This window comes from Spinacia oleracea, chromosome 5 (assembly GCF_020520425.1).
Source record: "Spinacia oleracea cultivar Varoflay chromosome 5, BTI_SOV_V1, whole genome shotgun sequence".
NCBI lineage: Eukaryota > Viridiplantae > Streptophyta > Magnoliopsida > Caryophyllales > Amaranthaceae > Spinacia > Spinacia oleracea.
In genome coordinates this window covers 49,288,346-49,360,434 of record NC_079491.1, presented here as the reverse complement: position 1 = coordinate 49,360,434, position 72,089 = coordinate 49,288,346, and positions in this window count along the sequence as shown.

Genomic DNA, 72,089 nt, shown 5'->3' with positions numbered 1-72,089 from the left:
GATGATACCATTATCCTTGTTAGTAGTTGGAGCAACTCCGTGCGGAAATTCCAATTGCTAAAAGCATGTCCAAAATCCAAGAGCCAAAATCCAATCCCCGAGGCCGTTCCCCTTCCGGAACTCGGTACAAAATACAAATTTCGAAAATCAAGTTCAAAATCCAAGTACAATCTCACCCAATGGACTATCCCATTGGTTTTACAAGGCCTTTTCCACTCAAAATCATATAAGGCAAGTCAAATTCGGGCGCCGACCCACAAAACCGAGCAAGTCGGGCCTCGTCCCGTAAAACCAAATTCAAAAACCCGAAACGGCTTGTTTTTAGAAGAAAGCTAAGCCTTAATCCCCAATCAATCATTACGTGCCAAGTTCGTACAAGTCGTACAATGGTACAGCAATACAATCCAAAAGCAAGGACGACATCTTTCAGTCCTTTTTGGCAGCATCCGCGCCACGTCACCATCGCTGGGCGCTGCCAGCTGTGCGTTGCGCTGGCAATGGCTGGCGTTTAGCAGCAAACTCTCCTATAAATACCGCTAATTTTGAGCAGTTTAGGGAGGCAAAATCGACATACAACGTCGTAATACAAAAATTGCACCTCAAAATTCAATACAAAAATCAATACAAAATCCTCCAAAAACACCACACAATCTTCAAGCTTTAAGCAATTGGGAGTTCTAATCGGAAAGCTTTCCTAAAAATAACTTGGTAATTCCGAATCCCAACCCTAATCTATTCAATGTTGTTTTGATTTTCTATTTCAAATTGATTAGTAATTTGTCATTTTTACTCTTAAAAATGTCACTTGCAACAATCATACATTTCTTCAAAATCCAAACTTTTCAAAATACAAAAATGCAAACTTTCAAGATTCAAGGATGTTCAAAGTTGTTTGTAATCACTTATTTGAACTAGAATCATTTTCAAACATGGAGTAATCAAAGATGATGCCTTTCTAACTTTTAAAGGTTTAGTCTTTGAGATTCAAGACTCCATTTTTCAATATACAAGTTCAAGTTTTCAAATTTCAAGATCCAACAATGTTTAGGGTTGCTCATGACTACTTCCCTAAACTAGGATTCTTTCAAAGTAAGAGCACATCAAAGATCTAACCTTTTCAACATTAAAAGGCCCGATCTTTGAGATTCAAGTCTCTTAACTTCAATATTTCAAGTTCAAGTTCAACATTTCAAGTTCAAGTTCAAGTATTTCAAGTTCAATATTTCAAGTTTCAAGCTTTCAAGTTCAAATTCTATATGCAAAATCTAGGATACTTTGGGGTGAGGAACTTCTCCCAAGTTGAGATTTTTGGCTTTGAATTCGTGTCGAACGCACTTATTTTTAAGTAGCCGTTTGGCGTTCGGATTTCATGTGCCAAAGTTCAAATTTCAATATTGCAATTTCAATTATGCACCTTTCAATTCCGCAATTTCAATTCCGCACTTTCAATTATGCAACTTTACTTGCCTAGTCCTTCTAGGAAATGTGGACCTACTCCTTAGTCCATTTCTAGGGGTCTTGTATTTACTAATTCCGCACTTATTTACTATTGTGATGTTGCTTTACTTGCTTTATTGCTTTCATCACCGCACATGCTAAATACAACAAAATGCAAGGTTACATCACGCCTAGCAAAGATAATTTCTTGGACAAACCGATCTTAGGTTCCCTTAAATTAACTTTAAAGCAAAGTGACCACAATACAAAGTAGAAATTCAATTTGTTCTAAATTCAAACCCACATAGTCTAAACTAGGGTATTTTCGAAAATGTTGTGCCACGTACTTGAATAATTTCTAAAGCTCGGGAAATAAGCATCTCGTTCCCGTGCCCGGATCTCACCCATCTGTTTCGAAGATTCAAAGCCTTATCCAAATCGAGTCACTCTTGGTCTTTCCAAACGGGACCCTAAAATAATGTTTGGTGGCGACTCCTTCAAGATCCAAAAATTCAAAGGTTTCTAAAAACCGCCCCTTGTAGGGAAAAAGGCAATTCGAGCCCGAGCAAAAAATACCCCCTACAATTCTGGCGACTCCACTGGGGAATTTTATAATTTCAATTTCGAAAATACGAGCAGATTTCGAGCAGCAAGCCACTGATCTGCTTAAGTACTGGATGCCAGCACTGGCGCCAGGCGCAGCCACCTGCGCCAAACTCTGCTGCCTGCATCCAGGACAGTGGCTCACAGTGACCTGTTGCCCACTTTTGCTCAAGTTTTCGTGTTGGGAGTTAGTCTATTTTTGAATCTTGAAGGACGCTCCCAAACCTCGAGAAAGAATGTCGAAAAACGAGCTTTTCAAATACAACATTCAAGTATGATTTCAATTTTCAATTTCTAGGCATTTCATGCATTTTTCGAACCATATTTGTGCAAAACGAATTTCTACCTTGCCCAAACGGATGTGTACTACATTCGGGCTAGCCCCGGGGGCAACGAAATGGTGACTCTCCATACGGTTCCCGACCAAAGTGTGTGACCATTTTTGCGCCTACCGAAACTTGGCATTTGCTTGACATTCCCGATGTCAAGTATGTAGGTCGTCTGCCGACACACACGTCCCTTAGGTGCATGTGCAAGTTGTCGCCGGATCCGCCTCTTAGTCGAGTACATTTTGACACCTAAAGCCGACCACTTGCATCATACAAAACTTAGACCAACCTTAGGTTGAGAACTTTGCATGTCGCATTCATATCCATGATTAGTGTGACAACGTGCTACTTGTGCATTGTGTGGGCGTCTTTGCACGCGTGAATGGCTAACCTCGAGTTCTAGCTTGCCAAAACCCATTAGCCTCCAACTAGGAAGGCAACTCCCTAGGAGCATCATTCTAGCCTCATGCATCTAAAATCGCCGATTTAAGGTCTTTTGGGAGTGCTACTCCGTTTGATTCAAAACCCTCAAACACACCTCACGCACAAATTCAATCCAACGGCGTCATAAAGCCGGATTTTCCAATTCAAATTTCAAATTTCAAATTCAAATCCAATGGCATCATAATGCCGGATTTTCCAATTCAAATTTCCAAGTTTCAATTTCAAATTCAATCCAACGGCGACATAATGCCGGATTTTCCAATTCAAATTTCCGAGTTTCAAATTCAAGTTCAAATCCAACGGCGACGTACATAATGCCGGATTTTCCAATTCAAATTTCGAATTTCAAATTCAAGTCCAAATCCAACGACGACATAATGCCGGATCTTCCAATTCAAATTTCAAATTCCAAATTCGAAATTCAAGTCCAACGGCGTCATGCCGGACTTTCTAGTTCAAACATTCAAATCTTCAAACCTCAAACTCAAGTTGCCAATTCCAATCTCAAAGTCTCAAGTTCAAATGTCTAAACCCATGATCAGCGTAAGGCCAACTTTTCAACTCAATCTTTTAAACTTCAAGTCCTATACTCAAAGTTTCCAATTTCAAATCCATGATGACATAATGCCGAATTTTCCTCTTTCAATTTCGTTTTCAAACACTTTAAAATTTCAAGTCCACGGCTGCATAATGCCGGACTTTCAACTTTCAAGTTCCTATTCAAATCCCCTTTTCAAAAATCAAAGCTTCAAGTCAAATGCCTCAATTCCATGGCGGCGTAATGCCGGAATTTTCAAAATACAAGGCCTCATATTCTTTACAAAAGTGCGTCTTTTCAAAGTTCAAACTTTGAATCAAATCCAAATTTCAAATTTATCTTCAAGCTACAAAAACTTCTTGCTTTCCATTGCTCCCAAGAACAAAATTCAAAATACTTCCAACGGGTTGAAAATCCCCTGAAATAATACAAACCCCATTTCCAAATACTTCCAACGGGTTGAAAATCCCCTGAAATAATACAAACCCCATTTCCAAATACTTCCGACGGGTTGAAAATCCCCTGAAAAAATACAAGTTCCAAATTTTCCAACGGGTTGAAAATCCCCTGAAATATTCAAAATCCAATGGGTTGAAACTCCCCTGAAATATTCAAAATCCAATGGGTTGAAACTCCCCTAAAATACTTCGAGATCTAGCGGGTTGAAATTCCCTTGAAATATTCCAAATCCAATGGGTTGAAATCCCCCTAAAATATTGACGGGTTGAAATTCCCTTGGAATAATAAAAAATCAATTCCCTTTCAATCGGGTTGAAACTCCCCTGAAATATTCCAAATCCAATCGGGTTGAAATTCCCCTAAAATATTGACGGGTTGAAATTGCCTTGAAATAATACAAAATTCAATCTCCTAATACAAGTCCAATTTCCAAATTCTCGATGGGTTGAAATTCCCCTAAAATAGTCCAAGTTCCAATAGGTTGAAATATTCTTTTTCGATATTCCAAGTTCTAGCACAAGGAGTCAACTTCCACAAAAGAATGAAGGCTCCTCTCAAACACTTCCAAAGGGTTGCAAACCCTGAATACAAGTACAAAATCCAAAATCCCGAATCTTCGGAGTGGCACTTAGAGTCAAGTCTAGGTCTCATTCATTGCATGCATATCATATCATGTGTCGGGAAGTCCAAGTTCTAAAGTTCAAAATCATGTGATAACTAGGTGCTCGGACTCATTCTCTCAAAATCCTATTCAAGATGACTTCACTAGCAGCAGCTGTAGCAGAGCTCTATGAACGTGTTGAGGAAGCTAAGGTTCGTATAAGGGCTCTCGAACACAATCAAGAAACACTTTTCCATGTTGTGGGCCCTTTCGAGGTAGAGGAAATTTTTCATAACCAAAGGCTTGTGCCACACCTTGCGCAGCCAAGTGAAAGCTCGCAATCTGGGTTACCTCAAGGAGACATTTGTGGGATATGGGCCAGCATTGATGAAGAGAAATATCAGGACCCTCCTATTGAAAACATCTCTGACGATGAATGCCGAGAAATTGTGAGCGCCGACTGGTACTTGGACCCTAAGGCAAAAAACAGTGTTCAGGTCATGACTAGGTCCGGTCGAATTCAAGAGCCAGTCAACAGAACGACACCGGCAACTAACATCCCTCTACCCACCGAGGAAAACCCTTTGACCAAGAAATTGAAGCGCACTAAGGCAGAGGTTAATATTTGGCAACTCATGGCTTCCTCTGTGGAGCACCGCACTGCTCTCATCAATGCTCTTGTCAAGTTGAACGTCACCCTAGAGGTCACTCCTAACGAGTTGGTCGGGTTACTTACAAATCTGGAAGAAGGAATTACTTTTACAAATGAAGACCTCCCACTTGAGGGGGCAAGCCATTACAAGGCTCTCTATCTGACTGTCGAATACAAAGACAAAATCATCCCCATGACTCTAGTGGACAATGGATCAGCAATCAATGTGTGTCCTCTTCGCACCGCTGAGAATTTGGGTTTCACCCCTAGAGACTTTTCTAGTTCATCCCAAGGTGTTTGTGCCTATGACAACACTCGCCGGGAAGCAATGGGAACTCTCACTATGCTACTCCGCACAGGACCGATCGAGCGCAAAGTGAGCTTTCAAGTGCTCAACATCAAAGCAAGTTTTAATCTCCTTTTGGGGAGACCTTGGATCCATGACCTCAAAGCAGTGCCATCCTCACTTCATCATAAAGTCCGAATGGAGGTTCAAGGAAATATCATTATCCTGCATGCGTCCCATCTAAGGACCAAGATAGCCGACAAGGCTCTGATATTAATAGAACATGATGACAATGACGAAGACCTTTGGGGGTTCAGTGCTGAAGTTGGAGCCATCGAGTCCAAAATGAATCCCATGGCAAGGCGCATGATGATCAAGCGTGGGCGCTTCTTAGGTACCACTCTACCACCGCCTACCGAGTTTCCTTTCAAGGCTCAAGGACAGACTAACTATTGTGGTCTGGGATACAAGCCAACCAAGTTCGATAACAAGCAGCAAAAGGCTAAGCTAAGAGCCCGTCGATCTGGCAATGATCAATTCAAAGTACCTCCCCATCAACTTACACTTAATAGACAATTCGTAAAAGAAGGAGAAAATGACTTGTACTTTGACTTTCCAGAGCCTTTCTATGACTCTTCAGAAGGGGCCCTTTACCCTGGATTCGAGATCTTTCAAGACTGTCACTTCCTAGAGGATGCTCCCCCAATACAAGATAAAGTTATCCCTGAATGCCTTGATTCATCTTTCGGTCTCTTGTTTGGCCAGGAAATAACCCCAACCATTTCCGAAGATACCATGGTCCAAATGATCACTCAAATCGAAGATTTTGACCCATCTAAGCTAATTGCTCCAAGTGAGAGGATGGTCAATGGCTGGAGAAAGTCCCTCAAGATATCTGCTCCAAATGGCAAAATGTTCAAGATTACTGTGGGCGAAGGATCTATGATGAGCGAGTCTGAGTCAGAGGATGAGTCTGGATCTGAGTCTAGCAACGAGTCTAAGAGTTTAGGACTAGAGTCTTGCATCAATCAAGAGCCTCTAAAGGCCGAGCTTCAAGTCAAAACAGTCGATGTAATGATTGCTGATTTCAATAACACTTCAATTTCTGCTTACTCTTCGAGTTCTAATTCAAAACACAATCCTAACCCAAACAACCTTGCTTCACAAGAAAGTGACCTTGAAATTCTAAAAGCTATTAAAAATCATGAAAACAGGACGCCCATAATTGAGGAAACAGAAAAAATTAACCTTTCTAACAACGGTGATTCAAAACTAGTTCAGATTGGTCTAACTCTTTCTCAAGCAGAGCAGGATGATCTTATCAAGCTACTTTCAGAGTACATAGACGTCTTCGCATGGTTCTATCATGATATGCCAGGGGTTGATCCAAGCATCGGTCAGCATACAATTCCCCTCATTCCAGGTTCGAAGCCCATCAAGCAGAAACTCTGTCGCATGAAACCGGGCGTTTCCCTCAAAATTCAAGAAGAGGTCTCTAAGCAGCTAGAGGTCGGGTTTATTCGAGAAGCCAAGTATCCGGAATGGATGGCAAATGTCGTCCCATTTCCAAAGAAAGACGACAAAGTAAGAATGTGTGTGGACTACAGAGATCTTAACAGGGCCAGCCCTAAAGACGGTTTTCCATTGCCTCACATCGACATCTTGGTCGACAACACCGCAAATCATGCCTTACTCTCTTTTATGGACGGGTATGCAGGCTACAATCAGATCCCCATGGCAGAGGAGGATATGGAGAAGACAACCTTCATCACTTAGTGGGGTACACATTGCTACACAGTTATGCCGTTCGGACTAAAGAACGCAGGGGCTACCTATCAAAGAACAGCCACAGCCATCATGAGCGATATGCTTCACAGGGAAATTGAGGTATATGTCGACGACATGATTGCCAAATCCAAAGAGCGACACGACCATACCTCAGTACTTCGAAAGTTCTTCAACAGGCTCAGGCAATACAACATGAGGCTCAATCCTCAAAAGTGTGCATTCGGGGTAACGTCAGACAAGTTGCTCGGATATGTTATCAGCTCTCGGGGCATCGAGGCTGATCCTTCGAAAATCAAAGCAAATCTAGAGATGCAATCACAAACGAATGAAAAGGAGATTTGGGGTTTTCTTGGCAGACTACAATATATCAGTAGGTTCATTTCAAGACTCACTATGATCTGTGAACCAATATTTCGAAAGCTGCGGAAAAGCGAGCCCAAAGTGTGGGATGACGACTGTCAGCACGCGTTCGACACTATCAAGAACTACCTTTCCAACCCACCAGTACTAAAGCCATCCATGCCAGGGATTCCCCTCAGGCTCTACCTCACAACAACAGATTCAGCAGTAGGGGCCATGCTCGCCCAGGAAATTGAAGGCAAGGAGAATGTCGTATACTACATAAGCAAAAAGATGATCGAGTACGAAACCAAATACACTCAGCTCGAGAAACTCAGCATCACCTTGGTTTGGGCCACAAAGGAACTACGACACTACATTCTCTCCCATACAGTACATGTAATCAGCAAAGCGGATCCTCTCAAGTATCTATTTGAAAAACCAGCTCTCAACGTAAGGCTGTCCAGATGGTTGGTCATGCTAGCAGAATTCGATCTCAAATACATTCCGCAAAAGTCAATCAAGGGTTCAGCAGTCTCAGACTTCCTAGCCGACTGTCTTATCGAGGCAGAATAGGAGGATTACGACTTACCCGATGAGCAAATCTTAATGACAAGTGATGATAGTTGGTGGATGCATTTTGACGGTGCTTCAAATCAGAACGGATGTGGTGTTGGAGTAATTCTAGTAGCCCCAGACGGCACTCACATTCCTATATCAGCAAAACGGCAATTCAACGTCACAAACAATGCAACAGAATATGAAGCATGCATTATGGGCCTGGAAGCCGCCTTAGCATTAGGTGTCCAGAAACTTCGAGTCTACGGGGATTCCTCCCTAATCATCAATCAAATTTCCGGCAAATGGAAAGTAAGGAGCGAGAGCTTGGCTCCATACCAGTCTTATCTTGAGAAGCTGTCCGAGCAGGTAAAAGAGCTTCACTATACATACCTCCCGAGAGAGGAGAACCAATTCGCCGATGCACTGGAAAAGCTGGCCTCAATGATCAACATTCCAAATGGCATGGCCGAAATGCCACTTACAATTAAAACGCGTCAAGAAGCAGCATATGTCCATGCTATTGACGACGTCGAGCAAGACAGAGATGAGCCTTGGTTTGCAGACATTCAAAGGTATCTACAACATTTAGAGTATCCCCCGCACTTTTCAAACAAGAATCAAAGGGCTCTACGACTACAATTAGCCAACTTCGTCATAGAAGGCGGCATTCTATACAAGAGGTCCCCTAGCGGCCCTAATCTCCGATGTGTTGACAAGCACGAAGCTCAAAGAGTCATGGACAACATACATGCCTGAGTCTGTGGCACCCACATGAATGGGAGGATGTTGGCCCTCAAGATCATCAGGGTTCGATACTACTGGACTACCCTCGAACGGGATTGCTACTTCTTTGTCAAGAAATATGCTACCTGTCAAAAGTGTGCAAATCTAAATCACATTCCCCCATCATTGCTATACTCTCAATCATCGCCGTGGCCATTCTCAGCCTGGGGTATCGACGTCATTGGAAAAATCAATCCAACGGGCAGCGGGGGTCATGAGTTCATACTGGTTGCTATCGACTACTTCACCAAATGGGTTGAGGCCAGGTCATTCAAAGTGTTGGGTTCCAAGCAAGTGGCCCAGTTCATACAAGAAAACATCATATGCAGATACGGAGTTCCTCACGAGTTCATTAGTGACCAGGGAACCCATTTTCAAGGAGAGTGTGAAGACCTATTCACCGAGTACAAAATTCAACATCATCGCTCTTCCCCTTATCGCCCACAAACCAATGGGGCAGTCGAAGCAGCCAACAATAATATCAAAGCCATCATCATGAAACTGACAACCAATTATAAAGACTGGCCCCAGAAGCTGCACTTCGCATTGTGGGGGTATCGAACTTCAATTCGCACTTCAACTGGTGCAACCCCATTCTCAATGGTCTATGGAATGGAGGCAGTACAACCTATTGACCTGGAGATACCTTCTCTAAGGATAGTCCTCGAAAGCAAAATCCCAGAAGCTGCATGGGTACAAGCAAGGTATAATGAGCTAATCATGCTCGATGAGCATCGGCTTCAAGCCGCTCACCATGTACAAGTCTATCAGCGCCGAGTGGCCAGACATTTCAACAAAAGGGTCAGAACCCGAAACATCAAAGAAGGCGAGCTTGTCCTTAAAGCCCTTCGCAAAAGCATCATGGACCCAAGGGGAAAATTCAAACCCAACTGGGCAGGCCCATACATTGTCAAGAAAATCCTCTCCGGGGGAGCAGTCGAAATAACAGACATCGATGGAACAGAATTCCGATCTCTGACAAACCTCGATCAACTCAAGAAGTTCTATGTCTAAGTTCTATGTTCAAATTCAAGAATCCAATTCAAAGTCCTGTAAGGGTTAGAACTACGTCCGGCCTGATTCCTTAACGGGACACGCAGGCAACCTCATTCTGAGGCCCGGCCACTTTAATACGAAAAAATTCAAAATTTCCTTAATTAAGGGCATCCTAAAAATCAAATCAAATCAAATTCAAAATTAAATTGTTGTTGTCTTTATTCCAAACTTGCCAATTCAAAGCAAAGCATGTTCAAGCGGAATTTAACACAATAACTTTTTATTTGGCTCTAAGGCCATCAAAGCTAATTTAAATACAAGGTCAGGATCAAGTGAAGCAAAGTTCAAAAGCTTTTTCACTTCCTAAACACATTTTCTAAACACATTTTCCAACCACATTCTTAAAACACAACTCCTTCCAATACAACTTCAAACACATTAGCCTACAAAGATCTAGGGTCGGGCGACTATGCTCTTGAGTCTTGGCACCTTGGGTACTATCTCCTGGCTCTTCCTGCAATCAATCATCAATCTTCCCCTTGCCCAAGCGGCGGGAGAAGGAACTTGCTAATCTTCCAAGACGGGAGGATGACGAACCTCCTTTGGACTCCGAACAGTCAAGCACCGGACGGGCCACACTCCCGTCACCTTCCTCATAATCAGTTGATGCAGGGCTTCTAGCTTTAGAACCTCGGGCTGTAGCTGGTCCGGAGAGAGAAATGTCCATTTGGCTTGGGCCATTCATCCAAACAATGTACCATGCAGACAGAGTATCAGGCTCGGGCGGGTATTGAACACTCAAGAATGGTTTTGCGACCCAATACCGCCTCCAAATTTCAAGTCGATTTGCATTCAGCGCAACAGGTTTCGGGTTCTCTTCAGTGCAGACCGGGATCTCCTGTTTCAAGCCATACTGTCTCATCACTCTAGCAGGCGAGTAGAAGACCAGCATTGTGAAGCTTGACACCCTCAAAGCAGTAGAACCTGGGGCATGTCTCATAGCAGCAATTCCCCACCAAGGAACTACCCACCTTATACAAGATCCAATTCCAGAAAGTGCGCTTCACCACTCATCCAAAGAAAGTCGGCCATATACCATGCGTCGCACGGTGAATCCCTTCCTATTATAGCTCAATATACAAGAAAGCTCCAGATCCTTACTTGGAGTAATACCGGACTTCTCGACGGCAAGGAAGAGGGGTCCGCTTTCAACATGTCAAGGCCCATCAATGTTTCGCCAATCACGAGAGGCATTGGGTCCCGACCATTAGCAAATTGCTCTACAATCTCTATTAGGGAGGCATCACCATTGCCAAACCCCTGTTTCGAAAAGAGGAAGCGAGCAAAGATACAAAAACTCAAGGCCCTCAAGCGGAAAGCCTTGGGGACATCAAGCCCAGAAAAATAGGTGACAAGGAGGGAAAAATCCACCCCTCTGCCATATACAACAACACTAAAAAATGGGGGCTTCAACCCCAAATATCTTTCAAAACCCAAGAAAAGTGTTCTTCAACACTGGGCATGCATGGCTCCAACATAATGGGCCACCCCAATATGGCACTAAATTCTTCAGGGGGGGACATACCTCATTATTTCCGAAGCGGAAGACATGATTATTCGGACCCCAAGCATCCAGAGCAGCAAGAATGAAGTGCACATCAAGCTTTACAAATCGAAAGGAGGCGAGCACCCCAAGATGCAGGCCATCGAGCTCCCTCTTCTCCAATTTGCCTAGCGAACCGAGCCATGAGTTCAAGGCATTTTCAAAAGACATAGCCATATTCTCTCTTCTTTTTCTTGAGGAAGCAGTATGCAAAGGAAAGCAGGGAAGGATTGTTGCAAAGGAATGATCCGACGAGCCCCCTATTTATACAAGAGTTGGCTTGGATGTCAGCACGCCGGCGCCAGGCGCCGAGCCCTGCGCCAAACGTAGGAGCCTGCGACGAAGAACGAGGCCACCGTCATCTTTTTATGACTCCGAGTACACAACCTTTAGTGCTTCGGACAGCAGAGTAAAACCTCCATTATTCAAGATTCCAAAGCCGCAAGCCGCGCAATTTCAAGCAGTCTGAGTCAACGCTTCGGGCAGATTTCGGGTCAATTTATTCAAAAGTCAAGCATTCTAGTCTAGATCGGCGTCCTAAGTCGATCTGCATATGCATAGCAAAAGTTGAATATACTTTGACTTGCGCTTTTCCTAACCAAAAAACCTCTGTCAAAGTGGGGGCTTATAGTGGGTATGTACACCCGAAAAAATGGGCAATTTGTTTGCAAAATTCCTCATGTATGCATATAGCTACAAATTTCAAAGGTACACACAACGCATACAAGTTTAAAATTTCAAACATACAATCTTCAAAATTACAAACAAATTCAAGTTCCAAACCATACAAATCCATACAAATACCATCCATACAAAAAATCAAACCAAGGCAAGCTGGAACTCGCTACCATGCAGGGTCAGTCGGAGTTATCTCCGGCCGTAATGTCAACCACAGGCTCTTTACCCCTGTTGCGGCTCCGGTAACGCTCCAGATCCCGATCCAGCTCTGTCCTGGGGGTACCAGGCTCCTGCTCCGAGATACGAAGAGTGCCAGGAGAAGGATAAACTCCCTGCTGAGGGGAAGGGTATTGATAAGGCGGCGGCATCCCCATGAACTGGTGCGGAGCCCCAAACATCTGAGCCTGACGCATCCTCTCCATCTCCGACCAATAAGTCCAAGCATCCGCACCCCAAGGCTGAGGACCGCTCCCTCCGAAGTAGTAACCAGGAGGAGGAACAAAAGGCCTCGAACTGCTCGCACCCCCAAAAGAATGCCTGGTGGGATCAGCATATACAAAAGGGGCAGCTCCCCTATCAGCATTAGAATGCCTCTGAAAAGTACCAGCACGGGACCCCTGTCCCAGATCCAAGCTCGTTCCTTCCTGCCTCAACGAAGTATCCGCTTGGGGCTCCCTGTCAACGGAACCTCTGCGACCTCGACGACGCCCCTATACAAAGTACAAGTTTCAAGAATCAACATGCAAGTTTTGGTTTTCTAGAATGCAAATTTCAAAGTCAAGAAAAGCACCTCTCTGTCCCGGCCAGAAAGCTTCTGGGTCAGCTTGGCACAATGCCTCTTCAAAGAATCAATCAAAAGCATCCAGCGACGCACTCTCACCCAAGGCGCCTGCATACAAAATTCAAGATCAATTTCCAGATACAAGATTACAATCAAATTCAAGCAAATACAAGTACTTACAGCTGCATAATGCTCAGATGCAGCATCATACGGTCTCCGGTGCGGAGGAGAAGCTACAGGGATGGTCACCTCCACCTGTTCCCTGTCCGAGTTCTCATAGCGGATGACCCTATCAGCATAGGGAATGTCCTCACGATCAACCACCTCCTACTACATACAATCATCCAATCATACAATCAAACCAACATACAAGAATAAAAGAGTACGAGAATACAAGAATACAAGAATACAAGGTGCAAGATTCAAAAGCTCACCGGCAGTACGAAGCGTACAGGTGGAGCGAGTCTCCCCAGAAGGTCCTCATAGCGGCCCCTCCTATCTACAAAGTTCTCCCAAGGGAGGCAAACAACATCACCAGCATTCAAGTAGAGCTGGGCGAGTTCATCGTCTGGCGCCAACATGGACCCCGGTGGATCCTTAGGGACATGCTTGTCCCCCGTACTATGCTGAAGGGACACACGCTCCCCCAAGTACCACATATGGCGATACACGCCTGGGAGCAAGACCTGCCTCGAAGAAAAGCAATGGGCCCGAGCGGCCGAAACAGGTATAGGCGCGTCAGCAAAAGGACGCCAAATCACCTATAGAGCAGACAATTCAGGCAACTATATAAATACAAATACAAGAGAACAAAACAGTACAAGAGTTTACCTCACTGTGAGGGGGTCGAAAAAGCGCGAGGCTAATGCGTGACCTGTCCCTCGTGGGTGTGACGATTCTTTTTATTCAATCAAGTGTAATTGGATTTCCTGTGAGTATACACCCAATTGACTAGTAACATAGGAGTCGCCATTCAGTTTTTAACGACAATGAGAAAAACTGACAAAACCCGGTTTTCGTGACATAAAGGGAGTGCAATTATGTTTGACCACGACGGCCGTAGGTTCCCTTGTGATCCCTGGTGTGGGGATCTCTCAATATACACCCGCAAGGTAGAGATTGAGGGTTCGGGGGACTGTAACTACCGAGAGGAGTAATTCGCTCGTCGATAACTCCAAAGGCAGGATATCCTTACTAGCTCAGCATAAATAATTGAAGGGACATGCGTTAACTGTTAAACTAATCTGAGTTGATTTTAGCAATATGCAACATATAATACTAATTCGATCGTGATTATCTGATTTAAATAGAATTAAGGGACCAAGCATGATAATCCGATTTCCCAAAAATATTATATTTGTTAGGCGTGATAGAACATTCAAATTAGGTTAGTTTAACAGTTTATAAAAAGGGTGAGGAAAGCAGTTAAATCATCGAAAAGGGACACATTACGACGCACCCTTGAGAGGTGCGTCAAGGTTCTCAGAAAACTAACCACTTTGACTTTGGTATTTCTCCTTTTTATTTAACGAATCTCGATTATGGGACAAGATACGTTCTGTTCGATTTATGGATCGATTGCGACAGAACGCGTGAACAGTTTCGCAGCGAGAGGCTTAGGCTAAGGGGTTTAGAGTCAATACTCAGAATATATTATATGTTGTTGTGTGTTTTCACGTCGAATTTAGGGGCCTATTTATAGGGAAGAGTTCGTGGAAAGATAGGATTGCAGAGTTCTAATCCATAAAGAATTAGGAAAAAACACGTCCCAGGTAATTTCGGCGCCCAGCTCTGGGCGTCAAAGATTTCGGCGCCCAGGGCAGGGCGTTGAAAATAGAGATCCATGTAATTTCAGCGCCCAGGGCTGGGCGTCAAAGATTTCGGCGCCCAGCTCTGGGCGTTGAAAGTGATGTCTGGGCCGAATTCTTTGTCAGATTCGGATTCCTGAAATCCGTAGAGTTTGAGATTAATTCGAGTCTTTTAGCGCGTATCAATTTTGTGACGGAATGCGTCTGGGCCCGTTACGAACTCTAGGTTCGTTAGGATTTTAATTAATACGTAACTCTTATTTCCGAATCCTATCAGGAATAGGATTCTCGCAGTTTTCTATCTCACTTAGGATTTATGTTGGAGTGCAACACCTAATTCTGACAGGTTTCTATCCTTTTTGTTTTGCCACTTTTAGAAGCTACCTTTTACGGCAATTACTATTTTTAGCAGGTTTCCATAAATAGCAGGTTTCGGGTGAAATGAAATGGGGAATCGAGATTCGTTTATTTCATAGGAGATGCGTTGTCAAGTGGAGTTTTTATGATTTCATCATCGAACCTTTCTCTTGCGGGAACGGGGACAAAAGTAGGTGTCTACAGTTAGCCCCCACTTTGACTGAGTCTTGGAGTAAGACGATGGTCAAATTATTAGACAGAGTGCGTCACACAAGCCATGGTGTATGTGACCTGTTTTGCGAGGGTCTCACGAGCCCCCGAGTGATAACATTTGACTTAAGGGTCATCACTTGAAGTGTCGACATATCCCTCACGTGTCATTGGGATTTGTCAACTGATAGTATAGAAACTTCCTCACTTTGTAATTGGAAGGATCTAAAGATGCGTAGAAACTCCCTCACTTTGTCATTGGGAGTAACTTACAGATGTTTTCGAATTTAAAGCTGTAAAGTGTAATTGGGCCTGGCCAAGCCCAATCACGAGGTAAAACGTTTTTAAAGATTCTCATTTTCAGGGCTAGCTAAACGAGAAAACCCCCTTGTTTTTATAGGACGTAAAACGAAGGAAAATCCAACAAACCAATCCTTTAATTTTTGGAAAAAGGGAAAACCAATAAAAGTTATCGCTGCAGCGACTAAGGACCTACGCTGTTAATGACGCAGACCCCGCCCGCTGAAGGTTGGCGAGCCTGTCCTCTGAGGGTGGACCCCCCGTCCGATAGAAGTGGACGAATCTGTTTGATGTTTTTGAAAATAAGGACCTACGCGGTTTGTGACGTAGACCCCGCCCGTTGAAGGTGGCGAACCTTGTCCGCTGAGGGTGGACACCCCGTCCGATAGGAGTGGACGAATCTGTTTGATGTTTTTGAAAATAAGGACCTACGCGGTTTGTGACGTAGACCCCGCCGGCTGAAGATGGCGAGCCTGTCCGCTGAGGGTGGACCCCCCGTCCGATAGAAGTGGACGAATCTGTTTTGATGTTTTTGAAAATAAGGACCTACGCGGTTTGTGACGTAGACCCCGCCGGCTGAAGATGGCGAGCCTGTCCGCTGAGGGTGGACCCCCCGTCCGATAGAAGTGGACGAATCTGTTTTGAAATTTTATTTTGTTTTTTTTGAAAATAAGGACCTACGTGGTTTGCGCCGTAGACCCCGCCGGCTGAAGATGGCGAGCCTATTTTAAATTTGAAGACTTTATTTTTCGAAACTGAGGACCTGCGCGGCTAGTGACGCAGACCCCGCCCGCTGAGGGTGGGCGAGCCCATTTATTTTGCCTATGTAGAAGGGCTTTTGTGATTACAACCTGTTGGTGGGTCGTAATATTTCTTGATTAGACGTGTCCTATAACTGGGTCCACACTGTGTATATTTTTGTTTAACAATATTTTTTTTTGAGAATTTCTTTTTTATTCATTCTTGTAGGAGCGAATTCTTCCGAGGGATGCTCGGATTTAGTTGCAACCTGAATGTGGGTTGACAATGTGTTTAGATGGACCATAGTCTCGTGGTCATCACCTTTTCATGGTTTTGAGCTAGTCTTTTCGGCTCAATTTTTCCATTACCTGGGTCCTTGATAAGGGGACAATGTATAAGTATCAACGGCGACCTTTGTCTTGAGGTCGTAAACCGGTTTTACTTTTTGAGACATCCAAACACGGGACTTCGTACAGTGTAGTCTGGGAATATTGTTTTAACTTTATATTTTCTTTCGAGCCCCTAAGCATTCGTGCTTGACGGTCATTTTTTGTCAAAGAGGTTCCTTGGGGATACGTATTCTGTAATGTCCTTGATCGTGTTTGGGATTGTACTCGTAAGTGCGAGTGATCTTCGTAGTGGTGTGCTACTCTTGACAAAGTCGTGAGGTGCAACTTTCAGTGAAGAAATCGACGATTTTAAAGCCGAATGAGTATGGCAGGGCCCTATAGCAGTCAGGGTTTCTTTCAGGTCTGGGATATTTTTCGGCGCCTAGGCTTGGGCGTTGAAATAATTCACGCCCTAGGTTGGGCGTTGAAAATGTTGTTTGGGCTGGTGTTTTGGTGACACAGTTGGCCTCTTGTTCATTCGTTTATTTCACTTGGAAGTTCTATGTATTCTCTGCTCTTTTGTTTTTTTTCTTTATTTTTAGAACGTGATGATTTTCTTGAGAAGCCGTAGCCGATTGGTGGACTACGGTGCTTGTCGCTTTGGGGCGATTATTTTAAGGAACTGTTGCTTTTAAGGCGTACAGTTATTGTGACAGTTGGGCGAGTCTATATGGCCCGAGGAACATACCTTGAGGCGTAAGACTTTCACCGCTCTTGTTGTTGCATATTTTTCCTTTTGACGTGTTCGTGAATGTTCGATACTTAGAATGATGATATGTATGTGCGAACGAGCGTTCATAGAATGGTCGTTGTGTGCGGTCCATTAATCAGTTTGCTTGAATCAATTTTTTTTGAGCAATGACTGATTTTGAATAGTTTGCTTAGAAGCTTGATAGGGGGTCAGGCCCATTCATGAAGTGGGCTCAAGCATCGTGCCCTTTCGATCATTCAAACATTTCCTTCGAGATTTTTTATTTTGCTATGGTCGTTTCGTAGCTTGGAGCCCCCAAGTATGCACATTGGGATGCTTCCTTTTGGCGTACGATTTTTGTAGGTTCTTTTGAAAAAGGTGCCTTCGGGTTCCGCTCGTGTAGGTGCGAGCTATCCCTTTCGTGGTAGGTAATATTTTGCTACCTTTAATCCTTAATGCAGAAGTCGTGGGGCTTGCATTTTGAATTTGGGCGATAAGTAATTTTTTTGCCTCTTTTACACATGCTCTTTGGTCGTGCCCGCATTAGTGCAATATGCCTTACTCTTTTTTTAGACTTGTACCGTGGGATGGTTGAACTTATGGCGCGACTTAGGCTTGTGTGGCCTAACGGCGTGTATTAGAACATTTCTCCAGGCATTGGGGTATCATTATTATTTTTTGCATTGGAGCACTTCATCACGCCTCGTTCAGGTGCTCGAACAAGTGTAGCACCTTCTGCGTGGGTTTGCACGGCTTATTACTTCGTTCGATGCGAAGATTCATAGGTGTTTCTTTCTTATTTTTATATCTGGGCAAAACATGGCTAGCAGAAAGATTCAGCGCCCAGGCTGGGGCGTTAAAGATATCGGCGCCCAGCCCTGGGCGTTGAAATTGATTTCTGGGTATATTTTGACAGTTCTTATCCTTGATTTTTTTCTTTCACTTTTGCTTTGGAACGATGTAGACCGTGTAACGGGCGCTTTATAGGGCGAGCGTTATGTGCGGTGGTTTGATCGGAGTTTTGGTGACTCGCGATTTTCAGTTACCCTTGTTAGTGGGGTAACTTTATATATTTTAAGTAGTGCTTAGAATTTGGGAGGGGTTGTAGCCATTCTAAGGTTTGTTTTGCACGATTAAAGCTTAGGATTGTGCCCCTATGATGTATGTATAGCATTAGCGTCAAGAATTTGCGATAAAATCGTCATTTCGAGCATTTTTAGAGTGTTTTTCTCAAGCCCCCAATTGTAGCTACGGGATTGGCTTGGTGCTATAATGCTTGGCATACGTCTTTATGCATTTATGGTGACGTGGATCATGAATAGTTTGAACCAGACTCGTTTAGTGCGAGGTACGTTCGAGTTAGTGATTTTGCTGCTTCTCTTGTAAACGTCGTATTGTGCGACATTGCCATGGTCAAGGTAGTCACATGTTGAAGTGTGCCTTGTCCAAAAGCTAGGTGCCTTTCTTTACCCATAATCATATTTGGAAATCTTTTGACTCACTTGCAATGTTGAGATAGACGCATACTAAGCTTAAACCAACGACACTTTACTATGTTCGAAGAAGTCTTTAAAAATCATTTGAAAATTATTTAAAATCCGAGTCCTACTGTGTACAATCCAAGGTGTCCTAAGTAGGTTGACTTATAGGAGGGTTCGTACAGGATCACATGAGTGAATCAAAATACTGTTACGATTTTTGGAATGCTGTCTAAGGATTTGTTGGAAGCCAGGGTGCAGGCGTCAAGATATACTTGTGCCCGTGTGGCACATGCTTTGGGCTTTTAGGGCCATCTTTTCCAGAATTGCGGGAATATAAACCGTTTTCAAATTGACTTAGATTTACTTGGTGTATGTCTGTATAAAAGGTCAAGGTATACTTAGTTCCTTCCCTATCTCTTTCATTTCAATCTTTTAGCCCCCAGTTGCTATTATGTCTTCCCATTAACGATGCTTTTTAAATTTCAATTTTAGATGCCCATGTCGTATGTCTGGGTAGGGTGAGCCTTAGTTAAGTGCCAAGTCCTATTGACAATGTCTGTTTTTTTTTTCAAAGGGGATTAACAAGCATTTGAATTACCACGAACGGATACCCTGAGTTCGAAGGAACGATGGGGCGATGCCGTAGAACAATCCTCTTTATTGCAAGCTTACTGCCTTTACTACTTGTTGGCGATTATGACTGTGTCTAGTGAAAGAAGGTCTTTAAGCGAACGACTATGTCTAGTGGTGAAAGAAAGTCTTTAAGTGAGTTAGTTCAGTTTAGGGAGGGTCAAGTCGAGTATTTTAGAGGTCATGGGCGCTTGCGCTAGCCCCCATTCAATTGAGGCAAAGCGATCTTTTGAGTCTTGGCTAAGTTCCTAGGAGTGTGAGTGCTCCTTCTGGCAAGGGTACGTGCCCTTATTATTTTTCGATGTGTGCTCATTTTGGCATCTTGATGACTTGGATTCTTCTTCGTGCTTTCAATTTTTCTTTCGACTTGGATTGCAAGTAACTAAGTTTCAATAAGGGACTTCTATTTTTAATTCTTGTTTTTCTATAGGCTTTAATATTTTTGCAAATTGGTTGGACCGAATCATGGATTGCCTACGTATCCGCCTTAAATAGATTTAATTTGGAATCAGGTCTTGCGTAGTTCTTAGCCTAGAAAATGGTTTCTTAGAATGCCGAATTCCATAAGTATGTTCTGAGGTGAAAACATATTATTTGAAACGGTGGAATAAATGAAGTTTATTATTATTTTAATCTACTTCTTTGCCGTAAGCCAAAAATTTGTTTTATATATTTTTTGAGTACATGTATTTTTTGGTGGTACGTATGTCTGAATACGTGTTGTATCCCCCAAGTGTTCGTTATTGTTCCGTGTATGTGCGGATAAAATGATGAGCACTTCTGGACAAATTTTAGCAAGCAGAGAGATTCAGCGCCCAGGCTGGGGCGCTAAAGATTTCGGCGCCCAGCTGTGGGCGCTGAAAATTATTTCTGGGCGGATCTTTTTTGGTGCGCTAAATGCTTCTTTTCTTATTTTTGTGCGCTTTGCAAAGTTTCCTTTTTTATTATTCACATTTTTTTGTGCACTTTTCATTTGTCTTCCTTTTTTTTACTCGTGACTCAAGACGGTTTAAAAAAATGGGTTGAATGAGATAGGATAAGTTGTATGGGTATTGGTCAAGCATGAGGATCACATCTACTAGGACTCACAATTTGCAGCCTCAGGCTAGTGTCACGAGTTTACTTCAATCAAGGCCAATGAGTAGCATAGGGACGGCTCAAGGGTATATCAACAGGATGTATCCAAACAAGTTATATGGTCATTATGCTAACGTTGGTGTGAGGGTAGGTTTGGGAAATAATGGGCATGACGCATGTGTCAATGACCGTACGTGGTTCGACAACAAGAACAAGAGTCGAGATAATGGTTTCTTGGGTTATGGCAATGAGAACATGGGTGGGTTAAATGAGCTGAACAGGGGCCCCAGAGCGAAGGCGTCTAAGAACATAAGGATTGGAAAGGGTAGACATTGTAGAACTTTATGATTTGGATTGGTTGACTCAATTCTTTTCCTTCTTTTACTTAGGTAAATTTCACACTTTGGGAGGTACGGGATAAGTATTTCATGGCTCGCTCTTTTCGCTCTCCCTTTTCTCTTTCTATTTTTTTCTTTTCGCTCGGGATTTCTCCCCAACATAAATCCTTCAATCAATTTGGGATAAAAGGTATATGGTTGTTGTCTTTGAGTCACGAGGTGAGACTGAGTGAGCCTCGTTTGGTAGGCCTATAGTGGACCTCTAATTTTAGTAGGCCTAGGGTGGACCTTTAATTTCAGTAGGCCTAGGGTGGACCTTTTAATTGTCTTACTTTGCAAGCGTATTTAGTCGTTTCTTAAAATGTGCAAATAGCGTAGATTTAAAATCTTGTTTTTACCTTATTGAAATTTAACGAAAGAATTGCATCGAAAATAACTTTTGCTTCTTTTCAGATTCCAGTTTCTGGGATTTAATTGGAAGTTGTGATTTAGACTCGAACTTTCATTAATCTTTCTGATTATAACCCGTGTATGAATACTAGGAGGTGGCCTAGACTCAAAATAATGATGTGGCGTAAGCCTATAATACTTGACCAAGCGACTCTCAGACTTACGCTAATTGGACCATAACTTTCGTTGGTTGACACTTTAGATTTTAACCCTTGGGTGTTCATTTGTCACGCGCCATTTTGCTTAATGTTGGCAAGGTAGTTAATTGGGGAGATCGAATTTTTGCAAGACTAGAATCATTAGTGCGGCTTCTTTCTTAGTGTGTATTGTTTTTACCCCAATGGTAGCCTTATGGTATGTCGATTTGGGTATTTTCATGGTTGGTCATGTTGCATTCATGGAAAATCTTTTAGTCCGTACTTAGTAGTATTTCAAGGAGTGAGTGACTCGAGAGGACTATGATAGTCGTGACCCAATGTGATTATAAGCCTTGAGGCCATTAATTTTTCTTACCAATGGTATTGACACCTTAGGTTCACTTTGGGGTTGTGCGACTATGGGGATGATTTCCAGAATGTGACTGTTTCCATTTTGCCAATACTATAGTACTAGTATATTCTTTTTATTGGTGAGAGAGTATTGAGGCCGTGGATTCTTAGCAAGGGATGACAATTAATTATGGGTGCTTATTGATTTAAATGTTAGGAAGGGAGACTCAATATGGTTTAACCTTTTAGCTTGCAGAACGACACCAAGTATTAGGACCGATTCTATGGATAAGACGACTAAGACTTAGGATTTAGATTTTACTTCGGCATAACCTAGTCTAGACTCGGATTTATTGAACATTATTTTTCCTTGAAGACTCCATTTGAACATTATTTTTTGAATACTTTGCCCATGTGACATTCAAGGTCGTTTAATTAGCATGCTCGGTTTTGGTGCCGGGCATTGTCATCATAGGAGGCCTAACAACGACACAAAGAGTTATTTTATTTTTTACAAGTCGCTTCTAGAATCGAGTGCCTTTTCATACGTCCCTGCAGCAATTTTGACGAAAAGTTTTTTTTGCTACGTATATTTTTTCATGCGCGGGCACCGAGGCCGCTGTGCTTGACCAAAAGGCCAGGCAGCAACTTCAGCGCCCAGCAGAGGGCGTGAGAAATATTAGCGCCCAGCCAGGGGCGCTGAAAATGCGTCCCTGACTGGTACTCCTTTTCTGTTCGCGTATATTCTTTTGTTTTGTGCGACTTAATTTTGCGTGCTTGCCTAATAACGTCCTTTACGCGTTGTGCAGCGTTTGTGGGATTCGTTACGGCCATCCCGAGCGTCGCTTATTTTTGTGGCGATCACTCGGGTTTGCGGAACACGTATTTCGGTATAACTCTTTGGCAAATTAGTCTATGAATGTCTAGGCAATTTTTAAGGTCGTTGGTTTTCTAGGATAGTTTGTCACACACAATCACATATTTCGCTACACACAACTACAATACAAACATGGATTTGAAAATTAAATATGCCACGTAGTTTATGATAGGCTTCTATGGGTATTTTATATGCGCTTGGCTTGGTACCGCTTCTATCGTAGATCCAACACATGCCCCGGTCGAGGTAGTGTCTTCAACAGACGAATTTCGCTCAAGAGGCCAACCCGCAAGTGCAAGCCAAGGGGGCATGCAGGCGAGAGGGACCTAATGGGCGAGCGATTGGGTTCGGGATAGGTGTACCACCTGCACAAGTACCAAGTGGGAAACATGCGCGGCGTATGCACCCCCCTATTGGCGAAAAAAGGTATCCTTAGTCCCAACTCCCGAGGGAGCCGAGATTCGTTATGATGTTCTGCCCGTTCACATTAATATGCTGATTTTCAGGTCGTCCCAACTTGATGGGGAAATAAACGCGGGGTAGGATCGTTTCACCCTTCGGCTATTTTGATTACCTACAAGCACGAGTATTTCCTTCACTATCCCCAGTGGAGTCGCCACTGTGAGGGGGTCGAAAAAGCGCGAGGCTAATGCGTGACCTGTCCCTCATGGGTGTGACGATTCTTTTTATTCAATCAAGTGTAATTGGATTTCCTGTGAGTATACACCCAATTGACTAGTAATATAGGAGTCGCCATTCAGTTTTTAACGACAATGAGAAAAACTGACAAAACCCGGTTATCGTGACATAAAGGGAGTGCAATTATGTTTGACCACGACGGCCGTAGGTTCCCTTGTGATCCCTGGTGTGGGGATCTCTCAATATACACCCGCAAGGTAGAGATTGAGGGTTCGGGGGACTGTAACTACCGAGAGGAGTAATTCGCTCGTCGATAACTCCAGAGGCAGGATATCCTTACTAGCTCAGCATAAATAATTGAAGGGACATGCGTTAACTGTAAAACTAATCTGAGTTGATTTTAGCAATATGCAACATAAAATACTAATTCGATCGTGATTATCTGATTTAAATAGCATTAAGGGACCTAGCATGATAATCCGATTTCCCAAAAATATTATATTTGTTAGGCATGATAGAACATTCAAATTAGGTTAGTTTAACAGTTTATAAAAAGGGTGAGGAAAGCAGTTAAATCATCGAAAAGGGACACATTACGACGCACCCTTGAGAGGTGCGTCACGGTTCTCAGAAAACTAACCACTTTGACTTTGCTATTTCTCCTTTTTATTTAATGAATCTCGATTATGGGACAGGATACGTTCTGTTCGATTTATGGATCGATCGCGACAGAACGCGTGAACAGTTTCGCAGCGAGAGGCTTAGGCTTAGGGGTTTAGAGTCAATACTCAGAATATATTATGTGTTGTTGTGTGTTTTCACGTCGAATTTAGGGGCCTGTTTATAGGGAAGAGTTCGTGGAAAGATAGAATTGCAGAGTTCTAATCCATAAAGAATTAGGAAAAAACACGTCCCAGGTAATTTCGGCGCCCAACTCTGGGCGTCAAAGATTTCGGCGCCCAGCTCTGGGCGTCAAAGATTTCGGCGCCCAGGGCTGGGCGTTGAAAATAGAGATCCATGTAATTTCAGCGCCCAGGGCTGGGCGTCAAAGATTTCGGCGCCCAGCTCTGGGCGTTGAAAGTGATGTCTGGGCCGAATTCTTTGTCAGATTCGGATTCCTGAAATCCGTAGAGTTTGAGATTAATTCGAGTCTTTTAGCGCGTATCAATTTTGTGACGGAATGCGTCTGGGCCCGTTACGAACTCTAGGTTCGTTAGGATTTTAATTAATACGTAACTCTTATTTCCGAATCCTATCAGGAATAGGATTCTCGCAGTTTTCTATCTCACTTAGGATTTATGTTGGAGTGCAACACCTAATTCTGACAGGTTTCTATCCTTTATGTTTTGCCACTTTTAGAAGCTACCTTTTACGGCAATTACTATTTTTAACAGGTTTCCATAAATAGCAGGTTTCGGGTGAAATGAAATGGGGAATCGAGATGAAGGAAATAATACCATTGGTCCAAGTATGCATTCTATGTTAAGTCTAATAAATGCGGTTCAGTATTAATTAACAAGTTAATAATTCAGTGAGATCAAGTGAGCTGAATGCCTAGCTAGAGGCCGCTTCAGTTCAAGTGGAATTAATGATATTAATCCACAGCTTACTCTTGACTGAACCCGTAGGGTCACACAAATAGTACGTAAACGGATCAAGTATTTAATGGCATTAAATACTCCATCTATGGATATTCGGAATCGACGGATCTTGGTTTCAGTGGGAGCTGAGATCGTCACAGGCAAGAAATGAATACTCCGGAAACGATGATATTGCCGGAAACGGAAATATGGATCGTATCGGAAATATAAATATTATCCAAGTCGTAGATGTTGCCGGAAACGGAAACATGGTACGTATCGGAAAATATTATCGGAAATGGAAATATTGCCGGAATCGGAAATATTGCCGGAAACGGAAATATTGTCAGAAACGGAAATATTATCGGAATCGGAAAATAATTCCGGAAACGGAGATATTAAATATTTGTTCGAAACGGAAATTAATTCCGGAATCGGAAATATTAAATATTGTTCGTATCGGAAATGAATTCCGGAATCGGGAATTTAATCGAAAGCGTATCGTACGAATTAGCATCGGACGAGGCTCGCTAGACGAAGGCCCAGCACGAAGCCAGGCCATCGCCCAGCAAGCCACACGCATCACCAACACACGCCAAAGCCTCGACCAGGCCCAGCGCAAGCCAGGCCCAGCCGAAGCCATGGGCGCGCGCGGATAGTAGCATGGGCCGAGCGCTGTGCGCTCAGCGTGGGCCGCAAGGCCTGCGCGGGTGTACGGTGCTCGTGCGATGCTCGTGTGCGAATCCTAAAGCTATCGGGATTCAATAAAAGATTAAATCCTAAACCTATTAGATAAAGTTTATTTAAATAGAGTCCTAGCAGGATTCTAATTAAATAAATTAGTATCCTAATAGGATTCCAATTCTCTTTCCATACCTCTATAAATAAGGGCCTAGGGTCATTGTTTATACAGAAGTTTTCAAGTATTCAAAACTAGGATTTTTAAGCACAAAAATCAGCCATAACTCTTGCCCATTTAGCCAAAAATAAGTAGAACCTTAAGGGCGATTCTAGTTGGTCAATCTTAAGGCGGATCCGGACGTGCTGTGGACTATCTACGGAGGGACGACACTTGGAGTCCTAAAGACTTGTTCTTGTTCGGTTCGGGCGCAGCTAGGGAAGGCACGCAACAAAGAGTATGCATCTAAACTATGCTAAATGATTATGTGTAAATAATATGTTTTCCTGGCTTTATGGTTTTTCCGCATGATTTATGAATTGTCATATGTATCATAACCTAACAGTGGTATCACGAGCCTTTTATTATTTTCATAATCTAAATTGCATGAACATGGTTAAATATTACAAATTTGCAAGAATTAAAAGTGGTGATTAATTTTCGTAATTGTTAATTAATTGCAAATTGCGTTTATTTAATTATACGTACGCAGTTTTTCGGCAGTTTCTTCGTTACTCATCCAAATCGAGTGATTTTTGTGTCAATTCCGCATGTAAAAGGCCGAACCCAGAATTCTCTAATTCGAAGCCTAACTATGACTTTTCGGAGGTTTTAGTTTTTCGAATGCAAATTTCGTAAATTTAAGATGTTAAATTAAATATTTGCGATTCTTGTTGATAAATCTTGAATTTTTGATTGACCTACTGTATATGTTTAACAAGTTTGAATGCCTAGCCTTGTTAATTATACAATCTAATTTGTAATTATAATTAATTTGTTGAAAATTGGAATAATTTAGAATTAATTTGATAATTAATTATAATTTAATTAGATACCTATGATTAAAAACCACCATAAAAATTGTAAATTTATGTTAAATTTTAAATTTTTATGACCTAGACTTGAATCCATGTTAATCGGAAATCAATTGAATAATAAATTTTCGATTTTTCGCCCTAAAATTATGAAATTAATATTATTTATTAATTTGTCATTAATTTTGAATATAAATTTTAAATTTTTATGCGATTCGCTCATATAACTTGCACGCACAAAGCAATGGACGCTACGTGTTACCCTTAAGGGTGTTGTATAGTGCGGGCATGTGACGACGAGCAAGGGAGCTCGTCGCCCATGCGGTACGAATGCAATGAGCAAGGCCATGGTGCACGAGCACAAGGCAGCAGCCCTGCCTTGTGTCGTGGGCTGTGTGCAATGGGCGAATGGGCGAGTGCGAGAGCAAGGCACGAGCAGTCGCGTGTGGGCAGCAAGCGAGCTGCGCCACAGCGCGCACTGCCTCGCGCAAGCGTGCGGAACCTCGCGCGCAGCGAGCGTAAGGTTCGTGTTGTGCGTGCGACGAGCGCTGCGCCCAGCGATGGCGTGCGGGTGCGTGTTGCGACGTGCGACGAGCGCTGCGCCCAGCGATGGGCTGCGACAGCATGCTCGTGCGTCGAGCGCTGGCGCGCGCAGCGAGCACCATGCGTGATGCCTTGCGATGGTGAGCAGCAGCGATGCGAGGCAGCGCATGGGCTGCGCGCACATGGCCAGCGATGGCTGTGTGCGTGTGGCCCATGGGCGTGCGTTGCGTGGGATTGTTGCGTTGCGATTAGATCGTTTTGAAATTTAAATTTGAAATTTTCAGTTTACGTAATTTTAATTAATTTTAAAATTAATAATTTAAATTATTTTCTTGGATTTTAATTTTGAATATTGTAATTATAATAAATTTTATTTATTCTAATTATTTTACTAAAATTAAAATCATGAATTAATTTAAATACGACTGAAATTAAATTAAACTTTGTGGATTCAATTATAAATTTATATGAGCTTTAAATTTTAATTAAATTTGTATGTTTCCGGTTAGACTAGAAATACGTTTTTATGTTTAAAATTAGTAAAGCATATGAATTTATTGGTTTAAGTGGGAGCCCCTTTTAGTCATAAACTCTTGATTAGGTCTACAAATCCTTAAGGTTAAAACAACTTGATTAGAATTAATAAGGACTGAATAATTGGTAGATTATTAGTGCCCTTGATTAATTGCTGCAAATGTTTACGTGATGCATAATGTGTTTTACTAACCAGCTATGTGGGCCATTCATGATAATGAATGGGTGAATGGTATATATTGTATATGTACTGTTTTGCAGGTTATGAAGTGACTAGTATGGCCCAAATAGGATAGAAAATATGGTCTGCGTACCATTAATTTGAATGTAATTGGTCTAAAGTACCAAAGTTGTTTTTCAATTCAAATATGGTCTGCGTACCATCAAATAGTTGTAATTAGTTTTAATTATAGCTTATTCTATTTGAAGAAAATGGTGCCTCCCACGGAGATTTTCAAGACGGACTTTGAAGTTAAAGCTTCAAGATGAAGTCGGGCCATACTAGATCACATTTATCTTATGCATGTTTTAAGTTATTTATTGCTTTTAAATATGTCTTAAAATGCATGAGATCATGGCTTGATTATTTTGCATGATTAAGGATTTTAGTTCACTTAAAATCTAACCAACATAGTAAGAGCCTTAAGTTCCAAACTTAAAAAATTGAGTTATAAGGTGCCATGCCAAAACATTCACTTGCTTGGATATCCTTTACATCAATCTAGTAATAGTTTTCGCTCAGCGAGGTGTTACTTATTGGTCCTAAAGGGGCAAGGTACACAAATAATTGTGAGTACATGTTAGTTTTGGTGAAACTCAACGATATAAGTAAGGAGTCATTTTATGTCGTGGCAAAATCAATAGGTTTACCTAATAAGTTCTTAGACGTACCTATCAACCAAGAATAGTTTCTAGACTATTAGAAAAAGGCTTTTGCTTACCTAAGATGTTTTAGGATTAAGTCGACAAACTGTGCTTAGTTCTTCAATGATTTTAGGATCTTGGAATCATTTTATTCACACCTGCCGGAACACATAACTTGAATAAAATGCTTAATGAACATTGAATTATGCATGTATGCTAGAATTTAAGTTTATTAAGAGAAACTGTGAATGGTTATTTATTTGTTTATTCTTTTCAATTGTAGTTTTAAATATGGCAAACAACAATTCATTCAACATTCGATCAATTCTCGAAAAGGAGAAGTTGAACGGGAAAAACTTCCTTGACTGGCAAAGGAACTTGCAAATAGTTCTTATGCAGGAAGAAAAGGAGTATGTCCTAGAAGAGGCGATGCCCGAAGCCGCAGGCGACGGGGTCACTCAGGCAGCCCTCAATCGTTGGATTGATGCCAACAAGGATGTGAAATGTCTAATGCTCGCCACCATGAGTGCAGATCTGCAGAAAACGTTCATCAACTCAGATGCTTTCACAATCATCAGTGAGTTGAAGAACATGTTCCAAGATCTGGCTCGAGTCGAAAGATTCGAGACTCATAGGCAAATTCTTGAGACCAAGCTTAAGAAAGGCGAGCCCGCAAGTCCACATGTTCTCAAAATGATTGGACTCATTGAGAATATGAGTCGGCTGGATCAGCAATTTTCTCAGGAAATGGCTATAGACACCATCCTCCATTCTCTTCATAGCGGGTATGATCAGTTCAAACTGAACTACAGTATGAATAGTCTGGACAAAACGCTCACTGAGCTTCACGGTATGCTGAAGACCGCTGAAAAGACGCTCAAAAGTGATAAGCAGGATGTGCTTATGGTGCGTGGGGGCAAGTTCAAGAAATCTGGAAAGAAGAGGAATGCTAAGAAAGGTGGCAACAAGGCCAGCCCAACTAAGCAAACTGGCGCCAAATCTGTAAAGAGGAAGGTCAGTCAACCCAATTCTGAATCCGAATGCTTCTACTGCAAGAAGAAGGGGCATTGGAAGAGAGATTGCTTGAAGCTAAAGGAAGATCAGAAGAACGGAACAGTCGTTCCATCTTCAGGTATTTTCGTTATAGACTGTATACTTGCTAATTCAACTTCTTGGGTATTAGATACAGGTTGTGGCTCACACTTATGTTCCAATCCACAGGGACTAAGAAGAAGTAGAAAGTTAAGCAAGGGTGAAGTCGACCTACGAGTGGGAAATGGAGCACGGATTGCTGCATTAGCTGTAGGAACTTATTATTTGTCGTTGCCCTCCGGGCTAGTTTTGGAACTGGAAGAGTGTTTCCATGTTCCAAGTCTTACTAAAAACATCATTTCAGTTTCTTGCTTAGATGCTAAGGGATTTTCCTTTTTAATAAAAGACAATAGTTGTTCGTTTTATTTTAAAGAGATGTTTTATGGATCTGCTAGATTAGTCAATGGACTTTATTTACTAGATCACGACAAAAAAGTTTATAACATAAATACCAAAAGGGCCAAAAAGGATGATTCAGATCTCACCTATCTGTGGCATTGTCAATTAGGCCATATAAACTTGAAACGGTTAGAAAGACTTCAGAAGGAAGGAATTCTAGAACCATTTGACTTAGAGGATTATGGTAAATGCGAATCATGTTTACTTGGCAAAATGACAAAGCAACCTTTCTCTAAAGTTGGAGAAAGAGCAAATGAACTATTGGGTTTAATCCATACAGATGTATGTGGACCAATGAGTACAAATGCTAGAGGTGGTTTCAGCTACTTTATCACTTTCACTGATGACTTTAGTAGATATGGTTATGTCTACCTAATGAAGCATAAGTCTGAATCCTTTGACAAATTCAAGGAATTTCAGAGTGAAGTAGAGAATCAATTAGGCAAGAAGATTAAGGCACTGCGGTCTGATAGAGGCGGTGAATATCTGAGCTATGAATTTGATGACCATCTGAAAGAATGTGGAATTCTATCAGAATTGACTCCTCCTGGAACACCACAATGGAACGGTGTGTCGGAACGGAGGAACAGAACCTTTCTAGACATGTTCAGGTCAATGATGGGTCAAGACAAACTTCCATTAGAATTTTGGGGACATGCACTAAATACAGCTGCACTCACTATAAATAGAGCTCCGTCTAAAGCTGTCGAAAAGACTCCATACGAATTATGGTTTGGAAAGCCTCCAAATGTGTCTTTTCTTAAGATTTGGGGATGTGAAGTATACGTCAAAAGATTAATTTCAGACAAACTTCATCCAAAATCTGACAAATGTATCCTTGTGGGCTATCCAAAGGAAACAAAGGGGTATTACTTCTACAATACATCTGAGAACAAAGTGTTTGTTGCTCGAGATGGTGTCTTTTTGGAGAAAGATCACATTTCCAAAATGACAAGTGGGAGAAAAGTAGACCTCGAAGAAATTCGAGTCGAACAACAAACTCTAGAGAATGCTCAAGATGACATTCAAGATGAAACTCAGAGATCTTTAGAAGAATCTGGTGAGAATCATGGTCAATCTAGAAATGTTACCCCGCGTAGATCGCAAAGATATAGATCTCAACCGGAAAGGTACTTAGGTATTTTGACGAACGAGAGCTATGACGTTCTATTACTTGAAAGTGATGAACCTGCGACTTACAAACAAGCTATGACGAGCCCTAGCTCCAAGCAATGGCAAGAAGCCATGCAATCTGAATTAGACTCCATGTCTGAAAACCAAGTATGGGATTTGGTCGATTTGCCAGATGGCTACCAAGCCATTGGAAGCAAATGGGTTTTCAAACTGAAAAAGGACAAGGATGGGAAACTTGAAGTTTTCAAAGCTAGATTGGTTGCAAAAGGTTATAAGCAAGTCCACGGTGTGGATTACGATGAAACCTTTTCACCAGTTGCAATGCTAAAGTCTATTCGGATAATGTTAGCAATCGCTGCATATTACGATTACGAAATATGGCAGATGGATGTCAAAACTGCTTTCTTAAACGGTGTTTTAACAGAAACTGTGTTTATGACACAGCCTGAAGGTTTTGAGGATCCAAAGAATGCTAAAAAGGTATGCAAGCTAAAGAAGTCAATCTACGGATTGAAGCAGGCATCCAGGAGCTGGAATATACGTTTTGATGAAGCAGTCAGTGACTTTGGTTTCATCAAGAACGCAGACGAATCTTGTGTATACAAGAAGGTCAGTGGGAGCAAAATTGCTTTCCTAGTATTATATGTCGATGACATATTACTTATCGGAAATGACATTCCTATGTTGAACTCTGTCAAGATTTGGCTTGGGAAATGTTTTTCGATGAAAGATCTAGGAGAAGCACAGTACATATTGGGCATTAAGATTTACAGAGATAGATCTAAAAAGATGATTGGACTTAGTCAAAGCACTTATATCAATAAGGTGCTTGATAGGTTCAAGATGGCAGACTCCAAGCGAGGCTACCTACCCATGTCTCATGGAATAACTCTAAGCAAGACTCAGTGCCCAAAAACACTTGATGAGCGTAGACGAATGAATGGGATTCCATATGCATCATTGATTGGTTCAATAATGTATGCTATGATATGTACACGCCCGGATGTTGCGTACGCACTCAGTGCTACGAGCAGATACCAGTCAGACCCAGGAGACGCACATTGGACTGCTGCCAAGAATATTCTGAAGTACCTGAAAAGGCACAAAGATGACTTCCTGGTCTATGGTGGAGATGATGAATTAATTGTTAAAGGCTATACGGACGCAAGTTTCCAAACCGACAAAGATGATTTCAGATCACAGTCTGGGTTTGTCTTCTGCCTCAACGGGGGTACAGTAAGCTGGAAAAGTGCTAAGCAAAGCACCATTGCGGATTCTACAACTGAAGCGGAGTACATTGCTGCACATGAAGCAGCAAAGGAAGCTATATGGCTAAGGAAGTTCATAGGTGAACTTGGTGTAGTCCCCTCCATTAAAGGACCAATAGCCCTGTATTGTGATAATAACGGAGCTATTGCACAGGCAAAGGAGCCTAGACACCACCAGAGAGTCAAGCATGTACTTCGTAGATTTCACCTTCTACGAGAGTTCGTTGAAAGAAAAGAAGTCGAGATAAACAAGATTGGAACTGATGACAACATATCAGATCCATTGACAAAACCTCTGCCGCAGGCGAAGCACAACTCGCACACTGCAGCTATGGGAATCAAGCATATTGGAGAATGGCTTTGATATCCCTGTTTAATGTTTTAAAGTTTTAGAGTTTAAATCTTTGTAAAACATTATTGGTTAATCATTCACAATAAATGAAAAGAATTCATTTTTCCATTTAATTTGTGGTTTATTAAATGATGAGTCCCTTCAATTTGACAATATATTCAAGATAGACTGTCAGGACCAGTCCTGTGACTAAGAAATGTCTATCAAGTGAACTTGAATGTCAAAGGTTGAAAATGGTCCCTAGTCGGAGTTTTCTATAAAATTGGATGCATAGAAAACGTTAGACGATTAGAATGCAAGATGACTAGTAGTTATGTTTCTTGAACTATGTGGACATGGCAATGTCATAATCATTTGCATAGATACTTACTTTGGGAAGACTAGTATCGGACAAGACCTATGAAACTTTACTGTAAGAGATGAAAATCTGTCATAAGTAAATTTCATTAAAATTATTAGACACTAAATCCTCAATACCTGAGTGATTTGAGATTACTTGTTTGAGAACTGGTTGCTTTGACGTTGACCAACCGTCGCACCGTAAAAGGAGGCTATAAAGGCAACGCTCAGGTAATCACCTATCAAACGAAGTCTAATCTCAAGATCGCAAGATTGGGATTGTCCTCCCATAAATCGGGATGAGATGCTTAAAAGTTGTACAAGGCCACTCGGAGAGCTAGAAACTGTGAAATGCATGGCCGTGCTCGGATGAATCATAGGCTATGATTATCTGTTTATTTGATCAGTTGAACTCTGAAACCGAGGAACACCTCTGGACATAATAAGGATGACAACTCTTACCTTATGTTCAAGAGCAAGCATCGAGCGACAAAGGAATTAGGAAATGCACACTTGTCCCTAAGGACAAGTGGGAGACTGAAGGAAATAATGCCCTTGGTCCAAGTATGCATTCTATGTTAAGTCTAATAAATGCGGTTCAGTATTAATTAACAAGTTAATAATTCAGTGAGATCAAGTGAGCTGAATGCCTAGCTAGAGGCCGCTTCAGTTCAAGTGGAATTAATGATATTAATCCACAGCTTACTCTTGACTGAACCCGTAGGGTCACACAAATAGTACGTAAACGGATCAAGTATTTAATGGCATTAAATACTCCATCTATGGATATTCGGAATCGACGGATCTTGGTTTCAGTGGGAGCTGAGATCGTCACAGGCAAGAAATGAATACTCCGGAAACGATGATATTGCCGGAAACGGAAATATAAATATTATCCAAGTCGTAGATGTTGCCGGAAACGGAAACATGGTACGTATCGGAAAATATTATCGGAAATGGAAATATTGCCGGAATCGGAAATATTGCCGGAAACGGAAATATTGTCAGAAACGGAAATATTATCGGAATCGGAAAATAATTCCGGAAACGGAAATATTAAATATTTGTTCGAAACGGAAATTAATTCCGGAATCGGAAATATTAAATATTGTTCGTATCGGAAATGAATTCCGGAATCGGGAATTTAATCGAAAGCGTATCGTACGAATTAGCATCGGACGAGGCTCGCTAGACGAAGGCCCAACACGAAGCCAGGCCATCGCCCAGCAAGCCACACGCATCACCAACACACGCCAAAGCCTCGACCAGGCCCAGCGCAAGCCAGGCCCAGCCGAAGCCATGGGCGCGCGCGGATAGTAGCATGGGCCGAGCGCTGTACGCTCAGCGTGGGCCGCAAGGCCTGCGCGGGTGTACGGTGCTCGTGCGATGCTCGTGTGCGAATCCTAAAGCTATCGGGATTCAATAAAAGATTAAATCCTAAACCTATTAGATAAAGTTTATTTAAATAGAGTCCTAGCAGAATTCTAATTAAATAAATTAGTATCCTAATAGGATTCCAATTCTCTTTCCATACCTCTATAAATAAGGGCCTAGGGTCATTGTTTATACAGAAGTTTTCAAGTATTCAAAACTAGGATTTTTAAGCACAAAAATCAGCCATAACTCTTGCCCATTTAGCCGAAAATAAGTAGAACCTTAAGGGCGATTCTAGTTGGTCAATCTTAAGGCGGATCCGGACGTGCTGTGGACTATCTACGGAGGGACGACACTTGGAGTCCTAAAGACTTGTTCTTGTTCGGTTTGGGCGCAGCTAGGGAAGGCACGCAACAAAGAGTATGCATCTAAACTATGCTAAATGATTATGTGTAAATAATATGTTTTCCTGGCTTTATGGTTTTTCCGCATGATTTATGAATTATCATATGTATCATAACCTAACACGAGATTCGTTTATTTTATAGGAGATGCGTTGTCAAGTGGAGTTTTTATGCTTTCATCATCGAACCTTTCTCTTGCGGGAACGGGGACAAAAGTAGGTGTCTACACTCACTGACGGGTAAAACCCGCCTAGCTCTGCGGGAGACCGACAGAGGCACCCTCCTGCGCACCGCTCCTATCCAAGAGGCAGCATACGGGTAAGCCGCATCTCCAGTACGATCCGGCGCCAAAGTCGAGAAGTGCTCGTACATCCAAATTTTTAAAAAACAAGCAAAGCATCAGTCAAGTTCAAGATACAAGCATACAAGTACAAGATACAAAGTACAAGGAGTCCCATATACCTCCAGCACACTCCACCAAGCAGCAATGCTCAGTTCGCCCTCGGGCGCAGTCCGAGAGGCCCACTTCATCTCATACAAGAGGTGGCCGTATGCCATACCACCCCAGTTGAGGCTCAAAAAAACCCTCGATTCCTGCAAAGCTGTCAAGAAGTCGATGTGCACCCGGCTATTCCTGCTCGGGGCCATCACTCTGCTCACTAGAGCCAAGAGGAAAAGTCGAACCCTCTGTTCCGCAGATATGCCTACACTACAGATAGCATCCATGATCACCGTCACTGAAGCATGAGTGTCATCATCCGCCAAATCAACAACAGGGCCGAGCAAGTCCCTGGCAGTATTCGAGAACCACTTCATCCTATAATAAAAAATCACGTTCCTCTCGGAAAAAGGAAGGCCCGTAATCATGGCGAATTCGAAGGGGGTAATGGTGATTTCCCCCCATGCCATATGAAAAGTGTTGGTGGTATCCCACCACCGTTCCAGCAAAGCCTGTAGCCGGGATTTGATCTCCGTTCTCCTCGGAGTATCTCCCATGGCACGCCAGAAATCGACCAGGCCCGTCTACAAGCAGATTCCCATAGCCTCCTCGTGAACACGGATGGCTCGAAAAACCTTCTGAAGGTCCGCCAAGGAAAGGTGCGCAACGGCTCTCCATCGGCCTATGGATGAACGAATCAGCTCAAAACCTATACAAGTTCAAGACACAAATTCAAAGCACAGTACAAGACTCACCAAGCCAGTGCGAGGCCGCTAAGACAAATGAAAGTCCGGTCGGAACACTAGATCGGAAGGACTCTAACTAGTGCCAACGAAAGCGGGCAGTCTCTGGGGAATCATGCCCCCCTTTGGCACATTTGTGGCAGCCGCTTCATCATCTGAAGCATCCTTCATAGCAGCTCGAACCACTGAGCGTTCGGCAAGCTTTCTTCGAGTGTGACGAGGCATACTAAGTCATGCAAAATACAAAACATCAAGATTCTAAACTGGGGGCTATCCTATACTAGCCCGTACAAAAGTCAAAATTCAAAAAATCCCAACGGCGGTACAGACCCAACCAGGGACCTCTACACCAACTCTTAGGCTATCCATGCCGAAGCAGGAATACAAGTTCTACATCAACGCCTAGGCTACCCATGCCAAAGCAAACATAAGTTCAAGAAAAAAATTTCAAGCTTTCAAAAATTCAAGACTACAAGTTCCAAATAGTTCAAGTTCGAGTGGCTATCAAACAATCTTCTACAAGATTCAAGAAGCCTACTATCATGCGAGCATCATGTAAACAAGCATTTCAAAGTACAAAAAATCAAAACTACATGCAATCCTAGAATTTATTTCATAAGAGAAACATGAAATACTTATATAGCAAGAGAATGAGGGATTGCTCCTCAAATGGCACAGCAAGGGGCGCTTATATAGCGCAGCCCCGCGTCGAACGCCTAGCTCATTGCCCAGCGCTACCTGCTGCATGCGCAGGAATCTTTAGCGCGCGGTCTCCCGTGCTGATTGCACGTCCTTTGCTGCTAAGGTTTTCCGCACCAGGCATAAAACATCAAATCGTGCTACTTTCCGAAAATACGGGTATATACCTGTGTCTCCAAGTACAAACAGATGAACATTTCAAGAGTACGAAGTCCAAAAAATCCAACAATTTAGGCGTTCGACTCCCAACGGACCCAAACTCCAAGAAAGTCAGCCGAAATTTCAAAATCTCAAGGGCCAGTAAAAAGCTCTTGTCCCCAGTGAAGCATATCCCCAACGGATTAACTCCGGGTGTTCAAAAAATTCGAAATTAAAAATTCAAGTGTTCGAAATTCAAAAATTTTCGATGCCAAGCTCCGTCCTAGCCCAAAGACGGAAGCACACTACAAGTACAAACCGGAGTCGTCACAGCCGAACGGAGGTAGACTCTATCCTTTTTTTCTAACGCCTGTTTTGTGCAGGTACCGGCGTACAAAGAGTGGTCTTGATTGCAGAACATCTTGATCATTCTCCGTCCCAAGTCGAAAACTTTGACTTGCGCTTTCCTAACCGAACGCTCAGTAAAAGTGGGGGCTTCTATAGACACCTAATTTGTGTCTCCCCATTGGGATGATGACGATACAATTATCCTTGTTAGTAGTTGGAGCAACTCCGTGCGGAAATTCCAATTGCTAAAAGCATGTCCAAAATCCAAGAGCCAAAATCCAATCCCCGAGGTCGTTCCTCTTCCAGAACTCGGTACAAAATACAAATTTTTGAAAATCAAGTTCAAAATCCAAGTACAATCTCACCCAATGGACTATCCCATTGGTTTTACAAGGCCTTTTCCACTCAAAATCATATAAGGCAAGTCAAATTCGTGCGCCGACCCACAAATCCGAGCAAGCCGGGCCTCGTCCCGTAAAACCGAAATCAAAAACCCGAAACGGTTTGTTTTTAGACGAAAGCTAAGCCTTAATCCCCAAGCAATCACTACGTGCCAACTTCGTACAAGTCATACAATGGTACAGCAATACAATCCAAAAGCAAGGACGGCATCTTTCCGTCCTTTTTGGCAGCACCCGCGTCATGCCACCAGCGCTGGGCGCTGCCAGCTGCGCGCTGCGCTGGCAATGGCTGTCGTTTAGCAGCAAACTCTCCTATAAATACCCCTAATTCTGAGCAGTTTAGGGAGGCAAAATCGACATACAACATCGTAATACAAAAATTGCACCTCAAAATTGAAGGAAATAATGCCCTTGGTCCAAGTATGCATTTAATGGTAAGTCTAATAAATGCGGTTCAGTATTAATTATGCAAGTTAATAATTCAGTGAGATCAAGTGAACTATATGCCTAGCTAGAGGCCGTTTCAGTTCAAGTGGATTAATGATCTTAATCCACAGCTTACTCTTGACTGAACCTGTAGGGTCACACAAATAGTACGTAAACGGATCAAGTATTTAATGGCATTAAATACTTTATCTAATCAATATTCGGAATCGACGGATCTTGGTTTCAGTGGGAGCTGAGATCGTCAAAGGCAAGTAAATGAATACTCCGGAAACGATGATATTGCCGGAAACGGAAATATGGATCGTATCGGAAATATAAATATTATCCAAGTCGTAGATGTTGTCGGAAACGGAAACATGGTACGTATCGGAAAATATTATCGGAAATGGAAATATTGTCGGAATCGGAAATATTAACGGAAACGGAAATATTGTCAGAATCGGAAATATTATCGGAATCGGAAAATAATTCCGGAAACGGAAATATTAAATATTTGTTCGAGACGGAAATTAATTCCTGAATCGGAAATGTTAAATATTGTTCGTATCGGAAATGAATTCCGGAATCGGGAAATTAATCGGAAGCGCATCGTACGAATTAGCATCGGACGAACTTGCGAGACGAAGGCCCAGCACGAAGCCAGGCCCGCGTCCAGGAAGCCAGCGCGCCACACGAACAGCCAAGGCCACGCCAGGCCCAGCGCACGGCCAGGCCCAGCAGGCCGTGGCTGCGCGCGCAGCTGCGAGTAGTGGGCTGCGAGAAATGCTGCTGCGCTCGCGTGGGCTTGTTGCTCGCGTGGGCCGAGCGGCCGTGTGGGCTGTGCGCGGGCATGGCCTGCACGCTTACGGGTCATGCTCGTGTAGTGTTTGTGCTTCTATACGAAACCTAAAACGTATAGGATTCGTTTGATGATTAAATTCCTAATCCTAAAAGATAAATTAGTTAAATAAGAGTTCTGCTAGGATTGTAATTTAATTAATTCGTATCCTAGTAGGATTCGATTGCTTATTCCATGGCCTATAAATACGAGATCAAGGCTCATAATTTATAACGAGTTTGAAGTATTCAAAGGTAGGAATTTGAGCAAAAATTCAGTCATACACCTTGCCCATATAGCCGAATATTTTAGTACCTTAAGGGCGATTCTAGTTGGTCAATCTTAAGGCGGATCCGGACTCGCGTGCTGTTGACTTTCTATGGAGGGACGACACTTGGAGTCCTAAAGACTTGTTCTTGTTCGGTTCGGGCGCAGCAAGGGAGGTCACGCTACAAAGAGTATGCATCCTAATTATGTTAATTGCTATGTGGCAATTAATTTGGAATCCTGGCGTTTATGGTTTTTCCGCATGATTTATATTCGTTTATATGTATCATAACCTAACAGTGGTATCACGAGCCTCTAATTAATTCCATAAGAATTGCTTGACATGGTTAAATTTTACAAATTTGCAAAGAATTAAAAGGGGTGATTAATTTTCGTAATTGTTATTTAATTGCAAATTGCGTTTATTTAATTATATGTACGCAGTTTTTCGGAAGTTTCTTCGTTACTCAACAAAATCGAGTGATTTTTGTGTCAATTCCGCATGTCAAAGGCATTCTAAAATTTTGACAAAAACACTATTTTTCGGCAGAACCCAGAATTCTCAAATTCGAAGCCTAACTATGACTTTTCGGAGGTTTTAGTTTTTCGAACGCAAAAGTTTGTAATTTTAAGATGCTAAATTAAATATTTGCGATTCTTGTTGTTAAATCTTGAATTTTTCATTGACCTACTGTATATGTTTAACAAATTTGAATGCCTAAGCTTGTTAATTATACAACCTAATTTGTAATTGTAATTAATTTGTTGAAATTCGAATAACTTAGAATTTCATTTGTTTTTCCTAATTAGTTGACGATTTAATTAGGTATCCATGATTAAAAACCACCATAAAAATTGTTAATTTATGATAAATTTTAGATTTTTATGACCTAGATTTGAATCCATGATAATCGGAAATTATTTGATTAATAAATTTTCGATTTTTTGCCCTAAAATTATGAAATTAATATGATTTATTAATTTGTCATTAATTTTGAATTAAAAAGTTTTAATTTTTATGAAATTCGCTCATAAAAGTTGCACGCACAAAGCAAAGGACACTACGTGTTACCCTTAAGGGGTGTTGTATAGTGCGGGCACGCGACAACGAGCAAGGGAGCTCGTCGCCCGTGCGGTACGAATGAAGCGAGCAATAATGCGTGGCGCGCGCGCAAGGCAATGATGCCTGGGCGTGTGTGATGCGCGCATGGGCGATGGAGCGTGGCACAGCAAGACGAGGCGCACGCGCGCGAGAGCGAGAGCTGGCTCGACCAGCGAGCGCTGCTCCGCGCACCAAGCGAGCGCTGCCTCGACATCGAGCGATTGCTCGCGCCCAGGGAGCGATGCCTAGCCAAGGCAGCTGCTGCGAAGCGAGCGAGCATGCTGCGCGCAAGCGTGGTTGGCTTGCTGCGTTTGCGTGTGGCTGCTGCTGCTCGTGCCATCGACGGGGCTTGGGCGCTGCTGCCTCGTGCACTCGTGCACTCGACGGGGCTTGGGCGCAAGCCCAAGTGCCTCGTCTTGTTACGATTGACACGTTTTGATTTTAATTTAAATTTTTCAGTTCGGAAACGATTTTAATTAATTTTAAAATTCGTAATTTAAATGGTTTTCTCGGAATTTAATTTTGAATAATCTAATTATTATAAATTTTATTTGTACTAATTATTTTACTAAAATTAAAACCTTGAACTAATTTAAATACATTTAACTCAACTGAAAATAAATTAAATGGATACAATTATAAATTTATATGAGCTTTAAATTTTAATTAAATTTGTATATTTCCGGTTAGACTAGGAAATACATTTTTATGTTTAAAATTAGTAAAGCATGTGAATTTATTAGTTTAAGTGGGAGCATTTTAGTCATAAACTCTTGATTAGGTCTACATTCCTTTAAGGTTAAAACAACTTGATTAGAATTAATAAGGACTGAATAATTGGTAGATTATTGGTGCCCTTGATTAATTGCTGCAAATATTTATGTGATGCATAACATGTTCTACTAACCAGCTATGTGGGGCATTCATGATAATTAATGGGTGAATGGTATATATTGTATATGTACTGTTTTGCAGGTTATTGAAAAGTGACTAGTATGGCCCAAATAGGATAGGAAATATGGTATGCGTACCATTAATTTGAATGTAATATTGGTCTAAAGTACCAAATTCTATTGCTTTTAATATGGTCTGCGTACCATCAAATAGTTGTAATTAGTTTAATTATATCTTATCCTATTTGAAGAAAATGGCGCCTCCCATGGTGAAATTCAAGACGGAGTTTCCAATCCATTTTCAAGACGGACTTTGAAGTTGTAGCTTCAAGATGAAGTCGTGCCATACTAGATCACATTTATATCTTATGCATGTTTTAAGTTATTTATTGCTTTAAATATGTCTTAATTATGCATGAGATTGTGGCTTGATTATGTTGCATGAATAAGAATTTTAGTTCACTTAAAATCTAACCAGCATAGTAAGAGCCTTAAATTCCAAACTTTAAAATTGAGTTAAAAGGTGCCATGCAAAAATAACACTTACTTGGATAACCTTTACATCAATCTTAGTAATAGTTTTCCGTCAAAGCGAGGTGTTACTTATTGATCCTAAAGGGGTAAGGTACACAAATAATTGTGAGTACATGTTAGTTTTGGTGAAACTCAACGATATAAGTAAGGAGTCCTTTTATGTCGTGGCAAAAAGTTCTTAGACGTACCTATCAACCAAGAGTAGTTTCAAGACTATTAGCAAAGGCTTTGCTTACCTAAAATATTTTAGAATTGAGTCTAAATACATAATGTGCTTAATTCTTCAATGATTTAAGGATCTTGGAATCATTTTATTCACACCTACCGGAACAATAAATTCGTATAAAATGCCAATAATTTGTTTAAATTGCATGATTGCTTTAATTTTCAAATTATTACTCATGATAAATGTTTAGACTTTGCATGCTTCAATGTATGTTTTAATTATTGTTTATAATTAAATGTCTTGTGTAGGGGAATACAGTTAAACATAATAACATGTGCGGAAACAATCCCCAAAGCCAGGAAGCATGTATAAAGCACAGAGTAAACATACTTACATTTGAAGCGTGTTTTCCACAATAATCTGTCAACGAACATGAACTTAGAACTCCACTTGTCGTTCCTCTACTTGGTTCACCGACATGTTCAGATCCGTCTTGATAATCGTAGCTTAGACAATCATTCAAGAGTTTATGCTTTTGGGAAGAACACATCCATGGAGGCTGAGAGAGAATTAGGGTTTCTCTCTCCTCCTTAGGGTTTGATGTGTGTGGCTGATTTGTTGCATTAGCATTAGGAAAAAACATAATAGACTAGGTTATATCAATAACCTATTAAGTGCGCCAAGCCAACCGGCCAAGCATAGAGCCCGACCGGCCAGCAAGGCCCACGACCAAACCACTGCACAAGCGCGCAGCACACAACACGCAGTGGGTTGGGCCACGCTGCTGCTGTTGCTGTTGCTTCTCCGTGCATGCACAGCCAAGGCAGCAAGGCCATGGGCCTTTGCTCCTTGCGCTTTGCTCGTGGGCTTGCATTCGTGTTTGCTTTAATTAATAATCATCCGATAATCCATTTATCATTTCGTACTTGACGATCCATTGTCATACGATACGATTATTCATTTTGCCTAGCGTACGAATATATGCAATCACGATATACGATTTCACCATCTAATGTTAAATCGTATAATTTATGTTTTCCGAACTAATTTCCTGAAAAGCTATTAAATGAATTTCCGATTCATTTAATCTGGTGATCTGTTACATGCCATTGGTGTGACCTTGTAGGTTCAGTCAAGAGTAAGTTGTGAGCTTAATATTCATTAGAGCTCACTGATCGGAAGCATTGCTCCAGCTAGCTGTTCCGATCACTTGATCTCATTGAATTAATTGTTCGCAATTAATCTAAACCTTGGTATTAGACTTAATACACCTTGGGTGAAGGACATATTTCCTTCATCTTGCACTGCAGTAAATCCTTTTAGAAAGGTAACAGTAAATTAATTTCCTCGATTGGTAGTGAATCCAAGAACGATTCACGGAAATGAGAGAAAATGAGAAATTTAAAATGTACGTTTCTTATAGCGACTTTTATGGTTGTTTTCGAGTATCAAAGTCGAATGGAAAACCGATTGGTGCTTGTGAATTCAAAATACAATGTAGTTTTGAGATCATAAAGCATTGAGTTTAAACGCTCAGCTTTACCAATGGTTAATAACCTAATATCTTTTTCCATTTAATTCTCGAATGAGTCTAGTCCCTAGACATTCGAATAGATCGATGCTTAGAGAACTTTAGAAGCTTCTGGTAAGATCATCTAGTTGAAGCAAATATTCAACATAAATAAAATGGTAAATACTTTCTTGGAATGACATTGGACATGTCTAAACAAAGTATAAAAGTCAACACTAGAGAATTCAATTCTTAAGACTATAAGAAAGGGTACAAGAAATAGGAAAACGGGGAACAAAGGAAAGGAATTTTCAATTCCGTTTCTACCTATAAGTTTATATTTAAAGAGAAGTGACCTAGCAATCAAACTTCCTTGGTATCATATACCGCTTGAGGTTCTTACTTCAGTAATAACTCAAACAATGGAAGCTAGGATACACTAATGACCTACAAGTGGGAAATGAAGCATCACAATGCTACATTAGTTGTGGGGTCATCTGGTTTGTTTTAAGTCCTTTCAAAGGCTAGAACTTAATGGATATTTTGTTCCATAATCAACATACATGAATTTCTGTTTTCAAACACAGAAAGACTCACATTCAAAAGAACAAAAACAATGGTTGTTTATTTGTTTGTTTATTTGAATGAAATGGTCATTTACGGGTTGAGTCAATATGCTTGATTAAAACAAACAACTCTTTAACAATAAGAACTTTACTAGGTTCAAATCAATTTCTTGATTTGAGTTCCACTAATCTTTGGCATTGTTGCTTAGACCATGTCAACAAGTTAACATTCAAAAGCTCTATTTTGATGGACTTTTGAAAGTTGATTGATTTCTAGATCATTCAAGACGAGTTAGTCTTACATGTTGAAAGTAACAAAAGATATGAACTATTGTTAGAACTCCTAGACAATAGAGTTCAAAGCTAAAGAAAGATTTTATGACTTTATTATTTCACCTAGATTTGAGTGAATATTGGTTGCTTTACTCAAAGTGATATAAGTTTGAATCCGTTTGGCTAGTTCAAAGATTCAGAAGTATAAAAACCACATGGCAAGAAATCATAAAGATCTAGGTTATATCATGTTGATGATTACTTGAGACCAAAAATGATCATCAATGATTGTGTGTTGTAATTTCACGATCTAGCTTCATAAGATATAGCATATCTACGTTGGAATGATCAAAGTCAATTAGTACTTGATTCGATCAATGATGAATCATAAACATTTTTCCTATAATTTCTAAACAAAATGCTCAACTACCACCAAACTAAACCAAATTCGTCAAAGCTATTGAAAAGTAATTTCAGAATATCTTTTCATAATATATATATCTAAAGAGTTCCGAAACTCAGTGGGAGCTTAGCGTTTGTTATTCAACAAACTAAGGCCCAAGAATAGATATATGTTTCATTGTGATTTATTCAAATGAGACACAAGGGTATTGTTTCTACCACGAATTTTTGAGAACATAATGTTTGTTTTCTCGAAATAATGTCCTTTTGGAGATTCGTTTCCAAAATGACAAGTGGGAGAAAATAGACCTCGAAAGTCTTCGAGGCGAACAACAAACGTAAACGGACATTCCGGAGGCTTTTCGAAGTTCTTCAGAAAATCCGAACACATATTCTTAAGGACTTTAGAAGTGGCTTTAAAGAATAGACATCTCTTAGAAGACTTTACAAGTGCTTCAAGGAGAACAGAATATTCAAAGGACTTTCAAAGTGTCTGTTGATATTCTATTTATTTGATGTTCTATACCCAAGTAGGCATAGAGTTCAAGTCACTGAAACTATGAGATTCTTCTATTACATAGTGAAGAAACATGGTGTTCAAGTCACTGAAGCTATGCGATTCTTCTATTAGATAGTAAAGAAACCTACAACTTGCAGTCAAACTATTATCATGTAGATTAATGAGTTTGTGACTCGTAAGAAAGTTATGACGAAACCCAGATTCCCTAAAATGGTTAGAGGCCATATATAGACTCAAATGTTTTAGATGGTTAAAAGCCATAAAACATAACCAATGTTTTGATGACAAAATTGAAATTTTGTTGATTTGCAAGAATGATTTACTTCTATTGGTTGCAAATTGGTTTTAAGGATAAAAACCATCAAACATGGAATTGTGTTCACACACAAAGCTAGATTAGTTGCTAAAAGTTACAAGCAAATTCACGGCGTGGATTGTGTTGAAACCTCATGCATAATCGTAATACTCAAAGTCTATAATTCAAGAAATGATTGCATATTGGTACATATGGCAATTGGATGACAAAATATCTTCCTCAGTCAAATGTCGGAAGAAACTATGTACATGGCATGTCATAGGATTTGTGGATCCAAATAAATACTTGAAAACAAAAGCTAGCTTATGAAATCTAATTACAGATTTAAGCAAGCAATTGGGAATTGGAACTGTATTTTAGTGAACCTAATAAGTATTTTAGTTTCATAAAATGTACATGATTCTTATAGATATATAAGAAGTTTAGTGGGAGTACGTAAAACTTAAATTGGTCCTATGTGTATCACACACATATCTCTCTATTGTGAAATAACATTCAAATGCTAATGACTTAGATTTGAAATTATTCATCAATGGTGGGCCAAGGCGAAACTTAGTACATACTGGGTATTAAGATCTATTTACAAAGATCTTATAATATTGTTTTGGATTAAGTAATGGCATTTACTAAATCAAACATGAAATACTCCATTGGAAATATTCGACCCATGTGAATAAATCTAAGTAAAGAATGTTTGAACTATGTATAAGCATTTACTAAGTTAAACATCAAAGGATCTAAGTAAGATTCTTAACCTATATTATATGTCAAAGAATTTAGCTGAATTTAGTATCTACTGAAACTATATGAGCTAAAGTTACATGAATAGAATTCAATTGGGAATTATTCTGCAAAAGAATTTATCATGTATGATATAATATGAGGATCGCCAAAAACGTATCGTATGCCTTTAGGCATAACGAACATATACCAATCTCTATTGATCTAAGTGAAGATCAACTAGATTGAGATCAAGAAAAACTTATGGTACTTGAAAAGGTACATAGGAATAGTTCTTGATTCAAAAGATATGCTAAATAGTTGATGCTACACGCATAAACACTGGCAAAGGATCAAGCAAGATCCCTTTGGAGTTAACCATTGGCAAGGACGAGTTATAGAGCATCGTGTTTTGAAATGGCAACATGGATTGGAGACCATGAGTTGTTGCGTGGGAAATTAAATATTAATTTCTATGTTCTAAGATACAGCTGGAAAGTCTTCCACAAATCTGTGAACTGCTTGGATAAGTAAATCCAACCAAAGCATCACTAGCAACCTATACAGATGAAGTAAAAGTACTTATTGCCTAAGAAGCAATAAAACAGGGTTGTTTATGTTAAAGAGTTCTTCACTAAACTTGGGTAGATCACATGTCTGTTGACTTAATGGTTCTTCATTGCAAAATGCGTAGAACCACTAATGTAGCAAGAAAGACTAGATTACAAAATAAACATACTCAAAAGATCTTATCATCATATCTCGAAGAACATTCGATGAAAAGGAGATTAAGATTGGCAAAGCATGATAACTAAACCTATGCAACAAGTGAGAAGCAACACTCACGTTGTAGCACTGGAAATCAAGCATAGCTTTGAATTCCGTGAACTATTTTAAAGATGGGTTTGAGGCCCATGGTTGTAAAACATTGGGGTTGAACATTTATCATATATTAAATGTATTTTCATATTCCATTTAATCTTGGTTTAGTATTAAATGATGAGTCCCTTCAATTTGACGATATATTCAAGATAGACTGTCAGGACCAGTCCTGTGACTAAGAAATGTCTATCAAGTGAACTTGAATGTCAAATGTTGAAAATGGTCCCTGGTCGGAGTTTTCTATAAAGACGGACGCATAGAAAACGTTAGACGACTAGAATGCAAGATGACTAGTAGTTCTATTTCTTGAACTATGTTGACATGGCAATGTCGTAATCATTTGCATAGATACTTACTTTGGGAAGACTAGTATCGGACAGACCTATGAAACTTTACTATAAGAGATGAAAATAAGTCATAAGTAAATTTCATTAAAATTATTAGACACTAATCCTCAATACCTGAGTGATTTGAGATTACTTGTTTGAGAACTGCTGTAACACCCCGACAATTCTCTCTTTTCTAAAATAACTTTTTAATATAAAACGTAGAGAATTATCAAGGCATTATCGCCCGTGTGAAAACGTAACGGCTTATTCAGAATTTTGCAGCGGAAAACATAAAACGAACTTTTAGGTTTATAAATAATCGATTACATATTAAGTCCAAAAACCAATTAACGAAAATAAGGAAATGCGAATAGTACGACAAATTTCAAGTCCAAATTAACAAACCAAATCAATTAGCAAAACAAATCTAAATACAAGCTCTCTAATCCCGATCCCAATGATGCATCATCTTCAAACCTATAGATGGGCAACGCTTATTGATCCTTAGAAACTGCTCACCAAAGATGGGTCATCACAGGATCAATAAGGCATAGCCATGATCAACACAAACAAACAAAGCACGTAATCAGCAAAGCTGAGTACTACATGTTAGGTTATGATACATATGACAATTCATAAATCATGCGGAAACAACCATTAAGCCAGGAATACATATTATTTACACATAATCATATAGCATAATTTAGATGCATACTCTTTGTTGCGTGCCTTCCCTAGCTGCGCCCGAACCGAACAAGAACAAGTCTTTAGGACTCCAAGTGTCGTCCCTCCGTAGATAGTCCACAGCACGTCCGGATCCGCCTTAAGATTGACCAACTAGAATCGCCCTTAAGGTACTAGAATTTTCGGCACTATTGAGCAAGGAATGTGGCTGAATTTTTCTCTCAAAACTCACTTTGAATACTTGAATTAATCTCTGAAAATATGTGACCCTAGGCACGTATTTATAGAGTTATGGAAAGGGAATTGGAATCCTAGTAGGACACGAATTAATTAAACTTAGAATCCTACAAGAACTCTAATTAATTAATTTATCCTTTTAGGAATAGGAATTTAATCATATACTAACTCTAATAGTTTTAGGAATCATGCATGAACACAAACTCACACACACACGGCAGCCACGAGGGCCGCCCATGCGTGTGCGTGCGAGCAGCAGCCCACGCAGCGAGGCCATGGCCTTGGCGCGCGCTGGGCCTGCCTTGCGGTGGGCCTGGGCGCTGCCTTGGTTGGGCGCGCGTTTGGCTTGCTGGGCGATGGCCCGACTTCGTGCTGGGCCTTCGTCCGGCAGGCCTCGTCCGATGCTAATTCGTACGATACGCTTCCGATTAAATTCCCGGTTCCGGAATTCATTTCCGATACGAACAATATTTAATATTTCCGATTCCGGAATCAATTTCCGTTTCGAACAAATATTTAATATTTCCGTTTCCGGAATTATTTTCCGATTCCGATAATATTTCCGATTCTGACAATATTTTCGTTTCCGGCAATATTTCCGATTCTGGCAATATTTCCATTTCCGATAATATTTTCCGATACGTACGTACCATGTTTCCGTTTCCGGCAACATCTACGACTTGGATAATATTTATATTTCCGATACGATCCATATTTCCGTTTCCGGCAACATCATCGTTTCCGGAGCATTGATTTCTTGCCTGTGACGATCTCAGCTCCCACTGAAACCAAGATCCGTCGATTCCGAATATCCATAGATGGAGTATCTAATGCCATTAAATACTTGATCCGTTTACGTACTATTTGTGTGACCCTACGGGTTCAGTCAAGAGTAAGCTGTGGATTAATATCATTAATTCCACTTGAACTGAAGCGGCCTCTAGCTAGGCATTCAGTTCACTTGATCTCACTGAATTATTAACTTGTTAATTAATACTGAACCGCATTTATTAGACTTAACATAGAATGCATACTTGGACCAAGGGCATTATTTCCTTCAGTCTCCCACTTGTCCTTAGGGACAAGTGTGCATTTACTAATTCCTTTGTCGCTTGATGCTTGCTCTTGAACATAAGGTAATAGTTGTCATCCTTATTATGTCCAGAGGTGTTTCTCGGTTTCAGAGTTCAACTGATCAAATAAACAGATAATCATAGCCTATGATTCATCCGAGCACGGCCATGCATTTCACAGTTTCTAGCTCTCCGAGTGGCCTTGTACAACTTTTAAGCATCTCATCCCGATTTATGGGAGGACAATCCCAATCTTGTGATCTTGAGATTAGACTTCGTTTGATAGGTGAGTACCTGAGCGTTGCCTTTATAGCCTCCTTTTACGGTGCGACGGTTGGTCAACGTCAAAGCAACCAGTTCTCAAACAAGTAATCTCAAATCACTCAGGTATTGAGGATTTAGTGTCTAATAATTTAATGAAATTTACTTATGACAGATTTTCATCTCTTACAGTAAAGTTTCATAGGTCTTGTCCGATACTAGTCTTCCCAAAGTAAGTATCTATGCAAATGATTATGACATTGCCATGTCCACATAGTTCAAGAAACAGAACTACTAGTCATCTTGCATTCTAATCGTCTAACGTTTTCTATGCGTCCAATTTTATAGAAAACTCCGACCAGGGACCATTTTCAACCTTTGACATTCAAGTTCACTTGATAGACATTTCTTAGTCATAGGACTGGTCCTGACAGTCTATCTTGAATATATCGTCAAATTGAAGGGACTCATCATTTAATACTAAACCAAGATTAAATGGAATATGAAAAATACATTTCATATATGATAAATGTTCAACCCCTAATGTTTTACCACCATGGGCCTCAAACCCATCTTCTAAAACAGTTCATGGAATTCAAAGCTATGCTTGATTTCCAGTGCTACAATGTGAGTGTTGTTTCTCACTTGTTGCATAGGTTTAGTTATCATGCTTTGCCAATCTTAATATCCTTTTCATCGAATGTTCTTCGAGATATGATGATAAGAACTTTTGAGTATGTTTATTTTGTGATCTATTCCTTCTAGCTACAAGAGTAGTTCTACGCATCTTGCAATGAAGAACCATCAAGTCAGAAGACATATGATCTACCCAAGTTCAGTGAAGAACTCTTTAATATAAACAAACAACCCTGTTTTATTGCTTCTTAGGCAATAAGTACTTTTACTTCAACTGTTTAGGTTGCTAGTGATGCTTTGTTTGGTTTTACTTATCCAAGCAGTTCACAGATATGTGGAAGACTTTCCAGTTGTATCTTAGAACATAGAAATTAATATTTAATTTCCCACGCAACAACTCATGGTCTTCCATCCATGTTGCCATTTCAAAACACGATGCTCTTTAGCTCGTCCTTGTCAATGGTTAACTCCAAAGGGTCTTGCTTGATCCTTTGCCAGTGTTTATGCGTGTAGCATCAATATTTAGCATATCTTTATTTCCTTGAATCAAGAACTATTCCTATGTACCTTTTCAAGTACCATAAGTATTCTTGATCTCAATCTAGTTGATCTTCACTTAGATCAATAGAGATTGGTATATGTTCGTCATGCCTAAAGTCATACGATACGTTTTTGGCGATCCTCATATTATATCATACATGATAAATTCTTTTGCAGAATAATTCCCAATTGAATTCTATTCATGTAACTTTAGCTTATCTAGTTTCAGTAGATACTAAATTCAGCTAAATTCTTTGACATATAATATAGGTTAAGAATCTCATTTAGACTCTTTGATGTTTAACTTAGTAAATGCTTATACATAGTTCAAACATCCTTTACTTAGATTTATTCACATGGGTCGAATATCTCCAATGGAGACTTTCGTGTTTGATTTAGTAAATGCCATTACTTAATCCAAAACAATATCATAAGATCTTTGTAAATAGATCTTAATACCCAGTATGTACTAAGTTTCGCCATGGTCCATCATTGATGAATAATCTCAAATCTAAGTCATTAGCATTTGAATGTTATTTTACAATAGAGAGATATGTGTGTGATACACATAGGACCAATTAAGTTTTTATGTACTCCCACTAAACTTCTTATATATCTATAAGAATCATGTACATTTTATGAAACTAAAATACTTATTAGCTTCATTAAAATATAATTCCAATTCCCAATTGCTTGCTTAAATCTGTACTTAGATTTTATAAGCTAGCTTTTTCTTTCAAGCATTTATTTGGATCCACAATTCCTATGACATACCATGTACATAGTTTATTCCAACATTTGATTGAGGAATACGTTTTGTCATCCAATTGCTATATGTACCAATATGCAATCATTGCTTGAATTATAGATTTGAGCATTACGATTATGCATGAGGTTTCAACACAATTCACACCATGAATTTGCTTGTAACCTTTAGCAGCTAATCTCGCTTTGTGTGTGAACACAATTTCATGTTTGATGGTTTTTATCCTTAAAACAAACTTGCAACCAATAGGTGTGAACCTATTCTTGCAAATCAACAAAATTTCAATTTTGTCATCAAATCATTGAGTATGTTTTATGGCCTCTAACCATCTAAAACATTTGAGTCTATATATGGCCTCTAACCATTTTAGGGAATCTAGGTTTCGTCATAGCTTTCTTACAAGTCACAAACTCATTAATCTACATGATAATAGTTTGACTGCAAGTTGTAGGTTTCTTCACTATTTAATAGAAGAATCTCATAGTTTCATTGACCTGATCTCTATGTTTCTTCACTATCTAATAGAAGAATCTCATAGTTTCAGTGACTTGAATTCTATGCCTACTTGGGTATAGAACATCAAACAATAGAATATCAATAGCCACTTGAAAGTCCTTTGAATATTCTGTTCTCCTTGAAGCACTTGTAAAGTCTTCTAGGAGATGTCTATTCTTTAAAGCCACTTCTAAAGTCCTTAAAGAATAAGTTCGGATTTTCTGAAGCACTTCGAAAAGCCTCCGGAATGTCCGTTTATGTTTGTTGTTCGCCTCGAAGACTTTCGAGGTCTATTTTCTCGCACTTGTCATTTTGGAAACGAATCTCCAAAAGGACATTATTTCGAGCAAACAAACATTATGTTCTCAAAAATTCGTGGTAGAAACAATATCCTTGTGTCTCATTTGAATAAATTACAATGAAACATATATCTAGACTTGGGCCTTAGTTTGTTGAATAACAAACACTAAGCTCCCACTGAGTTTAGCAACTCTTTAGATATATATAATTGAAAAGATATCCTGAAATTACTTTTCAATAGCTTTGACGAATTTGGTTTAGTTTGGTGGTAGTTGAGCATTTTGTTTTAGAAATTATAGGAAAAGTCTTTATGATTCATTTTTGATCGAATCAAGTACTAATTGACTTCGATTATTCCAACTACGATATGCCATATCTTATGGACCTAGATTGTGAAATTACAACACACAATCATTGATGATCATATTTGGTCTCAAGTAATCATCAACATGATCTAACCTAGATCTTTATGATTTCTTGCCAAGTGGATTTTATACTTCTGAATCTTGGAACTACCCAAACAGATTCAACTTATATCACATTTGAGTCAATAAATCTATATTCACTCAAATCCATAAAGTCATAAAATCTTTCTTTAGCTTTGAACTCTATCGTCTAGGCGTTCTAACAATAGTTCATATCTTTTGTTACTTTCAACAAGTAAAACTAGCTTGTCTTAAGTTGATCTAGAAATCAACCAACTTTCAAAAGTCCATTAAAATAGAGCTTTTGAATGTTAACTTGTTGATATGGTCTAAGCAACAATGCCAAAGATTAGTGGAACTCAAATCAAGGGGTTGATTTGAACCTAGTAAAGTTCTTTAAAGAGTTGTTTGTTTTAATCAAGCATATTGACTCATCCCGTAAATGACCATTTCATTCAAATAAACAAACAAACAAGCATTGTTTTTGTTTTTCTGAATGTGAGTCTTTCTGTGTTTGAAGCAGAAATTTAGGTATGCTGATTATGGAACAAAATAGCCATTTAGTTCCAGCCTTTGAAAGGTCTTAAAACAAACTAGATGACCCTACAACTAATGTAGCATTGTCATGCTTCATTTCCCACTTGTAGGTCATTAGTGTATCCTAGCTTCCATTGTTTGAGTTATTACCGAAGTAAGAACCTCAAGCGGTATATGATACCAAGGAAGTTTGATTGCTAGGTCACTTCTCTTTAAACATAAACTTATAGGTAGAAACGGAATCGTAAATTCCTTTCATTTGTTCCTCGTTTTCCTATTTCTTGTACCTTTCTTATAGTCTTAAGAATTGAATTCTTTAGTGTTGACTTTTATACTTTGTTAGACATGTTCAATGTCACCAACAAGGTTCTTTACCATTTTAATTTATGTTGAATATTTTGTTTCAACTAGATGATCTTACCAGAAGCTTCTAAAGTTCTCTAAGCATCGATCTATTCGAATGTCTAGGGACTAGACTCATTCGAGAATTAAATGGATAAAGATATTAGGTTGTTAACCATTGGTAAAGCTGAGCGTATTAAACTCAATGCTTTATGATCTCAAAACTACATTGTATTTTGAATTCACAAGCACCAATTGGTTTGCCATTCGATTTTGATATTCGAAAACAACCATAAAAGTCGATATAAGAAACGTACATTTTAAATTGCTCACTTTCTCTCTTTTCCGTGAATCGTTCTTGGATTCACTACCAATCGAGGAAATTTACTGTTACCTTTCTAAAAGGATTTATTGCAGTGCAAGATATTTAATTATAAACAATAATTAAAACATACATTGAAGCATGCAAAGTCTAAACATTTATCATGAATAATAACTTGAAATTAAAGCAACCATGCAATTCAAACAAGTTATTAGCATTTTATTCGATTTTATTGTTCCGGCAGGTGTGAATAAAATGATTCCAAGACCCTAAAATCATTGAAGAACTAAGCACAGTTTGTCGACTTAATCCTAAAACATCTTAGGTAAGCAAAAGCCTTTTGCTAATAGTCTAGAAACTATTCTTGGTTGATAGGTACGTCTAAGAACTTATTAGGTAAACCTATCGATTTTGCCACGACATAAAAGGACTCCTTACTTATATCGTTGAGTTTCACCAAAACTAACATGTATTCACAATTATTTGTGTACCTTGCCCCTTTAGGACCAATAAGTAACACCTCGCTGAGCGAAAACTATTACTAGATTGATGTAAAGTATATCCAAGCAAGTGTATATTTTGGCATGGCACCTTTTAACTCAATTTTTAAGTTTGGAACTTAAGGCTCTTACTATGTTGGTTAGATTTTAAGTGAACTAAAATCCTTAATCATGCAACATAATCAAGCCACAATCTTATGCATAATTAAGACATATTTAAAAACAATAAATAACTTAAAGCATGCATAAGATAAATGTGATCTAGTATGGCCCGACTTCATCTTGAAGCTTTAACTTCAAAGTCCGTCTTGAAAATCTCCGTGGGAGGCACCATTTTCTTCAAATAGGATAAGCTATAATTAAAACTAATTACAACTATTTGATGGTACGCAGACCATATTTGAATTGAAAAACGACTTTGGTACTTTAGACCAATTACATTCAAATTAATGGTACGCAAACCATATTTTCTATCCTATTTGGGCCATACTAGTCACTTCATAACCTGCAAAACAGTACATATACAATATATACCATTCACCCATTCATTATCATGAATGGCCCACATAGCTGGTTAGTAAAACACATTATGCATCACTTAAACATTTGCAGCAATTAATCAAGGGCACCAATAATCTACCAATTATTCAGTCCTTATTAATTCTAATCAAGTTGTTTTAACCTTAAGGATTCGTAGACCTAATCAAGAGTTTATGACTAAAAAGCGCTCCCACTTAAACCAATAAATTCATATGCTTTACTAATTTTAAACATAAAAATGTATTTCAAGTCTAACCGGAAACATACAAATTTAATTAAAATTTAAAGCCCATATAAATTTATAATTGAATCCAAAATTTTTAATTTGATTTCAGTCGTATTTAAATTAATTCATGATTTTAATTTTAGTAAAATAATTAGAATAAATAAAATTTATTATAATTACAATATTCAAAATTAAAATCCAAGAAAATAATTTAAATTATTAATTTTAAAATTAATTAAAATTACGTAAACTGAAAATTTCAAATTAAACATTCAAAACGATCTAATCGTAATGCAAACACCCTACGCATCGCACGCCCATGGGCCACACGCACACAGCCATCGCTGGCCATGTGCGCGCAGCCCATGCGCTCGTCGCATAGCTGCTGCATCTACCCATCGCAAGCCTTCGCACAAGTTGGTGCTCGCTGCGCGCGCGCCAGCGCTCGATGCACGCGAGCCATCGCTCGCTGTGCGCGCTGGCCAGCGCTTGCTGCGCGCGCTCCAGCGCTCGATGCACGCGAGCCATCGCTCGCTGTGCGCGAGCAATTGCTCGCTGCGCGCGATCGACGCTGGGCGCAGCGCTCGTGGCACGCGAGCTTGCGCTCGCTGCGCGCGAGGCTGCGCGCGCTTGCACGAGGCAGTGCGCGTTGTGGCGCAGCTCGCTTGCTGCCCACACGCGACTGCCATGCCTTGCCTTCGCCCATGCCCATTCATCCACAGCTCGTGGCCCACGACACAAGGCAGGGCTGCTGCCTTGTACTCGTGCACCATGCCCCTGCTCATTGCATTCGTGCCGCACGGGCGACGAGCTCCCTTGCTCGTCGTCGCATGCCCGCACTATACAACACCCCTTAAGGGTAACACGAAGCGTCCATTGCTTTGTGCGTGCAAGTTATATGAACGAATCGCATAAAAATTAAAATTTATATTTAAAATTAATGACAAATTAATAAAAAATATTAATTTCATAATTTTAGGGCGAAAAATCGAAAATTTATTATCCAATTGATTTCCGATTATTATGGATTCAAGTCTAGGTCATAAAAATTTAAAATTTATCATAAATTTACAACTTTTATGGTGGTTTTTAATCATAGGTTTCTAATTAAATTATAATTAATTATGAAAATCAAATTAATTCTAAATTATTCTAATTTTCAACAAATTAATCATAATTACAAATTAGATTGCATAATTAACAAGGCTAGGCATTCAAACTTGTTAAACATATACAGTAGGTCAATCAAAAATTCAAGATTTATCAACAAGAATCGCAAATATTTAATTTAACATCTTAAATTTACGAAATTTTGCATTCGAAAAACTAAAACCTTCGAAAAGTCATAGTTAGGCTTCGAATTTGAGAATTCTGGGTTCAGCAGAAAAATACTCTTTTTGTCAAAATTTTAGAATCCCTTTTACATGCGGAATTGACACAAAAATCACTCGATTTGGATGAGTAACGAAGAAACTGCCGAAAAACTGCGTACGTATAATTAAATAAACGCAATTTGCAATTAATTAACAATTACGAAAATTAATCACCCCTTTTAATTCTTGCAAATTTGTAATATTTAACCATGTTCATGCAATTTAGATTATGAAAATAATAAGGGGCTCGTGATACCACTGTTAGGTTATGATACATATGACAATTCATAAATCATGCGGAAACAACCATTAAGCCAGGAATACATATTATTTACACATAATCATATAGCATAATTTAGATGCATACTCTTTGTTGCGTGCCTTCCCTAGCTGCGCCCGAACCGAACAAGAACAAGTCTTTAGGACTCCAAGTGTCGTCCCTCCGTAGATAGTCCACAGCACGTCCGGATCCGCCTTAAGATTGACCAACTAGAATCGCCCTTAAGGTACTAGAATTTTCGGCACTATTGAGCAAGGAATGTGGCTGAATTTTTCTCTCAAAACTCACTTTGAATACTTGAATTAATCTCTGAAAATATGTGACCCTAGGCACGTATTTATAGAGTTATGGAAAGGGAATTGGAATCCTAGTAGGACACGAATTAATTAAACTTAGAATCCTACAAGAACTCTAATTAATTAATTTATCCTTTTAGGAATAGGAATTTAATCATATACTAACTCTAATAGTTTTAGGAATCATGCATGAACACAAACTCACACACACACGGCAGCCACGAGGGCCGCCCATGCGTGTGCGTGCGAGCAGCAGCCCACGCAGCGAGACCATGGCCTTGGCGCGCGCTGGGCCTGCCTTGCGGTGGGCCTGGGCGCTGCCTTGGCTGGGCGCGCGTTTGGCTTGCTGGGCGATGGCCCGACTTCGTGCTGGGCCTTCGTCCGGCAGGCCTCGTCCGATGCTAATTCGTACGATACGCTTCCGATTAAATTCCCGGTTCCGGAATTCATTTCCGATACGAACAATATTTAATATTTCCGATTCCGGAATCAATTTCCGTTTCGAACAAATATTTAATATTTCCGTTTCCGGAATTATTTTCCGATTCCGATAATATTTCCGATTCTGACAATATTTCCGTTTCCGGCAATATTTCCGATTCTGGCAATATTTCCATTCCCGATAATATTTTCCGATACGTACGTACCATGTTTCCGTTTCCGGCAACATCTACGACTTGGATAATATTTATATTTCCGATACGATCCATATTTCCGTTTCCGGCAACATCATCGTTTCCGGAGCATTCATTTCTTGCCTGTGACGATCTCAGCTCCCACTGAAACCAAGATCCGTCGATTCCGAATATCCATAGATGGAGTATCTAATGCCATTAAATACTTGATCCGTTTACGTACTATTTGTGTGGCCCTACGGGTTCAGTCAAGAGTAAGCTGTGGATTAATATCATTAATTCCACTTGAACTGAAGCGGCCTCTAGCTAGGCATTCAGTTCACTTGATCTCACTAAATTATTAACTTGTTAATTAATACTGAACCGCATTTATTAGACTTAACATAGAATGCATACTTGGACCAAGGGCATTATTTCCTTCACTACATACTAAAACAATAATAATCCTAACATGATACTAAGGAACATAAATAAGGGCAAACCAAACATGTTAATTTGACGACCACACTTGACTAGACTAGGCTAGACTGGACTAGGCTTTTATAACAATAATATTATTTTAATTGAAATAGGCAATGGACCGAGTTTTCTAGCTAGAAGCTTCACTAAGGAAGATGAGGTACGGGCGCGACTCCGTAACCTTAGTGACCTGCGATACCGAGGAACGTTTGAATAAAAATAGGACACGGTGATCAGTCCGGTCCGAGATAAAGGCCATGGGCTACCACCATGAACCCCAACTCCTGTTTGTCCGTCACTTTAGACGTGCACAGTCTAAAGCTATTGCTACTCAGTTTCACTTTACAAGATTTACAAATTGACACCCTGTTATGACTCAACAATCACATAAGGCATACAATCCACATTTATTTATAACTGTTTTTATCTTGGAATTAAGGTAGTGATCACAAAGGCATCAAACAAGACTCATTCCAATTAACTCCAATCTTTCCTTTAATACTGATCAACCCTGTATGTGGGTATAAGGTTTCAACTTACTAAACGAGGTCCTCGGCCCTCATAAAGTAGTGAAAAGCTAGAAGGGAACAACAATCAACTGATCTGAATTATATACAAAGTAATCTAGTGTTCCCAATCAAACATGTTTGCATCAATCATCCATACTAACATGTTATAATCCTCAAAATGCAATATAGGTTCAATATGTCTATCCCACAGTATTAAACATGCAATTTCAACCTGACTAAGTTCATCAACAATATCAACATAACCAAGTTCATCAACAATTCAACATGGTTTCAAACAATTAGCACACAATCCAAGCACACAGGTATGCACGTACCTTGTGTAAACAAACTGCGAGACCACTTTAATAATTCAAAGGTCGCATACGGAGAATTCTCCACCTAACAACAACCAATATAGACTCATATCAATTCACATTGAATTTTCAGCAACATTAGGGTGCCTCAAACCCTTCCTAAACATAATTAGAACATTCCAAAACTTGGATATTTGATTTCCTAGCATCATAATTATTGAATTAATTATTGAAATTCGTTGAAAACTCTTCAAGGCATCATACTTTAAATTTCTAGCAATATAACTAATTTCAAACTACTCCAAAACATAATTAACATGTTTGAAATCATAAAAACAATAACTTTAATAACTTATAATCATCCTACCATAATTTCAAAACTTTTAAAACCTTAAAATTCATGTTTTAATAATTAAAACCCTTATTTTAATTCAATTATTAAATCTGAAAATTAAATTATCAAGTATGCAAAATATATAATCTGGAATTCATAACTTAATAATAAAACTATAATTTAATTCCATAAAACACGAATTATATTAATAAAACGTAATTAAACATTTAATTAGTTTATGGGTTAAGAATTAACCAAAAGGGAGAACGAGAGGTGGCTGGTCGGAGGTAGCTGGCGGCGCGGCAGCAGGGAGTAGTTATGGGCAGTCGCGGCGGTGGCGCGGCTAGTCCTTGATGGCCAGCGGCGGTTGCTGCGGCTGGTGGTGGTGTGAAAACAGAAAACAAGTTAGGGGGAGACAAAGAACGAGAGAGAGAAAGGAAAAACGAAGGGGTAAACGACGAGAGAGGAGATGAGGAGTTACCGGTGGAAGTCCGGCGTGGTTGCGGGTGGCCGGTGGTCGGCGGCGGAAGCGGCGGACGTGAAGGGAGGAGAGAAAACTGCAGTGTGATGGATGAGGGTTTGAGTTACGTGAAACAGAAAAGGGAGAGGAGGGCTTGAGTTGTTTTACGTGAAACAGTTTGGGTGAGGTTATGAGGTTTGGGTTTTCATGTTGGGCTTTCCCAAGTGGGCTAGAATTAGGATTTAGCTTTTCTGATTCGAATCCAAAACTGAATATGATCGTTTTCTAAATTCAATCAATTTTCGTAATTCAAATTCTTTTCAACTTAAAATTCTAAAATTATTTTCGATTTCGTAAATCGTTGAAAACATTAAAATGTAATAAATAAATATACGTTAATTATATATTTATTTTCAAAATTCATAAATTCTTATTTAAATATATTAAATATACGTTAAAATATATAAATAAAACATAATAAAATTACGGGGGATTACAATTTACCCCTCTTAAAAGAAGTTTTGTCCCGAAACTTGACACGAAAATTCACATATCTTTCCAAACTTTTCAACTTATTCTTATTGTAGAAGTACTTTGTGCCACTCCTTGTGCACTCTTTTGCCGACTAAGAGTTACTTGTTATATTCACGTACACATTTTCTTATGCGGAGAATATATTTACGTGCATCACATGTATAAATTGCTAAGAATAAACATAAAATGCAAAAAAAAATTGTTATACAAATAGGTAAAAAGCGCGAATTTCTATCGCATTCTACCCCTCTTAAAGAAAACGAGTTACGCCCTCGTAACTCATCTCAGGGAATACTTTGGATATTTCTATTTCAACGAATCATGTCCCCAACGCTACATTTCCACTAAAATTGTAGCAAGTTGGATTTCTACACTTTTTTCCACACAATTCCTCAATAGGTGCCATTTTAAAGCTCACATAGTAACTATTGTTGCAAGAATTCAATCGAATCTAGATGGTTCTGAACTACCCTTAAAGTCAATATCACAGGCTCTGAATATATATTCCATAGTTTAGTTAGTCCTCTCATGCTGACCTTCAATTGCAGGGTGGAAGGTATTACTCTTTTTTTTCAATGTTGTCCCAAATTCAACTGGACCTTATTGCCAAAATTTTTTTTTTTTTTTTGGCAAGTAATGAGAATTTATTAATTACCAAGAGGGCAAAAACCCCACCACCAATACAACCAAACCACAGCCACACCAGTCCAAGAAGCAACTAGCTATTACAAGCTACCCTAAACAGAATTCTGTTTACAATACTTAAACTACTCACTAACTGGTTAGAGAACACTTTAGAGTTCCTAGCTAGCCAGATAGAATACACAGTTTCACAAAACAAACTATTACACATTCTAGCATTACTTCTAGTACTCCTGCTTGCTTTCTGCACACACTGCACTTCATCATTCCAAGCTCCAACAGTTCTATGAATTCCACTTCTCTGCAAAACCTGATTCCAAATATCAGATGCAAAACTGCAGGCAAAGAAAAGGTGATCCCTACTTTCATCTGTGCTGTGACAAAGGCAACACACACTATCAGCTATAACATTCCATCTTCTCAGCCTTTCCTTAGTTGCAAGTCTGTCCTGCAGAGCCAACCACACAATAAAAACACTTTTAGGGCTAGCATGACTGTTGCAAACAATCCTCTTCCACCCCACAGACTCCCCTTGCTGTCTCAAATGATTATACATTCTCTGAATCTTAAATCTTCCTGCAGTTACAAACTGTTGCAAATCACCAGAGTTACTCAGAGTCTCCTTTTGCTGCCAAATCTTCTTCAAAGACCAAGACAGCCCATTAGGGATTGGCATGGTCCAAAAGTCATTATGCTTCACATAGTAGGTGTGAATCCATTTCACCCATAGCTTATCAGCTTTCAAAGATAAAGCCCAACAATGTTTAGCAACAGCTGATTTGTTCCACAAAGGTAAATCTTTAAGATTCCAACCCCCACAGATTTTGGGTAAACACAATTGATCCCAAGCAATAAGAGCTTTCCTGGAATTCCCTTCAGCTCCAGTCCATAGAAAACATCTACAAATTCTTTGAATTTCTTTCAACACCTTCTTAGGCATAATGAATATCTGGCACCAGTACAACTGGATGCCAAATAAAACTGATCTAATCAGTTGCAGCCTTCCAGCATAACTAAGCAACTTAGCAGACCAACTTTTTACCCTTGCTACAGTCTTCTCAATCAAAGGCTTGCAGTCTGTAAAGCTCAATTTCTTAGTTGAGAGAGGGACACCAAGGTATCTAAAAGTAAAAGAACCCCTAGGTATACCAATCTTAGCTAGAATACTGAGAGCTACAGAATCAGGTACACCAGCCAAATACAGTTCACTCTTCATCATGTTAGCTTCCAACCCAGAAGCAACAGAAAACTTAGAAAAAGCATCAAAAAGGAGGGAAACAGAAGCATCATCTCCCCTAGCAAACATTAGTAAATCATCTGCAAACATCAAGTGAGTCAGATCAATTCTTTTACATCTTGGATGAAACTTGAACTCTTTAGATTGTCCAAGTAAGGATAAGCATCTAGACAGGTATTCCATTCCTATTGCAAACAGGAACGGTGACATTGGATCACCCTGCCTCAACCCTTTCTTAGCAGGAATTGGCTTGGAAGGAAAACCATTCACCAGAATAGAATAAGACACTGAACACAAGCAAGCCATAACCCATTTGACAAACTTATCAGGGAATCCCAGTTCTTGCAACATGCTTCTCAAAAAAGGCCATTCTAGGGAATCATAGGCCTTTTTAAGGTCAACTTTTATCATACATCTGGGGGACACATGTTTCCTTGAATAGCATTTTACCAACTGAGTAGCCATGATGATATTATCAGAAATGACTCTCCCTGGTATGAAACCAGATTGTGCTGCACTTACAATTTCCCCAATGACTGGTTGCATTCTATTTGTCATAATTTTTGAAATCAACTTGTAGATCATAGTACAGCAGGCAATAGGTCTGTAATCTTTAACTTGAGTTGCATTCTGAATCTTAGGGACCAAAGTAACCACTGTATTATTCACTTGCCTTAGCATATGACCTGTCTGAAAGAAATGAATAACAGCAGCATATACCTCCTCCTTTACTATAGTCCAAGCTTTCCTGAAGAATAAACCATTTAGTCCATCAATACCAGGAGCCTTGTTCACATCAATGCTTTTAAGAGCTTCATCTATCTCTGTGTGGGTAACAGGTTGAATCAGACTTTCTGCAGCAAGGGGAGAGAGTTGATTGCCCTTTCTAACAAGCTCTATATCAATACCAGTGAGGCTAGGGGCTGCAGTTCCAATGAGATTCACATAGAAATCTTTAATTTCTGCTTTAATGTCTTCTGTAGTAACTAATTTGTCACCAGCAGCATTGTAAAGGACATCAATACTGTTCCTTGAAATTCTCTCCTTCATGGCACTAAAGAAGAATTTAGTGTTTGCATCACCCTCTTTAATCCACTGAATTCTAGATTTTTGCCAGTATGCACTCTCCTGAATTTTCAAAAATTTCTTCAGTAATCTATTACAGGATGATTCTTTTGCTGTAATTCAGTGTCAGTACTGTCAATAGCTAACTTGCTTTGCACCTCATCAAGATCTTGTCTTATCTGCTCAATTTTATCATCTAGTCTGGTAAACTCTTTATGGTGAAGAGTTTTCAGCCCACCCTTGATCACCTTTAATTTCTGCCACACAGAAAACATAGGATATCCAACACACCTCTGCTCCCAACCATCTTGCACAATTTTCAGAAAGTCCACATGGGTGGCCATATAGTTGAAAATTTTGAAAGGTCTTCCTCCAGTTGTGCCCTCCACCTTATAGTTCAACAACAAAGGAGAGTGATCTGACAACCCAGGGTTCAGAAAATCAACCACTGCATCAACATATTTAGTATGCCAGTCAATATTACCAAAAGCTCTGTCAATTCTAGAAGAAATTCTAGCATTCCCTTGCCCCTTATTACTCCAAGAAAAGAAGTGCCCACAACTCTTGATTTCAGCTAAATTAGCCACATCAATACACCCTTGAAAATCTCTGGTTTCAGCATCATGAACAGGATTGCCATTGATTCTATCTCCTGAATAAAGCACTGCATTGAAATCCCCCATTACTAGCCAAGGACCAACAGTACTACTACTCAACTGACTCAGATCAGCCCACAAAGGTCTTCTGGTGTCAACTGAGTGCAAACCATACACTGCAGTAAAAGCAGTTTGGAACTTTCCAGATTTAGCTAGAACATCACCATGTAACAATTGCTCAGTGCATTTTGTGACATGAACTATCACCACTTGGTGTTTCCACCCCACCCATATCCTTCCCCTTGGAGAAGCAATATAGTTTATTTCCCATCTCCATGTTGGCCCAAATTTCTTCTGAATTTTTAGATGGTTATTACTTTTCACCCTTGTTTCCAGTAAAGCAAAAACAACAATATTATTGGCAGCAGCAAACTTTTTCACCTCCCCCACCTTTGAGGGGTCATTGAGACCCCTAATGTTCCAAGAACAGATATTCATGGAGGAAACTCCTCACCCTCCCCCTCACTTCCACCCTCCTCTTCTGAAATTCCTGCAACAGCTGCATGGACTTGGGCTAGGCCAAGAAAGGTGTTTGGGGTTTTAGCTTCCTTTCTCCTCCTTGAAACCACTCTCCAACCATCATCCAGAGCAACTGTGGTGTCTGTTTTTGGAGTGTAAACATCTCCAACAGGAACAACTTTGTCAATTACAGATGGTATAACCAATTCCTGTATTATCTCAGGTGTAGGAACTACAATTTCTTGCTCAAAAACTTTCTTAGGTCTCCAAACTTTCTGAGTTTTCTGCTGTGTTGGTCCAGTTGTAGCAGTCTGTAATCTAACCCCCACATTCTTTTTTACTCTACAGTCATGGCCAACAGCATTACAATCTTTACAAAAAGGTGGGAGCCAATCATACTCCACCTTCTGCTTGATGGTAACACCTAAGTGATCTTGAATCAGGACTTCCTTAGGAAGCTCCTTAGTTACATCAACCTCAATCAAAAGTCTAGCAAATGATATCCTTAATTGTTTCGAAGTGCAATCATCAGCAAACAATGGAACTCCAATCAAGCTCCCAATTCTACTAAGAGAATCACTCCCCCAACAACATAAGGATCTTCAGACTTTTATGGTAAGGATCTCAATGTTGCCCCATAAAGATAATGTTTCCAAATCATTCAAAGTGAACACAATAACAACTAACTCTAGATCATGGGTAGGGTAATTGATTTCATAAGGTTTCAATTGTCGCGACGACAGGTGCGGAGGTCAAACATTCCTTTAAAATCTGGAAAGCTTCTTCACATTTCTCACTCCACTTGAATTTCGATTCCTTTTTCAACAAGTTGGTCATTGGTTTTTCTTTGTTAGCAAAGTCTTTCACAAACTCCCTATAATAGTCAGCTAGGCCTAGGAAACTTCAGATATCAGACACGTTCCTTTGGAGTAGGTCAATCACTCACAACTTGATTCTTAGTAGGATCTACATAAACTCCTTCTACTCAGCTTTCTCTTTCTAGTGATCCTCATTACGCCTTTCATGGATGTATAAATCTTGGGCTTAACTTTTAGCACTTTCACCAATTCATACATTACCATCTTTTCAAGACAACAAATGATTTCTAACGATCCTGGACCACTCAAATCTTCTCTTAAATTTATTCCCTTACGTAACATAGCTCTCAATCAATTTAGTCCTTCACTTTTCCGTCGGTGTCACTTATACACATATGACTTCAAGATTTGTATACTTAATTTAATAAAACTAGATTCTTTCTAAGCGTCTCCAAGTAATTTTCATGTGTTTGTCATGCTCTTTCTCATTCCTTGAACAAATCGGGATATCATCAATTCGGAATTCGTAGAAAATCTTATTCATCAAATCCATAGTTAATGCAGGTGCAATGGGTAACCCAAAAGACGTTACTCTAAACCCTTAATGACAATACGAATCCTAATGAGGTCTTAAGTATATTCTTATCATCTACTCTCAATCGGTGGTACTTTAAACCCAAATCAGTCTTCGAGAACACACTCGCCCAATTCAATTGGTCTAATATGTCATCTATCCTAGGCAAGGGATACTTGTTCTTGATGGTGTTTAGCTCCCTAAAATCGATGCATAATTCCATACTCTTATCTTTCTCCTTAACAAACAACACAGGAGCTCCCCACGGTGATGCACTAGGCCTAATATATTCCTTGACCAAACAACTCTTGCAACTTTGTCTTAATTAGCTCATTTCAGGAGGTGTCATTCTATATGGTGCTCTAGATATATGTGTCATTCTAGGAACTAAGTCTATAGTGAACTCAAAGGCTCTAACAGGTAACATACTTGCAATTGCACTCGGAAACACATCAATGAATCCATTCACAAAGGGAACATCCTCGATTTTCACTCCAACTTCTTTACTCACCACTAACACACTACGGAAAATAGTTCACACTCCCTATTCCTCAATACCTCACTTGCATTACCTGAAATAACTAAAAGTTCTCGGACTTCTCAAAACGTTTATATGAGGTCAACCTTCCAATAGGGTTCCTTAAACTTATTTTTCTGAATTTCACTGTCTACCTTAGCCTTGTACAAACTTAGCCAATACATTCCTACAATTACATCTAGGTTTCCCATATTAAACTCTATCCAATCAGAAGGAAAACACAATATTTTATCTTCAAATACAAGTTCTTAAATAGCTTGGTACACCTTAAGGTTACACCAGTAGGTATACTAACAGGTAAATCAATCACCTCAAATCTACTAAATTCAGACTCTTAATAACAAATGACGAAACAAAAGAATGAATTACCCCTAAATCAAACAACGTTTTAACTAGCACGGAGTTAATAAAAAAAAAGTACCATGAACTACGTCTGCAAAATGTTCAGTTTCATTTCTACTCATCACGAACAATTTGCCCGGAGCCATACTCTGGTTGTTGTTCTCACTGGCAGACTTATTGGGGTTTCCTGGTTATTTTGCGACCCTATAGGCTCCGAACTCTGATTTCCGGATTGGTTAAACCCTGGTTTCCCTTGGTTACCACTTTCACTACCATTTTGCTCTCTCTTCTGCCTGGTAAAGCACTCATACCTCCTATGCCCCTTTTTCTAACAATAGTTACAGTTCATTAATTCTCCCTTACAATTTCTACCAGGATGGTTGTTATTGCACATCTTACAATGATACACTCTCTCAGATTGGTTCCTATTGTTGTGCCCCTGATTGTTCCTTCCTTGAAAATCTTCATTTCCATTTCCATTCCCATTCCTATTATCATTCATATTCCTCTTGAATTTCCCTTTGTTTTCCCCAGCCTTAAACTCTTTTCTTTTCTCCCCAAGAACAATATTTTTCTTGTCCCTTCTAGACTGCAAACCATAAATATGAGTAGCTTTCCCATACATAATATCCAAAGATGTAAAGGTTTCCCCACCTAATCCTAATTGGATCTCCTCAGTCAAACCTTGCTTAAACCTCAGAGCCTTTAGCTCCTCTGTGGCTACAACCTCAGGTGCAAACCACGACAGTGCTATAAATTTGCTATAGTAATCGGCAATTGTCATGCTCCCCATACTAAGGTTTATGAATTCCTAAACTTTTTGCTTTCTCATAAAAGGTAGGGTAAAACTTTCCCTTAAGGCAGTAACAATTGAATCCTAATTGAATCTCTCAGCAGTGCTAAGCCTAACTCTATTCTCTCTCCACCATAAATCAGCTTCATCTTTCAAATACATGACAACTTGACCCACTCTCATATTCTAAGGACAGTTCACAGCCTCAAACAATTTCTCAAACTCTCTAACCTAGTTCTCTATAAAGTAAGATCAGTTTTTCCGCCAAGAGGCGAATAGCAACAACTAAATCATTATTGTTGGTCATTCTATAACACGACCTGAAATTAATATACTCTATCTTAGGTTCTAAACATCACTTACATGCCATTCTATATCAAGCAATATTTGATTTGACCATAGAGATCGCCTCAATAAACAATATTCACATAAAATCATTTACGAAGGTGCAACAATCATTGCAAAATAATTCTCCTCGATCATTCGCGAACGACATTCACATAAAGGACATCCGATCAAGGGAAACAAATCAAATTCAATCATCACAAATAATAATAATAAAAGAAATTATTCATCTTCGCGTGCCCAAACTAAATCATTGACCACTTGGATAATTAAATATTTAACTTTAATTCCTCAAAAGAAACTTGTATTTCCTAAAAGAAACTTTTACTCCTCAAAACAATATTAATAACAATTTCTAAACCATAATAACGTACTTGTCCCAAAATAAAATAAAAGCGCTATGCAATAAATTTAAACTACCGTTGGGCGACTTGTCCCACATTATTCCCAACATTAAATAAATAATGAAACGATCTTAGAGGGAAACATTATCAATCTTGTTCTTTGATTCCTTATAGCTTTCTAGAGTAAAGGGTTCGTATTTAAATTCATCATCATCCTCGGTATTAAAATATTAAGCTAGTTTTCTCTGCCTTGTGGATCTTCGTAGCATTTGAGACTGAGGCCATCCTCTTCTGGCTCAGTATCACTACATTATAAATATCAACTCTAGTATTCCCTCCAACACAGTCAAACTCACGAATGGCTTCCTCATCCCTATCAGGGTCTCCTGTTCTTAATATATGATGCATAGTGCGTTCAAAGCTGGTGTAACTATTAATGTCAGACTCATAATCCATTTCATTCTCATGATCACTTATTACAATTGAGTTGCTATTGAATCCTAGCAAGATATTCACATCTAAACACCACTTTCTTCACAAAAATATCAGTGATCTCTATATCGATCCTTCTCGAGACATCCTATGTTGGTATACTTAGAAAGAAATATTTTATTTCTGAAATAAACAATTTCAGGTCTCACTAATGACTTCCCAACCAAATCATAATCAAAATTCGATAACACAATAAGTTTGGTGGAATCAAACAATTTCTATGCACATTTACATGCAACACTTAAACATTTAACACATGCACATAGCAATTAACTTCTTATGCTAGCAATTAACTACTAATGCACATATAATTCTATTCTATATGCCCTTTCCTATATTACCCATCTCTCATAATAAATCATAATAGGTCAAACATTGAAAAATTTAAAGAATAAAACAAGAACGATTAGTAAGAAAAAAGTTTATTAAACGAATTAATAATAAACGAATAAATAAAATAAAGAAATTTTATTATTATTATTATTTTTTTTAAACGAATAATTAATAAGAAATTTTTTTATTAAACGAATAAATAATAAACGAATAAATATTTATTTAACGAATAATTATTAAAAGAATAAATATACTTAAGGAATAAGATTTTTATTTTATTTTTTTTCGAATATATTTAATTTAATTTCGAAAATAAAGAAAAATGTACTTAATTCACATAAACGAAAAGTTTCGAATAAATAAGTTAATTCCGAACTTAAATAAGAAATATTAATATACTTTCAAACAAAATAAAATGAATTTGGTCCCCCAAAAAAAAGTACGCATTTTTGAATGATATAATAAGTAGAAGTTCAATTCTAGGAAATTCGTTTTAGAAAAATAGCTAGTTTAGGCGCCTAAAATCATTGAAGTAAAACAATAAGCTTCTAGATACCACTTTGTAACACCCCAACAATTCTCTATTTTCTAAAATAACTTTTTAATATAAAAAATAGAGAATTATCAAGGCATTATCGCCCGTGTGAAAACGTAACGGCTTATTCAGAATTTTGCAGCGGAAAACATAAAACTAACTTTTAGGTTTATAAATAATCGATTACATATTAAGTCCAAAAACCAATTAACGAAAATAAGGAAATGCGAATAGTACGACAAATTTCAAGTCCAAATTAACAAACCAAATCAATTAGCAAAACAAATCTAAATACAAGCTCTCTAATCCCGATCCCAATGATGCATCATCTTCAAACCTGTAGATGGGCAACGCTTATTGATCTTTAGAAACTGCTCACCAAAGATGGGTGATCACAGGATCAATAAGGCATAGCCATGATCAACACACACAAACAAAGCACGTAATAAGCAAAGCTGAGTACTACATACTAAAACAATAATAATCCTAACATGATACTAAGGAACATAAATAAGGGCAAACCAAACATGTTAATTTGACGACCACACTTGACTAGACTAGGCTAGGGTGGACTAGGCTTTTTATAACAATAATATTATTTTAATTGAAATAGGCAATGGACCAAGTTTTCTAGCTAGAAGCTTCACTAAGGAAGACGAGGTACGGGCGCGACTCCGTAACCTCAGTGACCTGCGATATCGAGGAACGTTTGAATAAAAATAGGACACGGTGATCAGTCCGGTCCGAGATAAAGGCCATGGGCTACCACCATGAACCCCAACTCCTGTTTGTCCGTCACTTTAGACGTGACAGTCTAAAGCTATTGCTACTCAGTTTCACTTTACATGATTTACAAATTGACACCCTGTTATGACCCAACAATCACATAAGGCATACAATCCACATTTATTTACAACTGTTTGTATCTTGGAATTAAGTTAGTGATCACAAAGGCATCAAACAAGACTCATTCCAATTAACTCCAATCTTTCCTTTAATACTGATCAACCCTGTATGTGGGTATAAGGTTTCAACTTACTAAACGAGGTCCTCGGCCCTCATAAAGTAGTGAAAAGCTAGAAGGGAACAACAATCAACTGATCTGAATTATATACAAAGTAATCTAGTGTTCCCAATCAAACATGTTTGCATCAATCATCCATACTAACATGTTAAAATCCTCAAAATGCAATATAGGTTCAATATGTCTATCCCACAGTATTAAACATGCAATTTCAACCTGACTAAGTTCATCAACAATATCAACATAACCAAGTTCATCAACAATTCAACATGGTTTCAAACAATTGGCACACAATCCAAGCACACAGGTATGCACGTACCTTGTGTAAACAAACTGCGAGACCACTTTAATAATTCAAAGGTCGCATACGGAGAATTCTCCACCTAACAACAACCAATATAGACTCATATCAATTCACATTGAATTTTCAGCAACATTAGGGTGCCTCAAACCCTTCCTAAACATAATTAGAACATTCCAAAACTTGGATATTTGATTTCCTAGCATCATAATTATTGAATTAATTATTGAAATTCGTTGAAAACTCTTCAAAGCATCATACTTTAAATTTCTAGCAATATAACTAATTTCAAACTACTCCAAAACATAATTAACATGTTTGAAATCATAAAAACAATAACTTTAATAACTTATAATCATCCTACCATAATTTCAAAACTTTTAAAACCTTAAAATTCATGTTTTAATAATTAAAACCCTTATTTTAATTCAATTATTAAATCTGAAAATTAAATTATCAAGTATGCAAAATATATAATCTGGAATTCATAACTTAATAATAAAACTATAATTTAATTCCATAAAACACGAATTATATTAATAAAACGTAATTAAACATTTAATTAGTTTATGGGTTAAGAATTAACCAAAAGGGAGAACGAGAGGTGGCTGGCCGGAGGTAGCTGGCGGCGCGGCAGCAGGGAGTAGTTATGGGCAGTCGCGGTGGTGGCGCGGCTAGTCCTTGATGGCCAGCGGCGGTTGCTGCGGCTGGTGGTGGTGTGAAAACAGAAAACAAGTTAGGGGGAGATAAAGAACGAGAGAGAGAAAGGAAAAACGAAGGGGTAAACGACGAGAGAGGAGATGAGGAGTTACCGGTGGAAGTCCGGCGTGGTTGCGGGTGGCCGGTGGTCGATGGTCGGCGGCGGAAGCGGCGGACGTGAAGGGAGGAGAGAAAACTGCAGTGTGATGGATGAGGGTTTGAGTTACGTGAAACAGAAAAGGGAGAGGAGGGCTTGAGTTGTTTTACGTGAAACAGTTTGGGTGAGGTTATGAGGTTTGGGTTTTCATGTTGGGCTTTCCCAAGTGGGCTAGAATTAGGATTTAGCTTTTCT